This window comes from Tachypleus tridentatus, chromosome 1, assembly GCF_004210375.1.
Source record: "Tachypleus tridentatus isolate NWPU-2018 chromosome 1, ASM421037v1, whole genome shotgun sequence".
In the NCBI taxonomy this organism is placed as follows: Eukaryota; Metazoa; Arthropoda; class Merostomata; order Xiphosura; family Limulidae; genus Tachypleus; species Tachypleus tridentatus.
The window spans coordinates 55,704,432-55,770,344 of NC_134825.1; the positions used below are offsets into that span (position 1 = coordinate 55,704,432).

General features: G+C 34.2%; 1 protein-coding gene across 2 annotated transcripts; it reads right to left on the reverse strand.

Moving 5' to 3' along the window:
• Positions 1-42,979: 42,979 nt before the first annotated feature.
• Positions 42,980-49,113, reverse strand: LOC143249269 (uncharacterized). Of its 2 annotated transcripts, XM_076498815.1 has the most exons (3): positions 48,678-49,113; positions 46,750-46,862; positions 42,980-45,037 (listed from the first exon to the last, which is right to left on the reverse strand). In XM_076498815.1, exon 3 carries the CDS (start codon positions 44,967-44,969, stop codon positions 43,176-43,178), a length of 1,794 nt encoding a protein of 597 aa, XP_076354930.1. In that variant the 5' UTR covers positions 44,970-45,037; positions 46,750-46,862; positions 48,678-49,113; the 3' UTR covers positions 42,980-43,175. The 2 variants fall into 2 exon arrangements, with proteins under 2 accessions (XP_076354930.1, XP_076354922.1); XM_076498807.1 differs by lacking the exon at positions 46,750-46,862 and having other exon boundaries at positions 48,678-49,111.
• Between the last annotated feature and the right edge of the window lie 16,800 nt (positions 49,114-65,913).

The following is a 65,913-nucleotide window of genomic DNA, read 5'->3' on the forward strand; positions in this document are numbered from 1 at the left end:
AAAGTGTGAATCACGAGTTTTTATGTATTGTTTGGCAGTTTCAGCACGTGAACCGTGGAACCCCTGCTTTTCAATCCTTCACAGTAACCTCTGGTCCGAGCTGTGCCGCGCCTAGAAAAATATATTATAATTTGTAACATCGTGGACTTTTGTCAGAACTTGCGACATACATAAAAATGTATGATATGTTTCACTATTTTTATTTGGTTATTTGGAAGTCATTTGCTACCTTAAGTTTTATTGATAACTGAAAACATTAACATTGGTAAAATAACGTATTACCATTATTCCATGCTTATCTCAAGAACGGCCCGGCATGGCCAGGTGGACAAGGCGTTCGACTCGTAATCTGAGGATGGTGAGTTCGAATCCCCGTCGCACCAAACATGCTCGCCCTTTCAGCCGTAGGAGCGTTATAATGTCCCGGTTAATCCCACTATACGTTGGTAAAATAGTAGCCCAAATGTTGGCGGTGGGTGGTGATAACTATCTGCCTTCTCTCTAGTCTTACAATGCTAAATTAGAGACGGCTAGCGCAGAAAGCCCTCGTGTAGCTTTGCGCGAAATTCCAAAACAAACAAACAAGCTCAAAAACATGTAATGCTCAGTATATATGGTTTTCTCAACATATCATCATTACTTCAAAATGGTAAAAACGAGATTGCTTTATCTCTTAACTGAAATATATAGTGTAAAGTAATAGCTAGTATGTACGGTCGTTCTCACTGAAATGCAACACTTCAAAACATTAATTAACACAAGTTTTCCTCATGACAGGTTTCATGCATATTATTTGCATGAATTTAATCTGTGCAACTTACCGTTTGTATGGTTTCACAAAACTTCTGGTATGTATTATTTATTATTCCCTTGTTATTGACATGTACACTTCGGTGTGTATTATTTATTATTCACATGTACACCCTGGTATGTATTATTTATTATTCACATGTGCACTCTGGTATATATTATTTATTATTCACTTGTTATTCACATTTACACTCCTGTGTGTATTATTTATTATTCACATGTGCACTCTGGTATATATTATTTATTATTCACTTGTTATTCACACGTACACTCCGGTGTGTATTATTTATTATTCACATGTACACTCTGGCATGTGTTTGTTTTTATCAGTCTTATTGTTGTTCACGTTAAGAGTTTGACAAGTACTTTCGGAAGATTGTTTATGAATTTGGTAACAATGTACATATACGGTATTCTTGCGTTTGGCCATTCTTGTAGTATTCTGTGTTATACAGAATAAAGTTATGAACATAGTAGTCAATTCGACGTGTAATGATTTGTAGTGAACATAAACCATAACATTATTCCCTTCTAGGAAGGCTACGTCACAATAAGGAAATTGGCTCTTTCTGAGATGGTTACATTATAGGACTTTCCGACTTGAAATTTTGTTATTCCGTGATTATAAAATTATGCATAGCACAAAGATACAGCGTTTTACCAAAAGAGATATATTTAGTGTTGAACTAACGGTATTGATAAACAAAGAGAAAAGGTACTCATTCAAGCAAGTATAACCATCTACTCTACAACTGTCTACCAGTTACTGTGAAAAGGAAGTGGTGAAAGTTAGACAGTTTATCTCCGGAAATAACTCAATAACGCGAGAGCTGCATTCATAAGCTTCTTTGAGAGGACATTACCGAATAAAAAAAAGACTATCAAAATCTGTGTTAAAGTTATCCAACTTGTTATAAAAGGAAGTATATTATCTCGTTGAACAAGACATATGTCTATGTAATTACGGGGGACAAGTTCGTGTACTTGATTTTTGTCCTGGTTGTGAAACAATATATCAAAATTGTACAGAGGATCTAACAAATTGTATTCATAAGATTTGTGATAATTACAGGTTACAAGTACAACAGTAATTTAAATACCCATAGAATCAAGAGTAATGTCAAGGTAAACTTAGCATGTAAGCAGGGTAACGTGTTGACATCATTTAGTGAGATAAAATGGCATCTTTGTAAAGGGTAGATTCCAATAAAGTTCTGTTTGTTTGTTTTGGAATTTCGCACAAAGCTACTCGAGGGCTATCTGTGCTAGCCGTCCCTAATTTAGCAGTGTAAGACTAGAGGGAAGGCAGCTAGTCATCACCACCCACCGCCAACTCTTGGGCTACTTTTTTACCAACGAATAGTGGGATTGATCGTCACATTATAACGTCCCCACGGCTGAAAGGGCGAGCATGTTTGGCGCGAAGGGGATGCAAACCCGCGACCCGCAGATTACGAGTCGCACGCCTTAACACGCTTGGCCATGCCGGGCCTCCAATAAAGTATAATTCCATCGAAATAGAGCATCCAACCACACCTTACTACTTTCTTCGCAATATAAAATCCAAAATATGAATTCATGCTGTTTCTAAGTCATGTCTCTAGTCATGAGATACATATCCTGTATATTTTTTGTTGTTTAGTTTGCTTAAATGGGCATTTGAAAAACCACCATTCTTGTATGATTGGAAGACTCCGAAAAGCATATAAAAAGGAAAGGTACGGTGTATTACATAACCCTACTACAGACGGAATCGTGCAATATTCTATAACCAGAATCATCATATAGGACATAGTCCTTTGTGAAAGAAAATAACGTAAGGCCTAAACTCTCACCCTTGTATTTTTACCATACGTTGTGAACATCCATCTGTGCTATATATTAACCATATTATTGTTCTAACGGAGATTTCTGTGTGCAACTTGTGTCATTATTGTTGTTGATTTCTTAAATTTTTTTTTATATCTAACATTTATAGTTAGTATTGTTCTCACAAACATCCTGGACTGTAGCACTTACCATCCCTTATATTATTCTTGATGTAACTGTAAACAACTAAGATTACAATCTTTTCATAACTAGTTAATGACTTTTCTTATTCAAGATACATTAAGATTAATTTTGCAGAATTTCCACGTGTTTTCTTGTGATTATCCAATGTTCTCATGAATATGGTTTGGTAAACCTTTATTTTCTTTAATCCTGTACCTAGACTAATTACGTACAGCAAATGTTGATCTTTGAGTGTTCTTTTTTATCCAGTTGCCTTTAATCAACTTATTTGTGCATTGATTGAGTCTCAAGTGGTTGTTCTGTACGTAGGGAATATCTACGTAAGAAATGTCTTTTTTTCTTTTAAATAAATATTAAGACTAACCCATGACTAAGTTATTAAATTATCGAAAAAGAGTTTGGTTAGCCAGATTTTAGTTTGTCTTTTGTACAGAGAGTAAAATTTTTCTCTTTTAGCTATTAGCAAGTGTTAAATAGGAGAATCCACATAACTAATTATATTTAAGTTTAAGATACAAACTTTATTTTCTTAGTAGAGATTGTGTTCTTGTTGTTTTGGTAGGAACAATTATATTCAGTATCGTATATTTACTAGTTTGGTTCATTTACCCTTAAAATCCATCCTGTTCATTCCGCCTGTTATTGCGGAACTTTAAACTTACCTGTTAGTCACTTGTTTTACCTAGGAAGAGTACATATTTAAAATGTTTAGCTGTGTCAGTTTCAAGCAAGTAATAATAATCATGACTAGAATACTTTGGCTGTTGTCTTATTTTTTTAAGTTAGTCATAAAAAGTATTTTTCTTGGATGATATTAATAAATTTTATAAACGTACGGGGACTTATCTGTATATGTGAAATGGCAAATGTTCTTCGCCCTATACAATTAAGTAAAATGGATGTGGTGAAGGTGTGACGTATTTTTTAAAAAAGAAACATTTTTGTGCACATTATAGAGGTATTCTGAAGAGGATACTAAAATATAAATAGGTCGAATTTCGATGCTTTAATTTTAAAAACGACAATTTTTACAAATAAAAATCTAAAGTGTCGCATACACTCGGTTTGATTTAAATATCGATAGTCCCCCAATGGCTCAGCTCGTAATACTAAAAACCGTGTTTTGATACCAGTGGTGAACACAGCACTGAGAACCCATTGTGTAGCAAACCTAAATCTTTTTCAGCACTAAAGTTAAATTCCCAATGTGTAAATCGTAAATCAGATACCTCAGGTATTCTTAACCAATGAATTAGTGAGAATATACCGAAACCAGATAGTGTTTACAGGGTAAAAACAAACAAACGTGACCCGCAGATTTATTTATATCCTGGTTTCAGTGGAAATAACTATCAAATTTGATGTTCATAATCGTATTGTTCTTATTTAACTGTAGTTAATTAATACGACACAGTAAGTTCAATTTCTTTAATTAATTATTTTGTCAAGCGATAGAAAGTAAAGTGTACTTAAAAAGTAAATATGAAGAGATGGGGAGGGAAGAAAAATGATAGGGAGGGAGAGAGAGAAGATAGTGTTCTATTTATATACTTGTAGGGCTCTTCATATATGGATAGTACGTGCATTTTCTACATATGAAATTCATAGCTCACATGGACACAGACCACGTGGCCGACAGTAGCTTCCGGCGGCAAGTATCAAGTTACAAGACTACCGGACGCTTGTGACAAGTTCAAAGGTCACATACATAACATCGAGAAGAGTTGCTGCGAAAGGAAATACTTAACGTCACAGTACAACAAGTGGCTTACTTCCGTTCTTTCAGAGGTTAGTTTATCTTGATCCGGGAGTTTACTACGTTTTTGTTAGTGTTATCTTCAAACAAAATATTTTGGTAATGCCAGTTGTATCCGAGGTTGTATTTTTTTTTCCATTTTAGCAAAGTTTAAAATTTAAAGAAACTATCTAAATGTACTATTCTTATGTGATTATTATTGTGTTTTCACTTATTTTTTTCTTAGATTGATATTTTTTATTCCAGTGAGTGCTACTAGATGGTTTTAATTCTAACTCCTGTCTTATTTTATGTTACAACGACTGTAACTAACATTTACAGAAACGAGTCGTGAGGAATCAGATTGTGTGGACACAAAATACTTAAGCTTGAAATGAACGTACATTTATTTTGGATAAGCAACGGGTATTAAAATATTTATTTTGTATTTCAAGATGTTTCACAGTAATAGCTTTCTATTTTAGATTGAATTAGCAGTAACCACAGGAAACATTCATTGTTCTCGTACAGTAGTTTATAAATAGCTTTATTACATGTTTAATACCCTAGGCACCCATATAAATACGGTTGATTCCAGCTGGAACAAATAAAGCATTTGCTGTATGTAAAGTCTACATTTTTCCTCTCAAGAGAACCGTGCCACCTTTTAATCTAAGTATTCATTTGTTACTACTCTATACTTCCTCCTTTTTTGTTCTAACGTAGAACCAAGTCTCAAGTGCAAAGCTCGTGTACCTTGCTAGATCTGGATTGGACAAATAATCTTTAATAAATAAACTATAAGACTTACACATTAAATCTTTACAACTAAAATTTCTATTGAAGATTAGTTCCAAAAGGAATCACAAACGAAGAAAGGTATCAAATAATTTTTGATTAGGTATAATAGTTCTTTTCTTAAATTCCGGAAAGGAACTTAAGACTGTCAGATTAGTACAAAATATGTAATTCAGAACATAAACGAACTATTTTCGTACCAAAGCATGTTAATAGAACAATAGTAAACTGACAGACAAAGTATGATTGGTACTTACTTATAAACAAACACACAAACTATATAACTTAAATACTTAGTACGCAGATTACAAAGCAACACAGTTTATATAGTACTTGAATTGTGTTATTTCCATATTTATTAATTTTACTTGTGTTTTCACGCAAATTACTTCGTATTCGTTGGCATATTCATAAAACTACAAATTAGTATACTCTTCAAAATAAGAAACGCAAAAGGGAAAATTTGAGACATATTGTTAACAAGTTTATTCCGAGTAGTTCTGTATGACATGTGTGAAACTTTGCACATTCACTGCTGAACATCCAAAGTCTGCAAAGGCGAAGTCCACGCTCACGAGTTGAAGTTTAACGTCACTCAACGTCAATAACGAGTATGCCCCCCGTGAGCATCAATAACTGTTTGGCATCTCCTGCCCATGGAAGCGATGAGATGACGAATCACATCCTGTGGAATAACTGTCCACTCAGCCTGCAAAGCTGCTGCAAGCTGAAGTAGAGTTTGCGGTTGAGGTTGTCGCCGTCGCAGACGTCGGTCCAACTCGTCCCAAAGATGTTCGATGGGGTTTAAATCTGGTAATCTGGAGAGCCAGGGAAGAACGTTGATGTTGTGGTGTCTCAAGAAGACAGTGGTGAGTTGGGCTGTGTGAGGACGGGCGTTGTCATGTTGAAAAACGTCGTAGACGTTCACCATGATGATGCCCATGGGCACATGGGGCCTAAGAATCTCGTCGACGGTTGCGTACGGTCTGATCGGAAATCCTACGCAGCCCTGGTATGGTTGAGGCAGTAGACGTCGCAGTGGTGGTCCTATACCGAAGGTGATGTAACCGGATGTACCGATCTTGTGCGGGCGTGGTCACACGAGGTCTGCCAGCTCGTGGACGGTCACAAGTTGATCCATGTTGTTGGTGACGATTCCATAGCTTTGTGATAGTGCTTGGGTGGACATTCACAGCTCTGGCAACAACTGATCGAGATTCGCCTGCTTCCATTCGACCAATGGTGTTGTTGCGTTGTGCTTCTGTCAGTCTTGGCGTAACTGTATTGCGTGTCGGTGGCTTAACACTGAGCTATGGAAACCGAGAACCCGTCACTTTGATAGGGATTTTGCACATGTTGCACTTGCAGAACATGCAAATCTCTCAAACAAATTTATTAGACATGAATGCGTTTTGACGAAAAATCCGATGTTTTCCTCCGTTTTCAAAGTGCACAACTTTTATTGTCATTTTGGTCTGACAATCAGTGCCTTAACACGTGTAACATCACATACTCTGAGCTTGTAACGTTATCACATATATTTCTCTTTAAAATAACAAAAATATCCCTTTTGCGTTTTTTTTTTGAAGAGTATATTTTAGCGAGACCGGAAATTGTTTGTAATCTGTCGACCTCCCGAACTCTAACTCTTTGGCAAAACTAAAAAACCACTATTAAAATGACTAATGAATCTGATGTGATTATGTGACGTTTTTATCTTACAAAACATTTACAACTCTACTGTGTAATTTTGTATTCATAAATATAACCAAAAACGTCAGTATCAAAAACCCGCGATTCTGAAATAACTTCCATTATTAAGGCCTGAACATCCAATATCTGAGTATGTTATAGAATACAAAAACGCACCTAAACATTTTTTATGTAATTCAAACATCACAGAAGAAGATCAACCATGTGGAACCATCTCTTTATTTTGTATAAGGGTAACTTGTATGCCATTCAATAGCGATAAATAAACTTGTAACGCTACAAATGAGGTTTAGATACCGTGATGGGTACACCAGATATATCCTATTGTTTATATTTGTGCTTACAATAAACAAACAAGCTAACCTGTCTGCAACTTCTAAACATAACATCTCCTGTTATTTTGTTCTAGGAAAGTTTAATAAAGTTATGGTGTCTACTTAACTACGCAGTCTTCCAATAAAATAAGTCCACTCACACTCTGTTGTCCACCTTGATCCTGATAGAAAATTCCACATCAAACGTAATAGTACAGTATTTTATACGTCTTCACGTGTTTGTTTGTTTTTGAATTTCGCACAAAGCTACTCGAGGGCTATCTGCGCTAGCCGTCCCTAATTTAGCAGTGTAAGACTAGAGGGAAGGCAGATAGTCATCACCACCCACCGCCAACTCTTGGGCTACGCTTTTACCAACGAATAGTGGGATTGACCGTCATATTATTCAGCCCCCACGGCTGAAAGGGCGAGCATGTTTGGCGCGAGGGGGATGCGAACCCGCGATCCTCAGATTATGAGTTGCACGCCTTAACACGCTTAGCCATGCCGGGCCAATCTTCACCTGTAGTAAGGCCTGTATAATACATAAAATGTTTTATTGTATTGCAAAGTCACAAAATTTTTACATTATATATTAATTTTAATAAATTAAGAGTAAAATAACATATAGTAAAACCAGTTTATGTAATATTTTACCTGTATATTCTAAAGCATTAGAAAATGAGACACTTATAGTGAATTATTTTATATATATGTATATATACACTGTGATGGACTTACTGTTTTATATCTATTTTAATATTGATGTTTGTTTAAGTTAAATTTATATTTAGAAATGTGCTTAACTTATATTGTTCAATTTGTTATACTGCTAAATTCCTACCGATACACTAATGTTTACGAACGCACGTGTTGTTGGTTCTTACACTCGAAAATCTTCTACAGCTTTAGCGAATAGTATAAGTACTAATTTTCGGTGTGAATCCACTGAAGTTAAACGATTAGTAATGTTCAAAATTTATAAGCGCTTCTAGCGAAATATCTGAAGTTTCCGCTTAATAAGCGTCAATCTCAGTTGTAATTTGCGAGGTTTACAGTAAACCAACTACAGCCAACCAATAATATATACTATCACTTGGCGTGTCGGGTTGGTTACACTTATAGGCGTGAAGAGAGTTTCTAGAAAGAAATTTTACCCTGCACAACAATGCTTTTACAAAGACATTATATAACTTCAGCGCTGAAAAATTCAAATAGGATTAGAAAGAAACGCAGAGGTAGCAATCTCCCTGTTAATCAATTCGAAATTAGCTCGCTCATCGTGAACCCTCAATAACACATCGAAGATGTTTCAGACCAGAAAGAAAACTCGATATTGTTTGTAAATTTGTAAAGCTTTTGTACATAGGTAATTATTTGTGATAACCGTTACTGTAAATTGTATTACTGTTTGTATATTAACATATATTTGTATTAAAAAAGAAACTGTGTATGTATCAATCTTGTTGGCAAGTTTCATAAATTGAATACATATTAACACTTATTTAACTTCTAGATCCTGATTAAATAACTATCAAAAACAATTGAAATGTAAATTACTTCTTAACTCAGTTTCAGGTCATTTGAAATTGTAATACGTAATAATACGTATACTAAATTTAGAAGCTAGGTGTTTTAGAAGCTGTTATTTTATAACATTTAAGATCTAAATGTTTTAGAGGCTATTATTTTACAACATTTAAGATTTTGATGTTTTAGTGACTATTATTTTATAATATTTTGAAGCTAGATGCTTTAAAGGCTATTATTTTTTCCTGTTTACTTTTTTTTTTTCAATCTTACAGCCGCGTGTTAACAGCCTAACTGAGTTATATTCCTTCTTCGGCAAGACGGTCATTCCATTACTATTCCTAAAATAACTACTGACGCTAAAGTTTTCATATTTGTAATGTGAAGACGGGAGTCGTCGTCTTGATTTTGTCACTTTTTATTTCGAATTCCTCTTCAGGTTTTTTCCAGATAAAGGCTATTTGCACAAATTACTAGTTTTTAAAAGGCAGATCTTTTGGCTTGAAAACATTGTGATCGTAGTGTTATTGTATGGTTTGTCTCATGAGAATATTTGCTGTTTTATGCATAGTCTTCGTGCAGTTACTTCGTGTAGTGCCATCTAGTGAAGAATTTATAAACTTTGGATATATTGAAACAGTATATTAAAGATGTCTGATTTAATAATGTAAGAATTCATCAACATATAGTGAGTAGACACACTCGCTCTCTCTCGCACACACGCACAGATATATAAGTGAATAGATAAATATAACATATAGAGAGTCATGTGTATCTGAATACGATAATGACTTTGATGTGTATTAACTCATTTAGAGGCATTTGCAATATAATGTCCGGTTTTATATTACAGACCATTTCTAATTTATTTATATACAGATTTACAGCGTATCCCGTATCTACGGATATAGATACACATTGTGGTCTGAGGGAAAATGATGAAAAACACTTCAAAGAAATAATACATCATTCGATTTCCTCATTCTCACAGATGTCGCTGTATACACTGAATAAAAACTAATAGGCATTAAGCTAAGACAAGTTTAGTTACAATATTTATAAAGGTCAAGGTGCAATGGGCATTACATGTTGTGCGTATTTTACTCCTGTTATATAACAAAAAACAAAATTAAATTATCTAATTATCCTTAAATTAATCATTAATATATATTATTAATATACAGTCTTATTTGTATGAAAATTCATAAAACGGAAACTTATAACTGCTCGAGATTAACCATTGAAGTTCACTTCTTACTAGTTTTATTTAGTATTACATGTACTTTATTAGTGAAATATATATATATATATAATTACCAAATTGGTATCTTCATAAAAATTACTCCTTAATTTTGTTTTAATTCTTTTGAACAGGTTTGTCTACATATAGCACAGATTTCAGGTATTTCTGTCACTGTTATTTTTATTCATTAATCTACGTCTATATAGCTTCTTTGCGAAAACAAAAGCTTCGTAAAGTGGCAGCTCTAGCTTATCTTATGATACTCAGGAGACTTCATATTGTTCGAACCTGATGTCATCATGCTAGTATATCTTCGAATGTGTGACATAATGAGAGCTAATAAGTATCATATTTTTCCTTTCTCATATAGCTGTTATAAAGTTGACGTATTACATTACACAGGAAGTACACAGGAAGTACACAGGAAGTAACTTGTATATTGGTTTATTGTTTAATATTATTGTATTACAGTGCATTGTTTGTGCTATTAAATGTAAAGAACATTTTATAATTTTTTTTTCAGATGTTACCCTTTATCAGACGTTTTCTGGCGATATTAAATGTAAACAACAATTTATAATTATTTTTTCAGATATTACCCTCTATCAGACATTTTCTGGCGATATTAAATGTAAACAACATTTTATAATTTTTTTTTCAGATGTTACCCTTTATCAGACGTTTTCTGGCGATATTAAATGTAAACAACAATTTATAATTATTTTTTCAGATATTACCCTCTATCAGACATTTTCTGGCGATATTAAATGCAAACAACATCTTATAATTTTTTTTTCAGATATTACCCTTTATCAGAAATTTTCTGGCGATATTAAAAGTATCTCACGTAAAACGAGGTGGAATATTGAATGTCCTTACTAACAGGGGTGAAATTCTAAACAGAAAAGTAGAGTTACTCAACTGGGTGAAGTGGACCTGATTTTAAAAAAGAAAATCTACGTGTAAACATAAAAATTGACACATCAGCTCAAATAATTCCAGGTACTTTGTTTATACATTAGACTGGAAGTGTACCAAAATAACAAAAGTACATACACATTAAAATACACAAAACTATATTTGGTGTATAAAAAAATACATCATATTTATGTTATCCAGAAAATATTTTTGAATAATTTATACTGAAAAGCAAAAGTTTTTCTTATGACCGGTAAAACTCAGCTTTATAATGATGTTTTTTCCTTGTTCGATAATAGAAGTTGAAACCGTTTTCGCACTTCCCTATACATACTGAAGAAAGGACGTGAATAAGTTGATAATACTAACTTTTATTTCTTTTGTAATGACCTCATCACATGATAGTCCTGTTAAAGATGATAGATTCAATCTCCAGGAAGCGCTCGTGAGTATTCTGTCTGACGTCCTTATAATCTATTTCAGTGAACTCGTAAAGCTTTATTCTTTGAAAAAAGGAAACGTATTTAAAAGTATTCTAGAATACTTAGGTAAAAATGATTTATAGTTCATCAAAACTCTAAAAATTACAGCTACATTTTATCTTTCTCGGCAGATGTCACCATAAAATTTTAACGATCTTAGCTTAGCGATTCTTAAACTAAATAAACAAAATTAATTGTACGCACGTTGTTATAGTCCTTTATGTCCATATGTCTGTTAACAACACCCTAGTTTTAAAATATTATTCACCTACACCTATTTTTTTTCTCTTTTTATAGTCAGAGAAGTGTAATACTTTTATTATGACAAGCTGAAATCTCTCCAGTGAAGCGGAATGTCTGCGGACTTACAACGCTAGAAACAGGGTTTCAATACCCATGATGGGCAGAGCACTGGTGGCCTTTTGTATAGCTTTGTGCTCAGTTACGAACAAACAAACAAGCTGAATCTTAAATAAATCAAGAGACATCTGTATAAATGTGATAAAATGGACCCTTCAAATGAAAAATAAACTAGTTTGTAGAAATAATAAGCAAAGATTCTTTTACGTGGTCATTCAAACTCATATCAGCGAAGGTAAATGAGAATAACTCTTTTCAGAATGAATAGAATGAGAACAGTACAAAGTAATATGTGTGATTTCAGAGAGACTTCTCTTATTGGACGATTTAGAATCGCCCTTTTAATTTCATCTAAAGTACACCATCCAATAAGTAGGAGGACAAATTGTTATCACAACAAGTATTTTTAATTACTGCTGAAAGAAGAACAACGTTATTACAAGGAGTTGGGATGTTTGAAAAAAGAAGAGAATTTTTACGACACGCTGAATTTTCTTTTCAGGACCTCGAGGTCATCGACGTAAAGTTTTGTCTTTATTCGCAAAAAATAAGAAAAATCACGTGAATTTAAAAAATCAGCTCAAACCCGTCACTGGGAGATTCTCTAGTTAGTTCAAATTTATGGGTATGCAAGTTTAGAAGCAACTATTACATTGATCACGGAACGTGTCTCATTTGTTTTGTTTAATGGACTCTTTTATTCAATTTACAGTTAACGACGTTTACTTTGCGTCCACCTTTCAGTAACTTTATAGTTGGCTACATGGGATATGAAGAATGTTTTACTCGAACAAGAAGATTATAACATCATCACTACAGATCTGACGAATGAATCAATACGAGACCAACCAACAACAGCTAACGCTGACCTCGAGAGCCATCTTGCATGAAAAACGTACTGTTTATCAATAACTTTTCGTAGTCGCAGCATAGAAATCATCGTAAGTGCGAGCATTGTATAGAAGCGTATAGTATTTAGTATGAAAGTACGTATTCTATGTGCTAATAGTTCTTCAAGAACAGACAACAGACAAATGAGTTGTGAAACCTGTTATGAGATATAATTCATCAAACTGCGAAACTTTATAATTACCTTGTATCTAGTTATCGCTGCTGCTTTCAAATGAAATCATTTGATCGAAGTTAATGATTGATTTCTTCTCTTATGTATAGCTTATTATTCATATTGTTTATTCTTAAGATATATGTATATATATGTATATATTGTACGCTAGGACTAGACCCTTCTGGATTGTACTTCAATCAAATACTACCAATTGTACGTCTTGATCTGTCAGACGCTCACATTGTTGATGTCATATACACAGACACTGGTAATGTTATAATACCTGGTAATTCTTATTTATTTTCAAATCAATTCGTGCATTCTGTCTTCTGTTCTACACAATATAATTTCACAGTAGATTTCAAACAATGTATCTATTTTACACACTATCAGTCTGATTTGAAACAAGTTTTACAAATGACGGATAATAGAATATATATTTGAAAAGCATATTTAAATTTACCTTTAAGTAATGCATTAGAATTATTACAATATTTAACAATACTATAAATTAGCGTTAAAACTATTTCTATAAGTGTGAACAGATATTCACTTGTCAGTTAATTTTGGTTACTTTGGTGTCGTTTAAACATACATGTCTTGTTTCAATAGTTGCTTCAACCATTACGATTAATATTTTATAGGAAATGGGATAGAACAGTTAGTGGACACTCTTGACTTTAACCCTAAAACGGAGATGCTCAGCCAGGATGCATTCTTCAACCCTTAGACGTTATTCTTCGTCGAAGTTTAATAAAAGATAATATAGAGTTTCCGAACAACCGCTACTGGCTTTTGGACGAACATTGTATATTTTCATACCTGCAGAGTTTACGGGTTTCTTTTAATTACTTTGGTAAAAAATAATAAATTGTAATGTTGATTGCAATGTTCCCTTTATTAGGGTAAATGGGTGAAAGTGTCTGAAACAAGTCCTGATCGAATGATAATTGGTTCTTCCTAATTACAAACTTCAGATATATAAAACTTTACCTACTCTTGAAAAAAATTATTGATATAGTATTGAATGGAAACTAAATATAGAGCAAACGTTTACAAGTGAAAAATATCTATTTATATATAAGTCTGCATTATATTTTATTTTTTCGAAACGAGCAATTACAATATAAAATCAAAGTACTGAATGCCTAGGATTCGGTAGAAATTCGTGAGTTTAGCTAACATAAGAAGCTTGGTTTGTTTAGTGTTACTCATAAAGGTATCCAATGGGCTGGCCTTTCTGTTCTGTAGTCACCAAGGGTATAAAAGCACGGTTTTTATCGTTATAAGCCTTCAGATTTATCGCCGAGTCAGTTGAAGGTCTAAGCAGCCTAAAACTAAAGTGTTAAAATAATTGCGTAATTATCTGTTTAATAATAGTAATACTTTGAAGTGGCCAAGCGTGTTAAGGAGTGCAACTCGTAATCTGAGGGTCGCGGGTTCGCATCCCGGTCGCGCCAAACATGCTCGCCCCTTTAGGTGTGGGGGCGTTATAATGTTACGGTCAATCCCACTATTCGTTGGTAAAAGAGTAGCCCAAGAGTGGGTGGTGATGACTAGCTGCCTTCCCTCTAGTCTTACACTGCTAAATTAGGGACAGCTAGCTCAGATAGCCCTCGAGTAGCTTTGTGCGAAATTCAAAAAATAAATAAACAAACTCTGAAGTAATACTCTAACATTTTTTGTCACCAGTCTTATTTGTCCCAAAACTTAGAACATTTATGTATTTGATCATTTGGAATAAAACATTTCTAACTTATGAAAACATGCATTTTATGTCTACGTTTTGACTGAGTTTCAAACTTATTGGAAATACAAAACAAATGTCATTAATTCTAACAAGTTTGTTACTTTCAACATCGGTCAGGTGGTTAAAACACCACCACCACGGTCAGGTGGTCGATTCGTAATTTGACGGTCGAGGGTTCAAATCCCCATCACACCAAACATGTTCGCCCTTTCAGCCGTGGGGGCGTTATAATGTTACTGTCAATTCAACAGCCCCCCGCTAGTACAGCGGTATGTCTTCGGATTTACAACGCTACAATCAGGGGTTCGATTTCCCTCGGTGGGCTGAGCAGATAGCCCGATGTGGCTTTGCTATAAGAAAAAACACACACACACAGTCAATCCAACTATTCGTTGATAAAAGAATTGGCGACGGGTGGTGATGAATAGATGCCCTCAATCTAGTCTTACGTTGCCAAATTAGGGACGGCTGGCGCAGATAACCCTCGTGTAGCTTCGCGCGAAATTCAAAAAACAAACAAATTGATCACACGCAGCCCATAAATTACTTTTTGGACTCCATCAACGGTAACACGTGCCAGCCAATGGGTGTCATATGCGATAACTGGAGATATTTTATTAACAGAGATTGCGTCTACTATGGAGGGAGGAATTGTGCCTTCATGGGATTCAAATCATATAAACTTCATCCGTGTGAAAGAGAAACCATCAACAAAAATTTCTCTCTGAAAACACGATCAGCCATCCCTTATTGTTCTTAGTATGATATATACACTATTAAAATCAGTAATATAAAAATCCAAGCATCTCACTATGTTGTAATGTTGAAGTATTATTTTTTAATAACTTAAAAAAGTAAATCACCAAACAAAGACAAGGCAAATGTTAAACATGATTTGTTAAAGGTATTTCGGATAAAAGCTTAAAACTTTCAATTGAATGAAATTTGTTGTGTCATGAATTGTTTTAAAAAAAATGGTGTGTATTTCTTATTAATACAATCAACTTTAATGTTACAGAAAACGGTATTGAATAATTCTTATTCAATAAGAATATTCCTCAACCTAATACATAATGGTATACATTTTGATTAAACATTTAACCTTTTAATTGACTTCAGCAAGAAAAAAGTGTGGTAAAACAAATTTATTCAAAAAGAGCCCGGCATGACGAGGTGGTTAAGGCACTCGACTAGTAATCCGAGGGTTGCGGGTTCGAATCCCCGTCACACCAAACATGCTCGCCCTTTCAGCCGTGAAGGCGTTATAAACCTACGGTAAATCCTACTATTCGTTGGTAAAAGAGTAGCCCGAGAGTTGGCAGTGGGTGGTGATGACTAGCTGCCTTACCTCTAGTTTTACACTGCTAAATTGGGGAAGGCTAGCGCAGATAGCCCTCGTGTAGCTTTGCGCGAGATTCAAGACAAACCAAACCAATCATTCAAAAAGAAATTGAGTTTGATATAATTTTATATTTTCGGATCATTTAATGGCTGAATGTATGTCTTATGATCACATGGGATGAAACATATTTTCTGATAACAGTATTACAAATTTTATTAACCAGGTAGTGCAAGAAAATAATCGTTTCGAGGTGATAATAATTACATATTTGATGAACTTTATAATTTTTATGTAAATATTATTCGCAATATTTTTAACGCTTTATTAATTTCAGAAGCACAAGTTTATTATTTTTTCACATTGATTCATTTATATGGATACTTTTGAAATTGATGTTACTTAGATACCTTATGTAAGGTTATTTTTCCTTGTAATTTTCAAAAGTTACCACATTGATATGTTAAGTTCTAATTACCATCTTGGTAAATATTCTTGTAAGATAGTTTTAATGTCCCATTTTTCTCTTTTAAGCATATCACCAATACTTAAGACTTAAGCTGTCTGGTTCTGTTTTTAATGTCTTATAAACACAAAATAATAATATTTCATGTCAAAAAAGAATAATAAAATTTTGTAATTTAGTTTACTACATTATGCCATTATGTCTTCATTGCGATTAAATTAAAATCGTAATAAAGTTTTAATGAAGTAAAATCTTATTGTATTTGAGGTACAAGAACATAAACATTTTGGTACTTTGAACTAATATTTCTATAATAATGTAATTTTAATGTTATTGCATTACTTCTTTTCAGTGCACCACAATCAGGTGAGGGTGGAATTAGCCAATCATCCACATAGTGAGACACAAGTAATTGAACTGTTTATCATCATGGACGAAGAAGAGGATAACCTAGAAAGCTTATTAAGTAAAGGGTGTGTTAACATATATAATACCAGCACTGTTTGGTAATACTAGTGCTTCATTACGTAGTTTCATAAATAGTGTACTTATTTAAACGACAAAACAACATTACATGGCTCGAAAGGAATTAAGTTTTGATTATCAATATATTGTACATTCATTATACTAAGGAATCACATATGATAAAATTTTGCATAAAAACAGTATAAACAATCCAATAACCTGAGCAATTTTGTAGATGAATTGAGTTGAATGCTAGGTGGAAATTCAAAGGTTTATGTTGACAGGAACTGGCACTTAATGTCAAGACACTACTTCTTTGCAGTTTATTGCTTTAGGCAATCAAGATAATAGTTCACTTTGTGGTTTTCAGCTTTATCTTTATGCTGATTGTAGGAAACTTGGATGTTTCATCAGCCTTATGTGGATTTTTTTGTTTTTTGCCTCACGGGGTGATGAATGTCCAATCAGCTATCTGTGGCTATGATGACAGGTGACTGTTTACTAACAAGGTGTTGGTGCTTCGCACTCACTCAGCCTTTACATTTTCTGTCTTGCCTTATTTCCAAATATTGCAGTAGCAACAGATGCTTATTCCATTTTATTCTTAGTAGTGGCTGTATAACACCTGCCCAACCCTGACTGTTTCTCTAGAAGTACTTTAGGTAACCTTCTGTATTTAATTGGTGCTTGCCTGCAGGGCGTTGTGGAATTGGAATGTCCCAGTTCAAAATGCAATGGTTCAATGGGGGATGTTTTCATTTTCATGTTTTTTGCTTGCGAGTGCTATTCGTGCTCTACATAGCTGCCAAGGCTTATGAAAAGACATAGGACTGAAATGCATCCCTTGATTAGCAGGTAGTCCTGCATCTTTATATCATGCTCAGCTTTCATTAGATTAGTACACTTGGTAGCTTTGATTACCATGTTATTTATTTGGCTGGTGGAATTGAGTTCAGTACCAAAGGTTACTACCAAATACTTAAGTGTTTTTTTCCAGAAGGATGGAAATGAATGTGAAGTATGACGATGAATTTTCATCATCATCATGTCTGTTACTGACTGTAGTTTTGTCAGGAATGATAACCATTTCTTTGTCATTTGTTCAATCTGCTGAGAAAGGGTTCATCTTGTTTTCCATTAAGCTTTTCTAGAACCTTTATTGGACACCAGAATATCATCAACAAAGCACACAACAACTGGTTGGAATGCCAAGACAGGCTAGCGGGTTATATTCTTGGTGTAGATGGTGAAAAGGATTGGAGAAATTGGTTATCCTTGAGACAGACAAGTATTGATGATAATATAGTTTCCTTATCAACTTTCATGTTTAATGCTGCATTTTTGGTAATTTGAGCAGGTGTGACCCATTCTACATATTTTACACTGATACCTATTCTAAGAATTTTTTTTAGCAATATGGGCAATCGGATTACATTTAACAGATTTTTCAGATCCAAAGCCACTGCCTAGGAATTGTGGCCAGCTTCTAACTTGTCATATGTGTCTGTTGTGAATTCAGCACCAATAATCCAGCTTTCTCTGACACATTTTACACTGACGTCTATTCTAAGAATTTCTGTAGAACATATGGCCAGTTTAATTCTGTTGATTGCATCCTCCAGATGTAAAACTGTTGCCTAGGTGTTCTCACTATCTTGATTTGTCATATGTATATTCTGTGAACTAAACAACATTAATCCAGATTTATCTTACATAATGATAATCGTCTGATAATGAAGATAGCAGTAGTTTAATATGATAGGCAAGACTTGTAGCTAAAGCCAATAGGATCTTGCCCCGAATATTTTTAAGACGATAATTCAATTACATTTAAAGTAATAGTGAGCTTTTGAGAGCTTGAATAAGGATTTGATAAACGATACATTCCATACCTCAGGGTTGCTACTTGTTTCCCAGTTGCATTGATACTCTAACAATAACACCAACATGTTTGCTTCTGTAAGCTCCATATTTAAATGTGTTCATTATCTGTGTTTTTCTCCTAAACTAAAGATGGGTTCCATATTTACGTGTAATTGTAATTCAGATAGAGACTTCTGTGGCTTGAATTTTAAGGTATTTGCTCATGAAAACCTTATCTTTGTCCTTCCCTGTATAAAATGGAAAATTGTCACCAACATAAATAACTTGCAATGTGATTATTTTATTTGTGTGCCATCTATAGGTTCATAGAAGTGCCATAAATAGATGTGTGTGAGATTGGCCTTGCGTCACAGTTTATTTCATGTCTCTTGCTTTGCAAGCTAGTCATTTGTAACACGGACTCTCTTCCATGCAATTCTTGCCTCTTCTGCCTGTGCTGCTGTGTCATGTCTTATCCACATTAATTCAACTTGGACTTGCTTTTGTGCTTCATCGGTACCACTATTCCACCAATATAAGGCGTTGCTTTTAGAAGTTTGGTCGGTGGTGAATACGTGATTGGGATATTTTGTATGTCAGATAGCTTGGCTTCCTTGTATAAGTCTCTAGATAGTTTAATATCACTGTGTTGTCCAGTCTTGACACATATTTTGCACAAGAGATAACCAAAACTTATATTATCTTCCCTATGGTAGGGAAAGATGACAATTAAGGTGGGATTAGTAAAAGAAAGGACGCTTTTCAATTTGATGAACTGTTAAACGTTCATTTTAATAAACGTTATTCTAATACAGTTTCATGGGTATAATTCAAAAACATGTATATTTCTTTGGAAGGATAATAAGAACGTATTGAAATTAACACTTGAATTCGAAAATATCATATATACTTTTCTTAAACAGTTCTTCATTTTGGTTTCTATAGCACCGAAGGAATTGAAACAGATCAAGATCTACAACCTCTCTCAAATAATTGTTGAAATTCACCACTATACTTCCATTTATGTAAAGCTCATCTTTGCAAAATTTGATGCTTGTGTATTTCTTGGACCAATAGCATATAAACATAATTATATTTTTCAGAGGGCACGTTGTTCCTTTTAACCAGGTACCATTCCCAGTTGAATGCAATTTTTCACAAGATCTTTTTTACGTTTCCGTATAGTTTGGTCAGGCAGAAATTCAATGTTCATTTGGTGTTTATGCGACACATCTTTTTTCCGGGAATAATTTTGAAGGATTGTAAAACATTTACCGGTTATTCTTCGAACTTGCGATTTTCCATAACCGTTGTAAATTACTTTCCATTGTATCGATACAACTTATAAAGATCAATAATAGTTTAATCGTCGTTTCAGTACTTCTTGGGCCCGTATGGCCAGGTGGTTAAAGCATTCGACTTCTAATCTGAGGGTCGCTAGTTCGAATCCCTATCACACCAAACATGTTCGAGTTTTCAGCTGTGGAGGCTTTATAATGTGATGGTCAATCCCACTGTTCGATGGTAAAAGAGTACCCCAAGAGTTGGCGGTGGGTGGTGATGACTAGTTACCTTTCCTCTAATTTTACACTGCTAAATCAGGACGGTTAGCGCAGATAGCTCTCGTGTAGCTTTGCACGAATTTCAAAAACAGCACAAACAATATAACAGTGCGATTGACACAAGCCTATTCAAAATTGCAATAAAATTCTATTTAACAATATATCTGGAAATTTAAGTAAACTCAGAGGAACTTTGAAAAAATAAAACAAAAACAATGTCTGTTATTTCTAAAAACATTAAAAAATAAATGTATGTTAACTTAAGTGTGTGAAACATGAAGGTGTTTCTTTTTGTTTATGTTTAGAACGTTTAACATTACTTGTTGACCAAAATTTGAAAACTTTTCATCCACTTCAACGTGTTGGTGTAGGTGTTGATGTATACAATGCAGGTAAATGCTTTGGACTGTCTTGATCTTAATTTATTTTAGTAACGAATTATCGAAGGTTATTTCTATTTGGAGTTCTATAAGTTATCGTCGAAAGTGTCACGGGAAAATTCCTTCGGACTTTTCTTAACTGGTTATTAAATGGTGCCAGTCTTGTAAATATTTATAATATTTAAATACACTGTTTCTTCTGTTTCTCTTATTGGGAACGATTGGGTGATGTAGAGAACAAAAGCTCTTCCAGGAACTTAACCAGAATGCGTATGTGGCAGTTTATCCTTTCATTCTCGGTCAGACTTTAGTTTGATACATACCTTTGTCACGATTATAGAAAGAAATGTGTGATCTTTCTTCATTATATGTATACAGTTAATCGACGTTGACGTATATGTGTTTTCTCTCTCTCTTTTTTGTGTAATTTTCAAATAATATGTTTTGTTTTATAACTTGTAACTGGCCACGTCAATATTCAGATTAATTCTGCAATATATTTTCTATCAAACGTTTTATTTCAGTGATTATTACTATTCTTATTTTTACTTGTTAGAAATACGTATAAGGTATTATGGTTAAAGCTTTGGTGCCATGATCATGGGATCTGTTTTTTATTTTATTTAAAATTTATTGATTTTGTGCTACTTTGTGTTCTCGTGAAACCAAAGCTTAAATATGGAACATTGGTAAAACTTGAAAATTATAATAACTTAATCTAGGCACTGACCTGGGAATGTTGTATGATGTAAGAGAAGACCTGGATATTTTTTTTTTTTACCATTTATACGCAGTTTCGATCCAATCACTATTACAAGGAAGTAAAACTAGGACTTTCCAAGCTGCTGATCTAGTTTTCGTTACTAAAAAACTGGACCATTAATAGGCATTAAACGGATGACCAGTGGTCACTAAACCTATTTCTCTGTTAACTGACAACAAAAACAACACATTCACGGAAATGTAAATCTCTGGTCACCATCAAAGACCATTTATCTGTATTGTGAATGTCTCTGGCACATATATACCACAGTAAGTATTCATGGTCTTCCTTACAATGCTTACCACAAGTATTACCTGGCTTCTCAATTGTTATGAACTTATACAGTATAAAACTGGAATTACGAGCTCTGTAAATGTAATGTACTTTGTGGTATTCCTTGAGAGCTGCTTCATCACAGCACCCTTTAGTGTTATAGCATTTCACTACTTCAAACTTGTCACTTTTATGTTGGTAGAATGGGTTATACTGCAATCTAAATGCCCAGTTACATCCATGAAAAATATACTAAAAATAAACAAACACAGTGATACCCCTGATGGTAACATGTGACAACTGTGGTATTACATCCGCACGATATCCTTAATGCCCCTATGCGATACACTGTTCCTATGCCATACCGTTTGTGACATATGTTGCTCTAAACAGTAAATCTCTCTTTATAACCACCCTGTGGTTACGTTGTTAGAAGTAATAACTAGAATGTTACAAAAATAGCGTTCTGGTTTGCCAGTTGTTCTAAATTATAGTAAATTTAATTCAAATAAAATAATAATGATAATGTACTATTAGTCCTTACTCTACAAATATGATTTATAAATCGTATGAACCAAATTGATAAATAATTACGAATCACTTACTTAACATATGTTACACCATAAATCCATTGTTCGTGAAAATGGATGATACGAATAGAACCTAGACAACTATTATATGACTGTCGCGTCCCAGTTAATCTAATACACTTTTATAACAGCTGAAAAACCTTATACGCACCGAAAATTTCAGATGTGGTGGTGACACATTATAGTATAACATTCTTTTTTTACTTTCAGTCACAAATTCCCAGAATTAACAGTTGCAGTATTTGTTTTTGTTTTGTTTTTGAATTTCGCGCAAAGCTACTCGAGGGCTATTTGCGCTAGCTGTCCCTAATTTAGCAGTATAAGACTAGATGAGAAGGCAGCTAGTCATCGCCACCCACCGTCAACTTTTGGGCTACTCTTTTACCAACGAACAGTGGGATTGATCGTCACATTATAATGCCCCCATGGCTAAAAAGGCGAGCATGTTTGGCGTGACGGGGATTCGAACCTGCGACTCTCGGAGTACGAGTCGAGTGCCTAACCACCTGGTCATGCCGAGCCCAGTTGAAGTAATTAGGAATTATTGCTAAGGGCTCTAATGCATTTTCCAGCTGAAAGGATTTTATAATTCTTACTGCTTGAACATTCAAGCTGAAACTCATGGTGACCATTAACAGCATGTTTATATGAGAAAGTATCTAAGCATTTGGTATACGCACACCCAAATTTTAAGTACCATTTACACAAAATGACATAAAAAAACTGTACATAACTTCCAGACATAAACAAACCAAGATATTTTAAAATTAACACTACTTTATTACAAATGTTATTTCTAGTTAAAACAAAGATTTGGGCGTAGATTCTTTTTTGCATATTGATAAAATGTACATCTTCTGATTGGGACCCTTTTGCCTATAAGGTTGGATTTTAGAAAATGAAGTGGAATGGCTCTAACTTATAACAACAGCAACTTAAAATACATGCTGTCTTTAAATCATTTAAATGCTCCAGAATGGGGTATAAAAGGTTATTCGTGTGCCGTACGAAATATACCAATAAACTATGACAATGAAGTAAAATAACGTGGATATTAACGTGCAGCAATATATGTACACTGTGGACGATGTATATGACCGAAATATGTGTTACTGGTTGAGGTACGAGAATACCGTTGTAACGGGTGAGGAATCTCACTATAAGTTATTCGTCGCAAAGCAACCACTAACTATAAAACGATTCTGTGAACTTGAACTGTGTTTGTCTATATAATTCCTCATCGTTTGAAACCAACAAAGTGAAATTCCCCGGGATACGTAATCTGAAACAACAAGAACCAAAGTGCTTACCTCAGATCAAAGATCACATACAAAAACTTGAAATCGTGTTTTGATTATTTACAATCGCAACCGTCTATTAGTGTGTTGATGCTGGGGTCACGTGAACAATAGTTATACATATTCGCTCTAGATGGCAGCACGTTAAAATCTGTTGTGTACACAAATTATACAAATAAATGCACGATAGGAATTGGAACGTTTCATTACTGTTTACAATATTTGAAATTCTCGTATACCTAGTTTGTCCGTTAAAAACTAAGAAATATTTTCTAAATAATAACAAAAAATACTTAATGTAACTTTATAGTCCCAAATACCTAGTTACAAAACTTTTTACACATTCGTATAGCTAAAGTTGTCTCAAAAAAAGCAACTTAAATAATTATATAGTTAGCTAGGTAATGAAGTACAGCGAAATTCAAACACTGCTTCATTTTTATATAGATTCAACCACACCAGTGAATGTGCAAGTAAGGTTTTAATACTTATTGTTCTCATACTAAGTTAGTTTTGATACCTAAACTCTTAGATACTATCATTACATCTGTTAAAATACAAATTGACATAACAGCAACCAAAATGCTTTGATATTCGCTTGGCCTGCACATATCTATTATAGACTATGATTATTAAAAAGAAAAACATATTTTGTGAATATGTTATACAGCAATTTACCTTTTTCTTACATTTACTATTACTTTCATACTTTTAAAACTAAATATCTTATATATTTTGAAAACTGAGTTTAGCCTATTAATACTGATATCTCACTGCTGACTCCAAATTCATGCTTACCTATCATGCAGTGATGTCTAAATGAAACAATAATTTCACGTTTTTGTATTTTAAACCTCAAATTACCAACTCTTCACTGCCGGTGGGCTCTACATATTGCACGGTGTTCGGTAACTGTGTGTTTTTGCCTGTTACAACAACCATCTCGGGGTAAATAACTGGCGTTATGGTTATTTATGTTTAATTTTGTACGTGCGTGTGTATTAATCAACAGACGTGGATCCATAAATAATTTTAGGCACAAATAGTTTAGAAAAAATGTGTTTGAAAAGTCGATGTGGTCCATACGGATTCTGAAATTCTCAGGGCAACCTGTCATCTGTTTGTAATAAATTCAAGCTCACTTAGTAATCTTTCACGTCGACCTTATTCAGGCTTAACGATAGTCAATCTCAGGATATTTTATTCAGCTACAGTTACTGTCAGGTTTAGGATAAAAGTATTAATATCAAGTTTTTCTTCAATTACTTATATGCAGGTTTACTTGCAAAGTGAGAAAAAAAATGACTATTAATAGAAAAAGGTTTTAGGGTAATTAATCACTACTTTATTTCTCTGGTTTAGGGGAAATAAAAAAGCTTCTTTTCTGTTCTGTAGCTATTCAAAATCTCCTTTCCGACTTGGGAATAAAACCTCTCTGCTAGTTAACGAAGTTGGAAGTTGCGTGGATCTTTGACTTACCCTTCGTGACCTAAGTGCATGAGGTTTTACTAGAATATCTGTATTTTCAGTTCACTTACATATTATTTCGTAAATCATCTGTTGGTTTCTACTTGTAGTTATGGAAAATATACAAAGGCTTTTTTTCTGTTGTTCCTAATTTCATACTACTGACCAGAGAAAAAGCAGATATTTTATTTGTTGATTTTTTTAGAGCAAAGCCATAACGAGTTATCTGAGAATCGAGCTCTGGAATTTAAGATTGTAAGTCCCTTAACTTACCACAGACCCACCTGGTGAAAAGAAAACATTTGTCAGCACCCTACAACCCACTTCCCACATTAAGGGGTTGACTGCAATTCTTTTAATGCACCCAGTTCTAAAGTGTCTGGGGAATGTGTTGTTGTGTCGCTTGGAATCGAGCCTAGGTCGATAGCTACAGAAAATGATAGAGGTCACGCAGGCAAATAATGCTTTGTTTATTTTTAAAAATGCATAAACTAAAAAGAATGACTGCTAAACGATGTAGATTCAAAGAACACAACATTCTGAAAAAAAATATAATATTCTACATCTAAGCGGAATAAGCTGTAGAACTGGATGTTTAAAGCAGTAAGACTCTCCAAGACTAAACTCAGGCAAACTGGCGTTAATGAGAAAGATGGCTGAAAAAAAAAACCAACTGAAATCACGTAAATCACTTTCGACAGCATATTTGTCAAGATTCGAAATACGGATCTAAAAGACTTTTGTGCTTTTCGTGTTCCTAAATGTAAGTTTGGAAGCCGAAGTTCACGTGGAAAGTTTGACTAGAATTATATAGTCTAAGACTGGCCTTCACAGAACCTTCTTAGAATAAAATTTATGGTGTCAGGCAACAATGCCTAATTATTATCACAAAACTAAACACACATGGATAAAGCTATTTGAAAGGCGAAATGGAACCTGAAATTTTGTTCTTACAAAATGCAACCAACCATCAATAGTTATTTATCGTAATTGATGTATTTTAAATGCAATGGTGCCAAACAACCATTCTAAACATTTGTTTTATTTAATTTAATACGTTGTAATTTTGAGGAACTACTAATGTATTAAACCGACTTGCTTGTTAAAAATACCTTCTTCAATTAACACATGGGTGGAGGTGATTGATATTTTCACGTTTGGCAGCTGAGAAAAGGGTGATTTTATGGTAACATTACAATAAGTAGGACAAAGATGATCTCATCTTGTAGCTGAAGATATGTTTAAATAATTTATATATATTACTTTAGGATCTCAATTAATGAAGAAAGAATGTTTAAGAGAAATATTTATAATTTAAAGATTGGCAAACTTTAACCAGCAATTAGGAACTTGTAAAAATATATCTCATCTTAGAGGATAATAATTCGATTAAAGAACTCCAAAATTGGCATCTATCGATTTATTTAGGCATTCATATAAAAACTTTTATCATAGTTATTGGTGTGTGAAATAAACTTCAATTCCACTCTTACAAATAATAGAATATTTACTTTTCTAGTTATGAAATGTTAAGCCTAAACTACAGCATACTTGAAAGACAAATTTAAACAAAAGTTTAAAGTTTGTGTAACGATTATAATAAAGATAACATAAAACATATAGTCATTTTCTTATTGTGTGTGTGTGTGTTTCTTCTTAAGGCAAAGCCACATCGGGCTATGGGCTGAGTACACCGAGGGGAATCGAACCCCTGATTTTAGCGTTGTACATCCGTACACTTACCCTGTACCAGCGGGAGACAAAATGAGTATGTTGGGTGTGACGGGGATTCGAATTTGTGACCTTTATATTAGGAATCAAGCGCCTTAACCAAGTGGCCATGAAGCAATTTTTTATTAGGGGATTGAAAAATTAAAAACGGAAAGCATTTTTTTATTCAAGCATAAATTGCAATTATGGTTTGCTATTGCTCGGAACTTCATAGATTTCTTTAAAAAATTTGTTTGTATTTAAGCACAGAGCTACAAAATGGACTAACTGTGCTTTGCACCAAGGTTTCTAGCCATATAAGTTCAAGAACTTACCACTGGAACTTCATCATTATCTCAAATCAAATGTATCTAAATATAGAAGTAAAACAACAATAACATTTGAACGCTATGAGTAAGAGTTATTCTTTATTTACTACGTCAGATATCAATAAAAAATAGAACATAAGAATGATCATTCTATCACTCAGCTGTAGGTCTCTAACCTTAACACTAGAAACCGGGTTTCAATAACCGTAATGAGAACAGTACGAGCAGCACATTGTGAAGCTTTGTGTTTAAAAAGAAACAAACAAAATCATTCTACCGTATTTGATAAAATTATGTTCCCCCCTCTCCTAGAAGATTAGTGGTAAATTTACGGATTTACAACAATAAATGTCTGGGCTCAATTCATTTTTATGCTTTTTTTTATTTTGCGCAAAGCTACACGAGGACTATCTGCGCTATCCGTCCCTAATTTTGGGGTATAAGACTAAAGGGAAAGCAGCTAGTCATCACCACTCACAGCCACCTCTTGGGCTACTCTTTACCAACGATTAGTGCGATTGACCATCACTCATAACGCCCCTACAGCTGAAAAGGCAAACATCTTTGGTGTGACGGAGGTTCGAACCCGAGATACTTAGATTACGAGTCGAGCGCCCTAACCACCTGGCCATACTTGGCCTCCTTTTGATGGTCAACGAATAGAAAGCCTAATGTGTATCTTTGAGCCAAAAAGAAAAAAGGAAACAAACCATACAGGTAAGACTATAATACTGCATAAATTGTTTTACTTCACTAAATGCAATTGAACCACGTTTGAGCTCCCACGACTGTCTTGGAAATTGCTAAGACACTTTAGTGTCTTAAAGTCAATAAAATGATTATATTAGATACTGAAATCAAACTAGCTGTATTCATTTTTATTACTTGCCATCAGACCAGGATTGGCTAACACAAATCCCGCTAATTTAACCAAATGCTAAAGGATTCTTCTTTTTAAAAATCAAATTCATATAATAAAAGATTTTTTTTCATTCATGTAAACAATGAAAAGCAAGCAGAAGCTCACGACTTGTAGATTAACACCTTACAAACATATGGTGCGACTAACAGAAGCTCACGACTTGTAGATTAACACCTTACGAACATATGGTGCGACTAACAAGTGTCGAACTCTAGCCACGAAATGAGATCATGAAAGTTTGTAAGAAGTAACTGAAATATTATTGTAAAATATCACATTGATTATGTTACAGTACCTTGTGGTCCATTACTGTGAACTAATACCTTTCAACGACACGCTTGCATACATACATATAATACATAAATAGTTCGCTATCACTACGCGATTTTCACTTACTTAAACTAGCCTCCTCATATGCAGCTTGTTAAAAACAACTGACTGAATCCTTCGTATCAGTTTCAATGAGGTTTACTGTGTTAATTTACACATTTTAGACGGCTAAGGGAATTTCTCAGTAGAAATTAATTTAGGAAAGGTAACATAACGTTCAAGTAATAGAAAAACAATCCAATTAAATATACTTTTAAATGCATACATAATTTTATAAATACCTTTATAAATTGGATTTGCAGCCGAAGATATCATTTATAGCAAGGATACGCAATTGATGAAATGATGAATTTTATTTTGAATTATAAGCAAAGAACGTAATGTGTAATTAACTATACTCATTACTAGGTGAATCTTAGTTGTTACACTCAAGTCGGTTGTTTGATCTCAGTTGAAGTTGATACATAATGGTAAATTTCTTGTATCTTTACAATATGTTATTTTTTGTCTTTTTAGAATATTGTAACAGTTTTATTAAGTTTTAGATCTAATATTAACAAAATATTTATAATTTTAAACCAAACTATTAAAAGTCGCAAGAATCAAAAAGTATATTTTTAATCAACTAATGGGAGCCTGAGTAGCATGGCTTTGAAGTTAGCATGCCCGAAATACAAATGGCTTTGAAGTTAGCATGCCCGAAATACAAATGGCTTTGAAGTTAGCATGTCCGAAATACAAATGGCTTTGAAGTTAGCATGTCCGAAATACAAATGGCTTTGAAGTTAGCATGCCCGAAATACAAATGGCTTTGAAGTTAGCATGTCCGAAATACAAATGGCTTTGAAGTTAGCATGTCCGAAATACAAATGGCTTTGAAGTTAGCATGTCCGAAATACAAATGGCTTTGAAGTTAGTATGCCCGAAATACAAATGGCTTTAAAGTTAGCATGTCCGAAATACAAAACTGGCATTTCAAGGATCGTGTTCCGTTGCTGTAAAATCGCACTTCGCAGTTTGAACGTTGTTAATATAGTTGTCAATTATTTTGTTGTTCTTCGTATTTTGTTTATAATTTGATGTTTCTTTAAACTATAACTTAAGTTTCAAGCATCCGTATTCTTGATTAAAATCTGGTTGTGCATGTTTTTGTGTTCATTCATTGGTGCACAACATTACAATTCGAGCCCTGAGATAAATGAAAGAAATTTACTTTCCTTTTGGGATATTACAATAACATACGGTTCTAATATATTAAAAAAATATATTTTCCTTTGGGTTAATCTTTTTACTAATGTTTATATCCATTTACTATATGTTTGTTTTGAATTTCGTGCAAAGTTACACGAGGGCTATTCGTGCCAGCGGTCCCTAATGGCGTTTGGCCATTCTTGTAGTATTCTGTGTTATACAGAATAAAGTTATGAACATAGTAGTCAATTCTACGTGTAATGATTTGTAGTGAACATAAACCATAACATTATTCCCTTTTAGGAAGGTTACGTCACAATAAGGAAATTGACTCTTTCTGAGATGGTTACATTATAGGACTTTCCGACTTGAAATTTTGTTATTTCGTGATTGTAAAATTATGCATAGCACAAAGATAAAGCGTTTTACAAAAGAGATATATTTAGTGTTGAACTAACGGTATTGATAAACAAAGAGAAGAGGTACTCATTCAAGCAAGTATAACCATATACTCTACAACTGTCTACCAGTTACTGTGAAAAGGAAGTGGTGAAAGTTAGACAGTTTATCTCCGGAAATAACTCAATAACGCGAGAGCTGCATTCATAAGCTTCTTTGAGAGGACATTACCGAATAAAAACAGACTATCAAAATCTGTGTTAAAGTTATCCAACTTTTTATAAAAGGAAGTATATTATCTCGTTGAACAAGACATATGTCTATGTAATTACGGGGGACAAGTTCGTGTACTTGATTTTTGTCCTGGTTGTGAAACAATATATCAAAAATTGTACAGAGGATCTAACAAATTGTATTCATAAGATTTGTGATAATTACAGGTTACAAGTACAACAGTAATTTAAATACCCATAGAATCAAGAGTAATGTCAAGGTAAACTTAGCATGTAAGCAGGGTAACGTGTTGACATCATTTAGTGAGATAAAATGGTATCTTTGTAAAGGGTAGATTCCAATAAAGTTGTGTTTGTTTGTTTTGGAATTTCGCACAAAGCTACTCGAGGGCTATCTGTGCTAGCCGTTCCTAATTTAGCAGTGTAAGGCTAGAGGGAAGGCAGCTAGTCATCACCACCCACCGCCAACTCTTGGGCTACTCTTTTACCAACGATTAGTAAGATTGACTGTCACATTATAATGCCCCCACGGCTGCAATTTACTATAGTATAGTTTTGTTTCTATAAATGTTATTATTTGTCAATTAAAACGTAAGATCTTCTCGAGGTCTCCCCGAGAGATGAAAGAGTGAATTGATGTATCGATTTTGAGCATAAATTAGAATGTGTTTCTGAAGGTTGTTTTTCTAATATTTTCAAAATTAAGAGTAGCTATAGTTTTACAAGTAAAATCTAAACCGAACAATTGATTAGTAGGACACACCTTACAAAAAAAAAAAATATAATTACTATCAAATAGGTACTAGAACATTGTAAACAGGAACTCTGAAAATGCTTTGTTTGACTTGTTTTCAGCTTTACGCAAAGCTACTCGAAGGTTATCGGCGCTAGTTATCCTTAATTTTGAAGTATATCGTTATTTTTGTTATGTTGCTAACTTCCTATCATGTTTCTTTTACTTCGTTTATCCATTCGTTCATTAAAGTGTTCTTATCCTTATCTTCTGTTAATTCTTATCTTCCTGTAACTAAGTTTTTATTTTTCTCAGGAAATTAAATCATGTGAACACTTGCCCTCTCTTGATGAGTTTGAGTACTTAAAACACATAAGTTGTACGGGATTTTTTAATAAATGCGGCCTTTACTGTCCTGGATGTTCCGTTTTACTGCACAGTTGTTTATGCTGATGGATGTATCTCACCAGGGGTCATTTGTCCCTGTCTAGAATGTCAACGCTTTTCGTTTAGTGGACACAACACCCGACACAGTACTAAATTATGTAGAATGACAGACGGCACTGTGCTTCTATAAATCGTCTTCTTAAGGAAAATAAAAGCCTGCCGTGTAGTTTTTGTCACAAGTGGATTCTTTAAGTTGGAATACAAGTAACAATCAGAGCACTTCTATGGTTAAAATGAAATTTTACAAACGGCCAAACATCGTTGCTCTACCTTTATTGACCTTTGGGTGGATCCGAAAGAAAATGCTCGTTCAAAACAGTCTACCCATAAACCTCAAAGAAAACGTGCACCTGTAAGTAAAACCATTGTATACACCTTGAACTATTGCACTCTATTTCTTAAGTCTTTCCTTTGTTCGTCATGGTGTAAAGAAAAGCCCAAATGCTTTTTTTCTACTTACAAAGATGACACAAATCACCATCACATGAAAAGCGACACATTAAACATGTGACTGCTTTGGACTTTTGCTCATAATAACTTCAATGAAAAGTGAATAAACGAGGGTGCAAAACCTCCATGAATGTCTCTTCAAGGGAATAGAAAATTATTTATCTTTCACCTAATACGTTCAGGAGTTTAACGAATAAAGATACATTAGTTATAACAAGCGATCCAAAACATGTGACACGTCTCGAATAACTTTGTTTGGTTTGTTTTGAATTTCGCGCAAAGCTAAACGAGGGCTATCTGCGCTAGCCGTCCCTAATCAGTGTAAGACTAGAAGGAAGGCAGCTAGTCATCACCACCCACCGCCAATTCTTGGGCTACTGTTTTACCAAAGAATAGTGGGATTGACCGTCACACTATAACGCCCCCACGGCTGAAAGGGAGAACATGTTTTGGTGTGACGGGAATTCGAACCTGTGACCCTCGGATTAAGAATCGAATGTCTTAACCACCTGGCCATGCCAGGCCACCTTGATAACTTATACAACATTATGAATATTTTTCAGTGACTATATACAAAATACTTAAATATATATATATGTATAAATTCTATGTAATTTATAAACCCATCATCAAAAGTACAAATGTGTTCGTGTTCATAAAAATGAAAACTGCACCAAACCATTTTTCACATGTAAACTCACATTATTTGGTGACGGTTTTTCTGGTCGACCTAACTGAACGGATGAATTTGATTTAGGATATTGACTCAAAGCTACTCAAGTGACATCTGTTCTAGCTGACCCTAATTTGGAAATGGTATGCTACATTGAAAGCAACTAGTCAACAGCTCTCACTGCCAGTTCTTGGACTGCTCTAATCTAATAGTGGAATTTGATCGTTACTCTTATAATGCAGGCATACACAAAAAGGGAAAAGCGCGATTTCTTTTCTATTTTTTCAGTTAAAGAACAAGAATCCTTGAACATCAGTCTATAGTTTGCTGCCTTAATCTTCAGACACGCCCGCCAAAGGGCTGTAGAAAAAAATATTACTGAAACTGTAGTTCTCAGCTGATTAGGTAAGGGTTTTACTTCCAAATCGGGCTGATATATTTTAATTTAATCAAAAGCTTAAGGCTGAGTAAAATCTCAAATGAAGCTCTTCGAGCTTCAGTAATTGTTTATCATTCTGATAAACTGTGTTCCCTGATGGGACAGCGGTAAATTTACAAATTTACAGCTCTGAGGTCCAAGTTCCAATTACCTGCTGTGGACACAGTAGATAGTCCACGATGTATTTGATCTATAAAAACAAATTTAAAAACTTAATTAGAACGCGCTTTCAGGTATACATAATTATTTTGCATAAGCCCATGAAATTCCTTTCACCTTTTCGTTAAAGCTGCCCTATTTATTGTGATTGAAATATCAAAAGATGTTTTGTACCGACTCATAGAGAAGAGCTAAAACAATAAAACTTCTGAGTGTGGTCTTCAATATATAGTTGATGTTGTACAACACGGAAATCTCTATTGCAAAAAAAATTAACGACGTTTTTGTGTTACGTCCATATATTGTTCTTTGTTTTTTTTGCAATAAATAAAAATTAAAACAATTATTTACGTTCTAAATATTTGTTTCGTTTGAATTTAGCACAAAACTACGCGATATCTATGACCACTAAGCTGTCCTTAATTTAGCAGTGAAAGACTAGAAGGAAGACAGGTAGTCATCACCCCACACCCCTGGGCTGTTCTTTTAACGCATAGTGGGATTGATCATCACATTATAACGCTCCGATAGCTGAAAGGACGAGCATGTTTGGTGGGAATGGAATTCAAACCTACGATCTTCAGATTGCGAGTCAAGCCTCCTGACCACCTGTCCATGCCGGGCCTCTAAATATGAACATGAAATAACTATATATTTATTGCTGAGTAAATACGGGTTTAACAGAGTTTAGTGCACAGATGTAGGTATAATATCAAGTTTAGTTTTCAAACTTGTTTAAAGCACCGAGACTTTCACTTCGAATGAGTTAATTGTAAAACGCGCTTTTTTCTTTAAAAATGCCTTGGAAAAACCCCATGCATCTTCCAAGAGAAAAGTGACGGATTGGCGCAAGAGGTCAGTTTAGGGTCACTCAAAATAGCCTCTCGTATACATAGTAGTCTCATTACTGACCAATTACAAGTATTTTCAATAACATAAAACATTCAATTTAACTAATATTGTCGATATACTCTGAAGAATATGATGTATTTGACTGCATTTACTCAATAGGTTGAAAAAAGTCAAGGCTGCATCAAGGTGTTGGTTGCTGATTCAAAATATATTTTCTTAGAATTGTCTTTCCAAAATTAGGATACGTCTTCCATAATGTAGCGTATTACAAGGCGTAAAATACAGTACCTTGTTTATTCGTTCAGTAGTAATAATAAATTGGTATTAGACTAAACATATTGTTACAAGAAACCCAAAGAGATTTGTTTTGTAACGTTCACTTTTGTACAATCTTAATGAACTTTACAAAAAGTCTTCATATAAAACGCAAGAATGTTTCCTTTATTTTATGAATCGAAAAGACACTAAAAAGGACATATTCTGTTTGCTCTATCTTGCTGTTACATTTTTTAGTTGTACATAATTATTTACTGGGCTTGATCTACCTACCAAAATTGTTAAATTTTGAAAAATATTTGAAACTTCGTTTCCACGATGGCATAAGTAAAAAGTATATTAGAAGCACTGTCATCAGATTTGCGGTAATTTAATATTAATGAATTGGAATACTATTATTCACAATCGAAATTGGTCATTGGATATGCATCACAAACGGCCACATCTTTTTTTCACACCTAAGGTGTTTATTCTTAGATGTCATAACATTTTGTCAATACACACCAATCACAACAAGCAAGAAAGTAACCCACATTAGTTTTAGGATTGTAGCCCTATTAATCGTAATAGACATATATTTTATAGAGCCAATAATATCATTTAGAGTATATGGTGGTGGCTTTCTTCTCTAAAACAGTGTTGATAACATTCTTCATTATAACAGTTTCTTGTCATCACCCCCATGTAATCGGTACAGCGGTATTAAACATCATTATCTGTGATAATTGCTTAAGCTAATATCACGTGACGCTAAACGCTCTTTAATGTCATGAAATTTAGTAAATTTGTGCAGAAATATTGGTAATAAATAACACAACGTAACAAAATTTTTACTTTTTCTTGTTCCTGGACAGAAAATGTTATTCCCCAATTGCTTGTGCCTAAAGTAAATGGAAAAGACCTATTTTTCTCTTCAAACTTTGCTTTTGTGATTGGTGTAATGAAATGTTTAAATTTATCCATTTTTCAGAACCTTCCAGGCAGATTCAGTGCTGAGTAGCTGACAGAGAATTTTCAAGAACTTTCTAGAATATTGTAGAACTTACGAGAATTTTCAAGAACCTTTCAGAATTTTCTAGAACTTTCCATAGCAATATATAAACAGAGGCTTACCACTCACCACTTTAGTTCAGTTCTAGCTGCCTATTTGATTTTATCAGAGATGGCATCAAGAAGCTGCAAACATTCTCCAGGAGCATTCTGCTATGCATGTGGCCAATACATCAAGACAAGAGCGAAAAAGTACACTGTGACAGTATCTGCTAAAATGTGTGAAGCCTACAAGGCATATTTCGGCATGCCTGTCGGGGATCAAAACAAACCCTGGGCGCTTCATTTTATCCGCGAGCACTGCGAAAAAACTCTAGAAGGTAAGACGGACAATTGTTGTTTGCTTGAGTAGTAAGATTTTATATTAAACAAATTTTAGACCTTTTAAAATTTAAATATCATTCGGTGCATCTCAAAGAGGAATACAACAGCGTCAAGACCTCGCTAGAAGCTTTGAAGTATGATGAGTATGGCTGGAAGGTTATCGGACACTTCAAAATGGTGGCATTTCTGATGGGTCTCCAAGCAGACTTTACCAAGTTTCCCTGTTATCTTTCCCTTTGAAACAGCAGGGACACCGCAGCGCACTACAACAGGAAGCACTGGCCACAACGGACGGAGTTCTCTGTGGGGAGGCACAGTGTCAAGTGTGAGCCACTAGTGGACCTCCAGAAGGTGTTGTTTCCACCATTGCACATAAAATTGGGTCTTATGAAACAATTTGTCACAGCTCTTAATAAGACTTCTTTCCTATGCTGTCCGAGGCAAAGTCAAAGCTATTGTCTTCGTTGGACCACAAATAAAGAAGACCCTGAAGTGCACAGAATTCCCCAAGAAGCTCAGTAGAAAGAGAAAAAAAGCTCGGGGCAGCTTTGACGCAGTAGTTCGGGGCTTCTTGGGGAATCACAAGGCCGAAAATTATGTGGATCTGGTTGAGGATCTGGTGAAGAACTACGGCAAAATGGGCTGCTGGATGTCCCTGAAAGTCCATATCCTTGATGCTCATTTTGATAAATACAAGGAGAGCATGGGAGCATACTCAGAAGAGCAAGGCTTACACCAAGATATACCGGACTTTGAACGCCGCTATCAATGAGCGTGTAACGAAAACATGATGGGAGACTATATTTGGGGGCTGATACGTGAGAGTGATTTACATTGCAGTCGCAAATCTCGAGAAATTACTCACTTCTAAAGACTTGTGTGCAACTTTAGTAAATCTTGATTCATATGTTATTTTATTCAGACCTTATGTAAATGAACATGTACAAATCTGCCCGTTTTTACATAGAAAATAGGTCAATCTCTAAATTTCATTATCCAGGTTACAAAAACAATGTTTGAAGGGAATAATGACCATTTTCTGTACTTTTACAATATAAGCAATTAAGAAATAACACATATTATCTAGAAACAAAATTTGTGTTGCATAGTGTAACCAATAACAACCGTCCTCCCGTATTATTCTTTTTAAAACTTGAACTAGAAACTGATAATCTAGCTTACTTGGCCTAACCAATATATGTGTATCTTCATGTTCTTTCACTTTATAGTTTTCCTGTTCTAAATAAGACGTCTTTCATTAGAATGACAAAAACTAAAATCAGTCTAGTTTTATTCTTAAGTGAAGCTGTAGTAAAAATATTAGATTGATAATTTACGTTACTTTTACGTAGGTGTGTGCAAAATGTTTTGTTATAGTAGAGCTATTTTTGTTGAATAACTTTACCTCTGTGGATTACATTTACACCAAATTTACTCCTAATTGTAGGTTAAAAGAATCTATCAGTGTTCAAATTTGAAAAAAACACATAAAAATTAACTTTATTTTTTATCAAATAAAGTTTCCATACTTTTATTACGGAAAAACGAAATGAAATGTTATAACTCAGGTATTTCTCAAAGGATTGCCTTGAAAATTGGTGTGTGAAGCAAGCATCCAGTAGAGCACATTTAGTGAAAATATGCGATGGTTCTACTTACCAGAGTCCAAGATACAGAAGGTGGAAATTGATAAATTATCACTCCTGTTAATAACACATGATGTGTTCAACAGAGGGTTGTTTCGGGTGCCCCCCACATTACCGTGTATCTTGATAGTTACATTATTAATGTACATAGCTGTACATTTCACTTAGAAAATCGATACAATATTAGCTCAGCGTCAATATTCGTTCTGTTACTCCCAACTGCAGAAACATGTTATAAACACAGTGGACTAAAGACAAAAATGTAGGAATTTCAAAGTGTTTGTGGTTTCTTATAGCAAAGCCACATCGGGTTATCTGCTAAACTCACCGAGGGTAATCGAACTCCAGATTTTAGCGTTGTAAAATCCGCAGACATACCGCTAGACTAGCGGAGTGCATTTCAGAGTGTGAAAAAAACAATTAAAAATATTAAAATAGGTAAAATATTGCTAGAAACAAATAAATAAACACATAGAGAGCTGAGACATAAGCAAATGATGACATAGAACTACCTCACTATGACAAAGTTTTAAAACTATAATGCTAAAACTGGTTTTTCGATACCAATGACTGGCAGCCAATTGTGTTACTTTGCACTTAACTACAAATAAACAAAGATACAGATCTGAAGAAAAAACAGTTAAAAAACTTAAGACATATAGAAATGGCATAAAATTTATAGATGAATGAATAGTAACATATATAGATATATATGATACCGAAATGCATGTCTGTCACGCACTGTATCTCTTGAGCGGTTTATCGTAGAGGTGAAATATACATACATATATTTTTTCAAAGATACATTACGGGAAAATTATTTAATTTTTGGGATTCTTAAAATTTCACATTAATATCGATCTGCTAGTTTTAGCATGTGGTGAACAGTCAATCTTGCAAAAATAGCTTATTATAAATAAAAATGCTTCCTTATGTCAACTGATTAAAAGAATTATTTGTTTGTTTTTTAATTTTGCGCAAAGCTACTCAAGGGCTATCTTCGCTAGCCGTCCCTAATTTAGCAGTGTAAGACTAGAGGGAAGGCAGCTAGTCATTACCACTCACCGCCAACTCTTGGACTACTTTTTTACCAACAAATAGTGGGATTGACCGTCACATTATAACGCCCCCCACGGTTGAAAGGGCGAGCATGTTTGGTGTGATTACAAGTCGAACGCCTTAACACATTTGGCCATGCCGGGCCCGATTTAAAGAAATATGACCAAAATAGGAGCATAAATAACAAAAAAAAACTTAAGAGAGGAACATGTTTGCGTATAAACTGGTGATTGTTTGATTAATTATTATTTTGTTATGTCAATTACATATACATGCCTCATTTTATTGTACCATGTCGAGTAAATTGATTAAAATTGATCTGAATATCTCGCTTTTGATATATCTTGTAGAAATAATTCAAAACGCACTCTCTTCGATAGTTGTTGTTGTTTTTGGAATTTAGCACAAAGCTACTCGAGGGCTATTTGCGCTAGCCGTCCCTAATTTAGCAGTGTAAGACTAGAGGGAAGGCAGCTAGTCATCACCACCCACCGCCAACTCTTGGGCTACTCTTTTACCAGCGAATAGTGGGATTGACCGTCACATTATAACGCCCCCACGGCTGGGAGGGCGAGCATGTTTGGCGTGACTCGGGCGCGAACCCGCGACCCTCAGATTACGAAGCGCACGCCTTAACGTGCTAGGCCATGCCGGGCCCCACTTCGATAGTGGTCTCACACTCAGCAAAACGACAAGGAACGGCGCATCCATCGAAAACATCCACACATCTACTTAGCAAGTCTGAACACTCTATTGTGTTACATGCATCCATTGCATGAAATCCAAACAACTTTGTCAACAATGCACTGCAATTAGTCTCCTTTGCTTAAAAACAAAAGCAGTGTAGCTTCTTTAATGAAATAATACATGAACTGACAAAATACGCGTGTAAACGGCCTACTAGACAATTATATTACACATTCTTTGATCAAAGGACGTGGGTTTACGAAAATTAGGGTTAAAATATTTCAACTTAAAAACAGCAATAAAAAATAAAAGCCATATAAAACATTTAATGGAAGTTATAAACGAATGATTAATAATGCGAACTTCAAAAAATAGTAGAATTATTATACGAATTTTAGAAATGTGGCTCAGATTTGCTAAAGTAATATTTATGCAAAAATGTAGAAAATAAAGAAGCACCTGAATCATGGTGCGATCATTAGAAATGCATAAACAATTAAATATGTAACTTCAACCTGAATTTAATCGTTTGTGACACATGAAGAGTTCCTTATGGTTTAGACCTTAATTTTAAACTGTTATCCAGATGAAGGAGGAGGGGGCGTGCCAGTCGATGGTACTCGCTGCCTTAAAATTTGTTTGGTCCTTTGAACCGACTAACGTAATTGGCTGTCACTTTTATAAAACATCCAGAGTTGGAAGTACAGGAAGTGTTTAGCAAAATCACGGCTCGAATCATGGACCCTGTGACTCACAGTCCAAACTACAAAGATTATGCACACACAATCATTTAACAATGGTGCAAAAAATACAGTAATGTGAATATTATACCAAATATAGAGATAAATATACTACAATACATAACAGAAAAACAATGATACAATATATAAAAATAATTAAATGAAAGCACAATAACTAAAAATAAATGAACAGTTATATGGATCTTACAAATTAGTAAACAAAGACACGTAAATTACAAATTTAATTCAAAGAGTAATTGTTACCGTATGGTTGATTTTCAGTTAGAAAAGGCTAGATTATTGCTAAGTACCCATACTTTTCCATTTAAAAAATATATATCGAAAAAGCTGAAAAATCTGTAAATAAAAATGAAAAATAACAGTTTGTTTACTTGGTGGAGTTTTTGTCTATATAACCAACTGCATGTGTGTTATTGAATCTGTATTATAAGTTAACGTACTTAAAACATCAAAGCCTGCGGTACAGTTCTCCGTGATGGATACAAAGATAGTCTATTGTGTAGCTGTGGGTAAAAATTTATACAGAACGTGCAAAACGAAATGGCAACTGAGGGAGAGGAGTGTGTTTATACTCCACACAAGCCTTATTTTTTTTGTGAGAAATGTAAAACATTTGGTTCTAGTTATGGTTACGAGTACTAATATTACGATGGACCAAATACGAAGTCAAAATTACATTATCAACAGTTTATGTGTTTTATAAAAAAAATAGGGTCCAACCTTAACCTCCATCAAAGATTTTGTTGAAATGGCACCACTAATGGAACTCTATTTTTTTGTGTTTTTCTTACAGCAAAGCCTAGCTATCTGCTGAGTTCAGCGAAGGGAATCGAACCTCTGATTTTAGGGTTGTAAATCCGAAGATTTACTGCTGTCCCAGTGAGGGACCTTCATTCTTTCTCATCAACATTATTAAACTGACGAGATTCGCAAAGAGAGTTAGTTGTATGATAAATAAACTCTGAGCATCGAACATAATATTAGGTGTTTTACCAAAACTATTTTTAATAGGGCGTTAGGTTAAACTTTGAAAGTAATATTATGTTTGGTTATGAAAACAAACGGAATAAACTATCATGAAAATATTTTGATATTAAAATTTGTGGCATTTCGCCAAATTGTAAATGCTCTGTGAGAAAACAATGATATTTTCTTAATTATTAGTAATTAATAAAACTAATAAAGAAATGCACATAATTAAGCGCGAAGATCAGTTAAAGTCAATAAGGTAAGGTAGAGGATGTATAATTGTAGAATTATTTGTATAACGTGTTTTACCAAATACTTTGAACTCCATGAACTAATAATATAATAGCTTCGTACATGCTATTATTATGCTTACTGTAAACGAATGGAAAATCTGACGAATCATATTCTCAGGCTTTCAGCAGTTTCATGCAACTTAGGTTGCAATGGTAAACCTTTTGACCTGAGTACATCTTTGCAGGCTTTAACAAGCAGCCTTAAGTAGGAGGGATGAAGGGGTAGAGAGAGCAACAATAAGCCCGAACGAGGCATAGTAACATAAAAACGCCTATTGCACGTGTGCAACTAACAATATAATGCCTAATGTGCATTCGTGTAACGTATACTCACTTTTTGCCTGAAAATATTTTTATCCGATAATAGTTTTCCTTGTAAGATAGGTAAACTGAATTAAAAATACTAAGCCTTAATTAGCCACCCTCATATTTAGAGTGAAGTATCACAAAACATGTGGTTAGGTAGCAGTTAAGAAAGCAGGAATAGTTAAAGCAAAAAGTGCTGCTTGATTGAATTTACCTCAGGTTGAAACAAGCAATTATTAAAGCCCTAAGCTGATAAACCGTATTTTATCCACCAGATGTTGGCTTTCCTCTGTGAATACACCCTCTAATTCACGCCAGATAATTCCTCTCCTCCTCGTCCTTTACTGCTCCACCTCCTCCCCCCTTAAAACACTATAATTGAACGGTCCGCCGTCCAGTAATCTGGGCAAGGCCCACAGTGTAATGAATAATAAAATTTACACGGGATTATATTAACAAGAGTAACGGGGAAGTGTTCAAGGAAACTTGTAGTCTGTTTATAAAAAGTCGGCTACAAAAAAGGGGGTGTCCGTTAGAAAACTCTCATTAAAACATTGGTCTCAAAACATCCACCCTGCTAGGTGTTGTGAGGTCAAATACAGTTTCATTTATTTTTTTACAATCAATAGGAAAACAATATAAGAGTATCAATAAGTGAACCTACTGCAATACTTTAATACTAATTAATTATTTTTTGAAACAGCTCAGAATTTCAGTTTACATATTATGGAAACAAAATTTTAGAATACAAATGGCTTACAGAAGTGAAATACACTTGTACTTCTCACACATATGTTTGTATTAATTTTCCATTCTACTTCTGAGCTTTCCTGTACGCAAATATAATGGTGCGAACATAGCTCCGTACAATTTATGATGAATTAATGTAATTTGGTAGGAAAGACCTAATTAAATACGAAATGGTAGGCCCGGCATGGTCGAGCGTGTTAAGACGTGCGACTCGTAATCTGAGGGTCGCGGGTTCGCATCACCGTCGCGTCAAACATGCTCGCCCTTTCAGCCGTGGGGGCGTTATAATGTTACGATCAATCCCACTATTCGTTGGTAAAAGAGTAGCACAAGAGTTGGCGGTGGGTGGTGATGACTAGCTGCCTTCCCTCTAGTCTTACACTGCTAAATTAGGGACGGCTAGCGCAGATAGCCTTTGTGCGAAATTCAAAAAAATACAAATACGAAATGGTAACTAATATCTTGATACCTTCTTATTAAGTTTCATACATGTAGTTTTCCTGAAGTAAAATACTTATAATGTTATAATATATACTTGAATTAACATTAGCATGTACTGTGTTCCATGTGAAGCAGCGGTTCCAAAACGAAGAAAGGAAAGTTTGAAGGACAAAAACATATGTAGGAAACAAGGCTGAATAGGTGACTGAAATCTTTTCGAACAGTTGGAATGGCGCATATTCGAAATCTCTAAAATAGGGTCGGCACTAAAAGACATTTTAGAACCGCTGGTGTGAAGAATCGTGGGTAATATACAAATTTAATACGTGCGAAAAATCGCTAGTCAAATATAGTTATGAATCACAAGTCATTTATTTTGGTGTTTTTTTCACAGAAACATCGCTCTGCTTAATCGACTCGTCATTACATATTAAGTATACAAATACGTTAAAGATGTTTTATAAATCTTATTCGAAAGAAATACACTTTAACTGTTCAGTAATGTTTACAGGAACAGGGAATGCAGTTATAGAAATAGAGGTGGAATACTAGAATTTTACCCACCTAACCACAAAGTACAGACGTTGACTTTTCTCATACCCACACAATTCTGTTATAACAAACCCACTTTTCTCATATTGTTGAGAAAGTTTCTCAACTTCTGACTGTATTAATTGAGTATTTAATATCCATTTACGTGGTTTCTTGGTAGTGAATGTGATATACACTTCGGAATCAATCATGTTGCAGAAAATATGTTTCAAGTATAACCCTCTTTTTATGTGAAGTTTGATTTGCGGCTCCAACATGATTCGCTTTACACTGATATTATTAATAGATTTAGGCTTATAATCGTTCCATTTTAGTGTTTTATATTTCGGTAGTGCCTCAGTATTTAATAATTCTAATGAATTTCGAGGATTTACATTATGGTCATAAGAGAATGGCAAACTATTAAAATGGTTTTTAGCTTTAGCAACTGATGACTTGTGTTTCATATTGCTAGTTAAGATAAACGAGAAATAGTGTCGCCCAGAAAAGATATACTCGTTAACATGAAATACTGTGAGATTGGAGAAATTCAGAGCTCTCTTATACGTCTCTTTAAACATGCGTGGAACAGAAAATTTTACTACTCTCTTAACATTTTTGTGATTGTCCAAAAATGTAATATCTAAAAGATCGGGGAATACTGATTTCTCGAGTGAATCCACTTTTTTCACCCACAATTTATCCAATGTTTTCTTCAGTCGATTTCCTTTTCTAGCCGACAGTAAGAACAACCAGCAGGTGTTCTTAAAATTCTGGCTTTTATCTGAAGTAAGATGGTCTTGCTTTTCTCCGAGAGTTTTTTTGCAGCCAATAACAAAATCGTCATTGCTAAACCTATCCGATTCGATCCAGATAACGCCCTTGTTATCAGTACGAATTCCCATAATATCCCACCTACTGCTACGTTGAGGAAGGGATTTGGCTACTTGTTTAAAAATGAATTTTAAAGAACTAAGCGATGAAATTTTATATGTATAATCAATATAATAATAAGAAAACAGACGCAGAATATCGTATGCAGAATATATCCAATCTGCGAAAAAAGTAAATATATAATTTTCGGCGTCTACTTGTGTCGAATTAAACAACGTTGTTGGTTCGATTTCGGAACACGCTTCACTATAAGCTAACGTTTGTGATGGCCACATATTCCTTTCAAAGCAATTTTCATTCAGATATGTTTGCCACATCCCTAATGGTAACAGAATATTATTATTAATGAAGTCTTTACATTTCTGACCAATGACTGATTCGATAACAAAGCATAAAATGACAAAACCTTCATCGCCCGAACACTGTTTTACCCCAGGTGGATGGTACAGCGGCTTTGAAAGAAGAAATGATAGAACATTAACAAACCTTCTCATTTTCAAACTTCCATTTACTCCTTTGTTGTTAACATGTTTTTGCTGCTCATTGAAGTGTTCAAAGTGGAATGAGACACCGTTTTTGATTTGACATTCTAAACCCGAAGTTTGCATTAACAAATGCTCAATAGTTATTTCATATACCTGATGATCTTCCACAATGTTTGATAACTGTTCCCATGGAAAGATTTTATGGAGTATTCCAGAAAATCCAAATACGTGGTCGTATAGAGTCATCTTTTGTTCTTCAGCAAGTTTTAACACAGCAAGAGCAACAAGATGATGGGAAATGCGACGAGACCTGATAGATGGGATCAACTTTCTGTTTTCTTCACTGGAGAATATCTGTCGATACCGAAAGTGATTGTTAACGGTAACACCAATAAAACTGTAGGTTCTGTTTTGGTCTATCATGAGTCGCATAACAGAAGACTCAATGTCTGAAAACTTGGGATTTTCAGGAAACAGTGCAGAGAGGTTTCCGTCGTAGCCTGAAAAGACAGAGAATCAAATTGTTCAATAGAGTTGTAACATAATTTTGTTTTTTAAGTATTCGAAGATGAAAATACTAAAACCATACGTGGAACAGGAAAATCATTGTGTTTCAATTTCTTTCTTTGAAACATATTTAAGAATGCAACAAGACTTATAAGAATCAATTTGTTGAACGATTCCAATCTGGAACCTAAGCAATATAGGTTTAACATTTTAGTTCGTGATTTTTATTAAACCCAAAAATCAGACACTATACTTCGCCTTGTTGGGTGAGAAAACGTCTTACGTTTGTTTGTTTTAGGTTAAGTTATATTCAGCGATATGCTGTAACCACTGCGAAGAATCAAACCCCGAATTTTAGTGTTGTAGGTTCGTAAACTTACCACTGTTTCGGCGACGGACAACGTCTTAAGAGAACAAAAATCAAATATGAAGAAACTGATGAGGTATTTTAGAAAGAACTAATTGTTCATTAAAATTATTTACACCCTAATTTAGCTTTATGAAAAAAAAATAAAAATGGATAACAAAGGAGCAAGACAAGTACACAGAAATTTTGATTTCTATCATTCATAGCTTCACGTGTGTGATAAAGAAACTGATGAGGTATTTTACAAAGAACTAATTGTTCATTAAAACCATTTATATCCTAATTTAGTTTTATGAAAAAAAATAAAAATAGATAACAACGGAGCAAGACAAGTACATGGAAATTTTGATTTCTATCATTCATAGCTTCACGTTTGTGATAAAGAAACAGATGAGGTATTGAGATATTAAAAACAAAACTGTTCGTTCATGAAAACCAGTTACACCATGATTTAATTTTATGAAAAAAAAATTTAAAAAATTGATAACAATGGAGCAAGCTTCACGTATGTAATAAAGAATTACGTACAGGAGTAGACATTCGTGAACAAAAACATAACAATAATTATATAAATATTTTTTCTTTGTAAAGCACAATACTAAACAATACGTTTCGAACCCAAAACGCTTAGCGTTGTATGCTCCCCTCTGTTTCGCTGAGCCACTTGTGAGAATATAAATAAAACACTATTAATACAGTATTTAGTTTAACGACAGAAGTAAGTAAACTTGTGGGTAGCTATTTAAAGTTTAAAACAACAACATTGATATCTGTCTATATATTATTATTTTAACAATTTTACCACAATACAGGATGTTTACCATGAACTAATTGTGAAGTGAAATATATCATTTCATTCTAAAAATTTTACTCTTCAAAATACTAGTTCAGGCAAACTCAACAGTAAATGTTATTTATAAACAAAGGTTAACTACAGACGAAACTAAGAATGAGATAAACATCTTTAATGTGTGTCTCCCGCTAATACAGTGGGAATTCTACAAATTTTACAACGCTAAAATCAGCGGTTCGATTTTCCTCGGTGGGCTTCACAGGTAGCCCGATGTAGCTTTACTATATGAAAACACACATACACATTAATGTATGAACTTTGTTTCGTTTCAATCCGTATTTGTAACGTTTTCATGCAAATGTTACATATTAATTATTAAATAATTCTCAGCTTTAAACTCAACTACATTTTATATGATCGTACAGAGGATTACAGAGATAGGTATTTTGGTATGATATTACATCACAATAAAACTATTAATAACTTTAATCTCCTTTTCTTTTATTAACAGTCTTATTATGATGTAATCCCACATCAGGTCATACTTTATCAGATTAGCTGTCGCGCTTAGACCTTTCTTGAACACGACTGAGACATAAATAAGGTTTCAACCAAGTCTGTGTGTTGTAACCCAGTCAATCCGATTAGTCCTGGTACTCTAAGAGAGAGAAAAAAATGAAAGTTCACATCTGAAGCGACGTACAACATACAGTTAAAATGCTATTATACATTCTATACACTAGAGACCAATATCAAACCAGTAAAGAAGGATTTAAAAAATTACCAGGCTTTCTGAGATGTAATGTCACACTAAGTATCGAGTTTCATATCATGGTTTGTAAACTTTAGGATCACAGTTGTCGATCAGTTTACTGAATATTACTCTTTTGTTTTCCTTTTTTGTTTGTAAGTGTGCTGGGCATATAATGTCTTACTATGACAAATATAATCCTTTAATTCAATGATAAAAGCGTCGTGTATATAAACAAAATTAAATGTATAAATAGTAATAAAAACTACAATATTGGCCTGCACTGAACTTTTGTTTCATGATGAAAAGTTAATTGTGTTTGGTATTATTATAATTATGTTTATTGTCACATGTGTTTTACATTCTGTTTGTTTTGCTTAGAATATAACACTTCGATTCATCTCCAGTAATGCTTAACATACGTTTATAAATAACAGTGTATAAGATAAAAGGATGTTGGTTGTACTTGAACAGCGACAGCAGAAGAAAGTTGTGCACAGCCTGTTTTTGCCAGAGTTCAGATTGAATCCGGAAACTTAATACCCGGATCAAAGTATTAAGTATCCTACTGCACCTTGCAGCGTAACTTATGGGCTTGATGTCAGTTTGAGAATCTATTTCACCATCTGAGAACTTTGATGAAATTAATTTATTTTTTTCTCTACTTATTTATTTAAGCTTCAAAGATCTAAGAAATAATAATGATATAGAGGGAACAGTTTGAAATATATTTTGTCCAAAGTCATTTTTTTAATATTAATATACTCAATTTTTCTGTTTTAAACAAAAATATCCCAATATCTTACCTTTAGCTATTACATTTCAAAGACGACAGGATTTTGCTGATGTATGTACGGCTATATTTCTTGCAAAGTTTTAATAGGAAACTAACGAACTTTTAACAACTTAAAGTGATTCTGTGTTTATTAAGAATTTTCCCCATTTTATGATGAAATAACACTATAACAAGTTCAACCTTATAAACAAAGCTACCTATACTTTGCTGTGTTTTACGCTGGCAAATTAATTCTTGAATGACAGATAAGTTTATTTATCTGTTCCAGAATCTTCGTGAAAATTTTAAATTATTTACGTACCGCGGCCCAAATTTTGAGCTCGTAGAGTAGAGGGAAGGCAGATAATCAACCACACCCGCCGTCAACTCTTGGGCTATTTTTTATCTGACCGAATAGTGAGATTTTTGAGACAACGAGCTACTAATCATGAACCTTCGGACTTACAAACGAAATACTATAACTACTAAGCCCTATCAAAAAACGAACTCTAACCAACCAATAGAGATGATAGATTAAAGTGAAAAGCATATTTAAATTACAGTGTCTAAATCTGAAAGTTACGTTACACATATTTCTTAATATTAGAACATCTGAGATAAAAGAAACGGGATTTAAATTACATAATATTTCTTAATATTAGAACACCTGAAACAAAAATGTATCTCAGGACGGCTAATATGGGTATTAACACTTTTACTAATAAAGCAGAGAACAATGTTTCGCCCTTCTTAGGTCATCTTCAGGTAACCTAAAAAGGTCGAAACGCTGTTCTTTGCTTTATTAGTAAAAGTGTTAATACCCATACCAGCCGTCCTGAGATACATTTTTACTTCAAGTGGGTTTCTCGTCATCACGAACCTGGAACAAAAGAAACGGATTTCTGTGTTTTGACTGAATCATAATTTTAAGTAATAAATATATTTACCTTTCACAGATGTTAACCATATTAATAAACACCCTACAGCTGCTACTGCCCATATTTTCTTAAACATGTTTCCACTGGAACAAGTTATTTTCTCTACCCCATACACAGTACGGTCACAACAGGTTGCACTATCACCTTTGCTTTATGCACCACACTGCTAATACCTGACGGTCTAATGGACATAAGTGAAGGGCATTGATGCTTTTAGGTCGACAAAATAGCGGGCGACCAGATCCTCTGTCTTTCCAAACAATAACCACCTCTCACATTCGTCGGCTTCTTGTCACTAGTTTCGCGTTCGTGCTTCAAGCGCCCTTTAGTTGCCAGCCTTTCGCCACACCTCCGACAACTACCTATAATCTTGTTTCAGCGCTAGGGTTAGTTGACTCAGTATATTGTGTCCTAGGTAAAACAACAATACACCTCAGTTTTCAAAAGATGGTAAGAGGTCAGTATGTGAAACTTCCATTTCATCTGATTCCCAAAATACTGTGGGAATACAAAAAAAAAGCTACTTTTATTTTAGGTTAATATTGTAGATTTACCAAAATCTGCAGAAACGTATTTATATATCTGCAGAAATATTTATATATTTATTATTTTTTATATATATTTACCTTAATTGATATTTTATTGAAAAGAGCACCCATCTGTGAAGCTCGTAAATTAACGAGTCACCAGCAAATGTATTTTACATTGTTTGTTGTTTAATTTTGCGCAAAGTATACGTAACTCAGCAATTATGAATTTTGTAAAAAATAAGAAAATTCGTATTTTGTTAGCTTCAGTAATAATAAGATCAAAGTTTTATTAATAATAGTCAATAACTATAAAGTAAAGTAAAAACAAACAAAAGATTCTGAGAACGTATAAAAAGTAATACTATTGTAAAGGTAAGAAACATTGGCAGACAAAAGAAGAAACAGTATTAATAAGTAAACGTGTATTCATAGACCCTGAAGTAAAGGATTGTTAAATATTTCAGTTCAGTAGTATCAGTAAAAAAGATTTAGTGACAGAAGAAAAAAATGTTGCCTCGGGTTCTGTTGGAGTGTCACTGGATGTTTAGAAGTTCCACTTGTTTTGGCAGAGAAGAAATTTGATACGAAAAAAGAAAACAATACATAGTTCAAAGTTACGCCTGAGAGAAAAATCTGTAAAAGTAAATCTTCCAAAAGATAATGGTTTTTGAAAGAGAAGATATGGTATTCAGGGTGAGGCTATCCTAATGGTTTTGAAAGAGAAGATATGGTATTCAGGGTGAGGCTATCCTAATGGTTTTTGAAAGAGAAGACACTGTATTCAGGGTGAGGCTATCCTAATGGTTTTTGAAAGAGAAGATATGGTATTCAGGGTGAGGCTATCCTAATGGTTTTTGAAAGAGAAGATATGGTATTCAGGGTGAGGCTATCCTAATGGTTTTTGAAAGAGAAGATATGGTATTCAGGGTGAGGCTATCCTAATGGTTTTAGAAAGAGAAGACACTGTATTCAGGGTGAGGCTATCCTAATGGTTTTTGAAAGAGAAGATATGGTATTCAGGGTGAGGCTATCCTAATGGTTTTTGAAAGAGAAGATATGGTATTCAGGGTGAGGCTATCCTAATGGTTTTTGAAAGAGAAGATATGGTATTCAGGGTGAGGCTATCCTAATGGTTTTTGAAAGAGAAGATATGGTATTCAGGGTGAGGCTATCCTAATGGTTTTCGAAGAAGAAGACACTGTATTCAGGGTGAGGCTATCCTAATGGTTTTCGAAGAAGAAGACACTGTATTCAGGGTGAGGCTATCCTAATGGTTTTCGAAGAAGAAGACACTGTATTCAGGGTGAAGCTATCCTAATGGTTTTCGAAGAAGAAGACACTGTATTCAGGGTGAGGCTATCCTAATGGTTTTCGAAGAAGAAGACACTGTATTCAGGGTGAGGCTATCCTAATGGTTTTCGAAGAAGAAGACACTGTATTCAGGGTGAGACTATCCTAATGGTTTTCGAAGAAGAAGACACTGTATTCAGGGTGAGGCTATCCTAATGGTTTTCGAAGAAGAAGACACTGTATTCAGGGTGAGGCTATCCTAATGGTTTTCGAAGAAGAAGACACTGTATTCAGGGTGAAGCTATCCTAATGGTTTTCGAAGAAGAAGACACTGTATTCAGGGTGAGGCTATCCTAATGGTTTTCGAAGAAGAAGACACTGTATTCAGGGTGAAGCTATCCTAATGGTTTTCGAAGAAGAAGACACTGTATTCAGGGTGAAGCTATCCTAATGGTTTTCGAAGAAGAAGACACTGTATTCAGGGTGAAGCTATCCTAATGGTTTTCGAAGAAGAAGACACTGTATTCAGGGTGAGGCTATCCTAATGGTTTTCGAAGAAGAAGACACTGTATTCAGGGTGAGGCTATCCTAATGGTTTTCGAAGAAGAAGACACTGTATTCAGGGTGAGACTATCCTAATGGTTTTCGAAGAAGAAGACACTGTATTCAGGGTGAGGCTATCCTAATGGTTTTCGAAGAAGAAGACACTGTATTCAGGGTGAGGCTATCCTAATGGTTTTCGAAGAAGAAGACACTGTATTCAGGGTGAAGCTATCCTAATGGTTTTCGAAGAAGAAGACACTGTATTCAGGGTGAGGCTATCCTAATGGTTTTCGAAGAAGAAGACACTGTATTCAGGGTGAGGCTATCCTAATGGTTTTCGAAGAAGAAGACACTGTATTCAGGGTGAGGCTATCCTAATGGTTTTCGAAGAAGAAGACACTGTATTCAGGGTGAGGCTATCCTAATGGTTTTCGAAGAAGAAGACACTGTATTCAGGGTGAGGCTATCCTAATGGTTTTCGAAGAAGAAGACACTGTATTCAGGGTGAGGCTATCCTAATGGTTTTCGAAGAAGAAGACACTGTATTCAGGGTGAGGCTATCCTAATGGTTTTCGAAGAAGAAGACACTGTATTCAGGGTGAGGCTATCCTAATGGTTTTAGAAAGAGAAGACAATGTATTAAGGGTGATGCGATCCTGGAAGATGGAAAAAAAAAAAAAAGGAACACTCCAAGTAGTGTTCAGTACAATCAAGCTGAGAGGATGGTCATAGATTTGATTGGTCAGTACAAGATGAAGTACCACTGCAAACGAAGGTGACAACTGTTGTACTGGCTGATGGGTTAACGCAAATTAAACTCTACAAGTTATATCTAAGATGAGTAACTCAGTTTTATAACCATTACTGCGATAGTTTATTGAATATTGAATCGAAACGAGGTCCACATACAAACTTTATTGTATGTGTTTGTTAGTAAAAATAGTATTCGTAATAATTATAGGTCTCACCTACACTGGATATTACATACATATATATAAATATATGCATACATACACACACAATATGTAACCAAATCACTAATACACCCTTGTGCAAATTAATTGACAAATGGCTATTTTACAATATTTTCAGCAAGGCGGTCGGTGTAGGCTCGCTGGACCCGCTGATTTCTTTTAATTAATAGTCTATTTTTTTCACACAGACGGCGTCATTAGCTGTGTTTTGCAGTACGGTCGATCTATTTTTGAATATATGTTGAAATTTTGAGGAATATTACGTCATTCAAAATTGCGTTAGAATGGCAAGGAGACCAGTCAAAAAACAACTTCTTACCAACTCAATGAAGAAAAAACGGTATCAATGGGGTCTGAAATACAAGAACTGGACGCAAGAACAATGAAGGAAGGTGTTATTTAGTGACGAGACTCATTTCTTCGTACAGAGTCTAAGAAGTCTGCATGTTTGCAGATATTCAGGTGAGAAACTTCGAGAATCTCACATCAATCAGTTCGTAAAACACCCCTTGAGGAAGATGTTTTGAGGGCTTTTTTAGCTACTATGGCGTCGGAGGCTTACATATCGTAGAAGGTATGATGCGAGGACCACAGTACATCGAAGTTTTACAGAGAAGAGTCGTTCCAGAATTGAAGAAGAGATTTCCAGATGGATCTGGCATTTTTCAGCAAGATCTGGCTCCGTGCCACACATCGAAACTTGTGAAGAATTTTATGATTAAAATGCGAATAAAGGTGCTGGACTGGCCTGGAAACTCTCCGGACTTAAATCCTATTGAAAATCTTTGGGCGATTTGTCAAGAAAGACTTCGGGGAAAAGACTGTACTACAAAAGATAAGCTAATTAAGGCCATAATTGAGGTGTGGTACAGCGATCCAAAAATTAGTAAAGATTGCAATCAACTCGCGGACTTGATGCCAAAGCGGATTAATGATCTTCTGAAAAATAAAGGCGGTCATATCATGTATTAATTTGTGAGTACTTTTTGAATTCTCAGAAATAAAATCGTAATTTTCCGTCTTGTTTCAGTTAATTCGCACAAGGGTGTAAGTTCACTTGTGGATACAAATAACAAAACAACAGAATATCAGACTATCCTATTTTTCTCTCTTTATTAATTTCTTCAATCAGTTTCGTGAATTCAAAGGTCACTTTTCAGGATATAATTTTACTGAGAATTTATAACAAAGGTATTCAAATATCCAATGTAACATCTAATATCTAAATATCTAATGTGTAAAAGGGGCAATTGCCTAGGGCACAAAGTACGTTGCAAGTATAATAATAAATAATAAAATATAAAGTGTACAATAAAATAGTAACTAGATGTACTTCCACAGAGTACTAAAAAATGTTCTGTTTCAATTGTAAATAAAACTAAAATTAATAGTAACAAATATTTTTATTTCTTGTTTTTGAAGTGTTGTGACTTACAAAGTTCATAATTCTTCTTTATTCATAGCATACGTACCTTTTACTCACGACGTAGCAGTACAAATTTCAATATCAAGCATCTCTCTCATGACGTTATTTTATTGCCTGTTGATTGGTCGACAGACCACACACTACTCTATACTGGTGTGAGTGGTTAAAACAAATTACCTCTTCGGCCCTCTTTCGGAGAAATAATAAAATAGTTTTTCAAATAAATATATATTTTTTATTATTGTTTACCTTTTTATAATTAATAAATTGAGTTTGTCAAAGTGTGTGATATTTTCTTAAAAACAAAAATAATCAAGGGATCCGCTAGCTTGCAGCTCGCCTAGGGCATACCAGTGCCGTAAAGCGACAGTCCAAGAACCATTTTCCAATTGACGCGAACTATCTAAAAATTAAAACATATATTTTATAAATGTACAAACATATAATACAAATTAAGTATATCAAAAATTTTCAAAACTAAATAAAATTAGTTAAAGTTTATGAAATATACTCTCCTTTTAATATTAGAATATTATTCTAATTATGTTTTCTCTTATTATTGCATAATTACTTTGTCTTTTTTGTAAATCTTTGTAACAGCTTTCATGATTTCACAATTCCTACTGTGTAGCCCTCTAGTGACACACCGATATATCTGTGGACTAACAAGGACAGAAACCGGGTTTCTATAGCCGTGATGGGTAAGGCACAGATAGCCCATTGTGTTGTTTGCCCTTAACTTCAAAGAAACAAACAAACAACCCTTCTATATAATAAACAGACATAAATAGCGTTACAAACCGACAGAACTAAGAGCAAAAATATATAATAATACACCGTCTACACAAATTATACGATTGTGTTTGTCTGTCTAGAACTTTTTATGCAGATTTCTCTATCAAACACTAAGTATCTCATATCACTAGAAAGGCCTTTATCCGTGGTATCCGGATTGCATATTGTATTCAGAATCACTGTACCTGCTTCAAACTTTTCAATGCAACAAGTATGTTACAGGACGGCAAAAGGTCATTGTCATCACGTAACGATTGGAATCAGTTTCAACTTTAGTTGTTTTTTATTTACAAATTATTTCACAAAAACAATAATTAACTCTCGTGTAATTTCTTAAAAAAGAAGTGAAAAATTACACTAAATACAATTTCTAAGGGTTTTCTCTTCTTATTTGGGTCGAAAATACGCATGCGTACTTCAATCAAAATCATATACTTATTACTTTGTGAACACCCGTTCAGAAGTTTCTGAACAATCAGCTAAGTTTATCTGCATTACTACTTTACATTTACTTTAATTTACAATAAAGTAGCCTCGGTTCGTTTCATAGATTGCTATAAACACCTTTTTAACTACTTGTTTCTTTACTGCATGTTTTATTTTCATTTTTGTGAATTTATTGTTTCAACTTGTAAAACTGTCATACACTGAACGCTAATAACTTTGTCATATTTTGTACAATATTATAAATAACATTACGTTACTCTGTTGTTTACTTTATGCATAGTTTTATCAACTAAATGTTCCCCAATGAGGCAGCGACATGTCTGCTGACTTACTATTCCGCAAACCAGGTTTCGATACCCGTGGTGTTTAACTTCAAATAATTAATGTACCCCGCTGGTATAGCGGTAAGTCTAGGAATTTATAACGTTAAAATCAGGAGTTCGATTCTCCTCGGTGGACTCAGTATATAGCTCAATGTGGCTTTGCAACAAAAAAACACAATTATTTAAAGTTACATACAAGTAATTTTATTACATTATATCTACATGAGTTTGTTTATTTAACTGCATAATATTTTTTTTTTCCAAATAGGCCAAGATTCATTGATCTAACAAGTAATGCTTGCAAGAAAGTGTAGTTTAAATGCTGTGTATGAAAATCATAGAATGAGAACAATTGATTCGAAGAGAGTGAAACTACCACAAATGTTTTGCATGTCCAGGCTTGTGGTCATTAATACTATTTTATTTTTTTGTCATTCAGTAACATTTGGATAAAGATTTGAAGTCACTGACAGCTGTTCTTCAGCTGGATACAGAGTAAGGTTATTGCATAATCGGAATAAACTGTTGCACACAATTAATTCTAATAAATCAATAGCTTGTTAATTTGAAGCCAGAATGCTTACAAATACATTATCAATGATTTCAGTAAATAAAACAAAAGCAAAAATATTGTATTAAATCTATTCGAGCTAAAAATGTTGAAAACAAAATCTTTAATGTATATTCATATTACGTTGTTCAGTTATTTAAGAACATTTACATAGCAGTGAAGATATAATATCATAAAATGTATTAGGTATTAAGTTCCATAGAATAATAACCTGAGTTAAGTACAACGTTTCATAAGTATCTCGGTGTTTATATTTTATATTTATTAAATTATAATAATGTATACTTTTAATATATATATATATTTAGATTTGGTTTGAATTTCGCTCCAAGCTACTCGAGAGCTATCTGCGCTAGTCGTCCCTAATTTAGCAGTGTAGGAAAAATTAGAGGGAAGGCAGTTAGTAATCGCCACCTCCAGCTCCTGGGCTATTCTTTTATCAACGTATAGTGGGATTAACCGTCACCTTATAACGCTCCCACGACTCAAAAGACCAGCACGTTTGGTGTGACGGGGATTCGAACCCCCGACCCATAGATAACGAATCGAGTACCTTAACCACTTGGCGATGCCGAGCCATATATTTAGATGTTCCAAGTAAACTGAGGTTTACATTATATGTCTGTAAATTAACGTATGATTAAAAAAATTTAAAATAATGGATTTTAACATATATTCATTTTTTAGAAGAGATTTTAAAAGGTACTCAAGAATTGATCTTAACTTCATAAAGATCTGAGCTGGTTAAAACATTATCACATGTGTTTTGATTTTGAATAAAGGTTCATACACATATCAACCGTCTCTGTTATAGTTTACATCACCGGTGGGTTACTCGACATCAAAAATAAGTAATTTTCTTTGTTTAAAATATTCACGTTTTTCGCTAAGCTGTCATATCCAGAAAAGTTATAAATTTGACCCTTCCATGACTAGTGTATAATATACCTGTATTTGTGTATACTCACGTTCTTTTGTATAGTTTACCATGTAGTTTCTGCATGTACTTAATCACGTTCGTGTTGATTGTGTATCTCAAGGCCGTAAACGCGCTATTCATTTAATACGGGCAAAAGTTATATAGCCTTTTTTTCTTAAGCTTCAAGGTAGCGCGTATTCTGCACAAAATCATAAGTACATTTCTTAACAGTAAATAACGAACAACGGCTGCATCAAAATATCCCATTAATCTTTCACTTTCTTTGGTTGGTAAGCAGAACATAGTAATATATAATTAACCCAATCAAATCATTTAACCCCCAGGAATAATCAAATTAGAGAGTCCAAAAATAAATAATTGATCTAATCAAACCATTTAGCCGCCAGGTCCAGAGTAGCATATAACAAATCTAATGAAATCAGTTGGCTCTAAGGACTGGAAATAACATATGACTAACCAAGTCAAATCCCTTTAACATGAGGTTTGAAAATAATATATAACTAAACTAATTATATCAATTTATCCCCAGGTTCAACTGAGACGTATTGTTTCCAATGCGGAACATATTTTATTTTAAAGATAAGAAACCGTAACCTTTGCATTCGTAGTTGGTTTATTCTTATACGTGTGACAATTGCTATGCTATCTTTATCTGCAAAAGAATATTCCATTAAAAATATGAATTCATGAAACGAAGAATTACTCATTCAAAATCGATTAAAAAAAACTAATCCCTGTGCCTCTCTTATACGGTCATATTCTGAGAACACTAATCAACCTTCCTTAGAGACAAATTTCAATACTATGACCTCTGGTTAGTTCAACCTTGAACTGCTTATAAAAGAAACTTTCCTTATTTAACAATGTCTTGTTTAATTCGACCTTTATCCTTAAGGTGATAAATCTAGATATCTTACTTGTACCCAGTCCCTCAGATGTATTATTTTATATATTTCGTAACTTTCCGCTTGCAATCTCTTTCTTTAATATTAAATATATTAATATGTAACTTTGTTATTTATGTACAATTGCATTTTATTCTTGTCTTTTTTTAATTTTTAGCTAAAGACAAAATATGGTGATACCGAAACGTCCTGTACAAATTAATTAGTGATTGAAGATAATCGTCACATCTCTGACCTTATATTTCATTTGAAATAAAGTATTTCCAAAGTTCTCTATCTCTCGTTATGTCAAGTTTTCCTCTTGATTTTGACTCTCTTGTTGGGGACTCGTTTCTCTCTCCCTCTCTTCCCGCAGCCATTCATGCAGAATTGGTAATGTTACAAATACTTGTGTAAATAAAGTGTGCGGGTGTTTGTTCACTTGTATTTATTTACTTTCAGTTTGCTGTCGGTGTTCAGCGTATTCTTTGTTTAACAGTTTTGAACCTGTATTTTTCAAGAAACACTGGTTTTTCTGTCGGACATCAGTAAACCTTAATACTAAAAATATTCATAAGAGATAATACTGTAATCCTGATTCTCCACATAACCATCCCTAACTTTCAGTTGATAGACTAAACACAAGACAGGTTTATTAGCAGTACCTACTACCAAGTCTTGGACTCCTACCGCCTGATAGTTAATCCTATAGAGCACCAAAGGGAAGAAAGAGTATGTTTGTTTACAAAAATGGGAAGCGACCATTAACCCTCGTAGTCCAGACATTCTAGTTACAAGACTACACCCGTCCCAATTAGGAAAGGGCACAAAATGATTTTGGAAAGAAAAACTCACTTTCTTTAAAACTTTCAGCAGTAAGAAATAGGGGCATGTCTTTCTTTTTTAAATTTCATTAAACAGTTCTTATTTAATGTAATGGTTGAACGCATAATATAATGGGCTTTAGAATTTACTTTATTCATTGGCGCATACACATTTTCCTCAAGTTAAAGTATTTGTTGTTGTTTTTTATTTCGCACAAAGCTACAAAAGGGCTATCTTCGTCCCTAACTTAGCACTGTAAGACTAGAGGGAAGGCAGCTAGTCATCATCACCCACCGCTAACTCTTGGGCTACTCTTTTACCAACGAATAGTGGGATTGACCATAACATAATAACGCCCCCATGGCTGAAAGGGCGAGCATGTTTGGTGTAAGTGGGGTTCGAACCCGCGGCCCTCGGATTACGAGTCGAATGGCTTAACCACATGGCCACGCCAGGCCCACATTAAAGTGAAAAATCTCTGGAGTTTAACCTTGACTGTGACACAGTAAATATTGATATAAATATATGTGTATGTGTACGTGTACGTGTGAGGGATCGGTCGGATGGTGTATGTATAAGTGGCCAGGATTCTGAATTTCAAATCCAACAATACGCGTATTTTACGTTACTAAAGAATTTAATGATATATATAAATCACCTAAATAAAACTGAGAAACTGCGTATATTTGAAAAGTGAAATAACGAAAGAGTAACACAGCAAGAAAAAACGGATATTGAATATTGTGCAAATCTTTTCCAATATATTTATTACTGATTATAGCTCATAAAATGTAGTATCAGTCTGATAGATTAACATGCACCTTCAAATTATGTAATGCACAGTTTAGAACTGAAAAATGTTCACGGTCTTTCTGAAGCCGTGAACGAAAATCTTTATAAAACATTATACAGCAGATTTTTCACAACTAATCACAAGCACGCAAAAAAAATTTATTAGGAGCAAAACATCACACAAACATGTTAGCATAGCCTAGATTTAGCGTATACAAGTTTTCCGTCTGTTTATGTTTCAAAATCATAATTGATCAACTGCGAAAATCCCAAGTATGGGTTCTAAACGTCCGCGTGAAATACGTAGAACTGATATTTTACATTTATTGTATTTTATCAGATAACTGATGAAATTAAACTGTATTATAATCATGTTATTTATTCGAAGCTTTTATAAAACACTTTTCTGTTAATTACATTATTTAAGCTATGCATAAAAACTGGTAACGTTGGAAAGGGTTGCCTCTTTTTTACACTAGAGGGTAAGAGATTATGACAATAAAAAACTGCGTGTTTGAACAACGGTTTTTAGATTATATATGATTACTGTTAATGGCAGTGAAAAAGGGAGTTAGCTTGTCACACTGATGGTGATAATTACGAGTTTCTTTACACCATTCAAGTCGTTAAAAACCGGTGTAACCCATGAAGGTTATCCACAGTTAAAAAAACATTCAAGACCTTGGAAACAGCTTCGTTTCACTACTACGGAAAAAAGCGGCACCTATAGAATTCGAAATAATGACAATTCAAATATAAAATTATACTCTTGATTGAAGATCATGGTAAAAAGGAATATATTTAGGCTCCATTGTTGTTAATAGATCAAGTTACTTTTTTTTTGAGGACATTCTGTTAAAGGTTACGGCTGAGTGTAATTACTGTTCCTGTGATACTTATGAAATATCTTAAATAATATTTAGTTTAACACTAGTAAAAGTTAACCAGTTCTCTCATTAAATAATGTATTTGATCATTACTTACTATAATTGTTACTAAATCTTATTGACAACCACTTTTAACATAAAATTTAAAGGTGTTTGTTGTTGTTTTTGGAGCAAATTCAAATTGGGTTAGCTGTTGTGGCCACTAGGTGGAATCAAACACAGGATTTTAGCGTGATAAGTCCGTAAACGTACCGCTGTCCTACCGGGAAACGTTTAAAAATGAATATTTCTAACGTGTTATTCATTCTCTCTTCCATATGCTAGTTCGATAGTCGTTCTAAATGTTAGTAAAGTAAATTAAAAAGAAACTATTTAGTTTTTAAAATAAATAAATTATGTTGCGTTATTAATCCATATCCTAATTCTAAGTTGTAAATGATTTGAATAAAACTGATAATATCCATAATTCACTTACTTAATCTATTGTCATGTAACGAGCATTGCAACTGTTGTTAGGTTTATTGTTTGCTACTGGTCTTTATGAGTCTTAGAGTTAACGAGAGGCCTTGTCGGTACTGTGTTTTACATGTTCTTCTTTGCTTTCATTTGTAGGTTCTTAAAATTCAATATTGGACAAGTTTTAAATATCGCGAAATGGTTTGTTTGGTTTGTTTTGAATTTCGAGCAAAGCTACACGTGGGCTACCTACGCTAGCCGTTCCTAATATAGCAGTAAGACCAGAGTGAAGGCAGCTAGTCATCGCCACCCACCGCCAACTCTTGGGCTACTCTTTTACCAACATATAGTGGGATTGACAGTTACATTATAACGCTCCTACGGCTGAAAGGGCGAGTGTGTTTGGTGTGACGGGAATTCGAACCCGCGACCCTCGGATTACGAGTGGAGTGCCTTAACCACCTGGCCATGCCGGGCCGTGGCGAAATGGTCTTGAAAGCAATTGCTTTTCACAGGTCTTCATAACAATTTTTTTTTATGTTAACAATACTCTTTGAAGTGTATTAATGTATCTTTTACACCAAAAGACTAAATATAATTTTGAATGCATTTTTGCCATATAGTTGATTAAATAAACGGTTTATGTGCAAACCTGAAGTGTATGTTTGTTATTCCTTAAAAGTGTTTTGTAAATTCATTCACTTAGTAAGCCCCTCCAGTAGCACAGAGGTATGTCTTACGGACTCTTACTACAAGAAATTGGGTTCCTTTACCTGTGATAGACAGAACACAGATAATCACTTGCATTTTTGTTTTTGAATTTTGCGCAAAGCTACTCGAGAGTTATCTGTGCTAGCCGTCCCTAATTTAGCAGTGTAAGACTAGAGGAAAGGCAGCTAGTCATCATTACTCACCGCCAACTCTTGGGCTATTCTTTTACCAACGAATAGTGAGATTGACCGCCACATTATAACACCCCCACGGCTAAAAAGGCGAGGATGTTTGGCGCGACGGGAATGCGAACACACGATCCTCAAATTACGCGTCGCACGCCTTAACCCACCTGGCCATGCCGGGCTTAATCCCTTGTGTGGCTTCGTGCTAAATTAAAAAAAATAAAATCAGTTATTAAAGCTTAAATTTAGAACAACTTCAGTTATTACATTTATTCATTTATAAAAAAGTAATAATTGAATTTGTTTTTGTAAACTAAATAAATTATTTTAGAATAGATTTTAAAATGCATCAACTATTACTGTCCTTTTTTTCCAGGAAATAGGAAAGTTTACAATACCAACCAAACTATAAAAAGTGTATGTTTTTTACTATTTATTTAATTGTAAATCCATGTAAATGGTTTTGTCCGTATATATGAGGAGATTTACCGATTATCTACTTTAACATTGTTTTTTTAACAATTTAGATCCGAAACGTGAAGAAAATGCAGTGTGTGTTCTGTGCAGTTGGGTTTCGGTAGCTTGCGATAAAACGAAAATATATTTCCCTCAAATATGAAATAGTTTCTTAGCTACACGCAGGCACAGCATACTGTACATTACTAATGATTTGAAATAAACACTGAAAATTTTATTTTTTATTGGTTTGGTTGTTGTTAATGGAAAAGTTACTCAATAGGATAACTGTGCTATCTCCATCAACAGCATTGAAACCCTTATTTGTCGCAAAGTAACTGGGAGATATCTCTTATTTTCCTAAGATAATAAATACTACATTTATCTATTATTCAATCTAAAGTTCATTTCTTTTTCTTTTCATTTTTGCTGTTTTAAAATTTTAAAAAAAATCCCCGTATCATGACATCTGAGTATCTAAATTCCACAGGTCTTGCAACAAAAAACAAACTGAATCACTCGAGGCATTTTTTTCCTTCTGATTCATACGTGACTCACCTTCAGTGTCTTGTCTTCACGTGCCTTAAGCAGCTCTTAACCGAATTATAGACCGGATGTATGGCTCTGCATGTATGTGATGAAAGTTTTTACTCTTAGGGTAGACGCCAGGTTTTTCTTGCTTGCTTAACTTGGCAACCCTTCCCTATAATTTCGCTTAAAACACGAGGTTCGCGAATATGAGTCAAGCGCAAAAATGTTGTTAGAATAAACGATTTGTAAAATCACTGCCAGTTGATTTGTTTTCGTTACAAACGAAGAAATAATTTGGAAAATTTCTCTGTAACTTTAATGAATGACCGCTAAATCCTGTTGGATAAATACTGTTTAAAAGCATGTAAAGTAATACGTTTATATTCCATGCGTCTTTCATATGCCTCTGAAAGTCAAGCCATGTTTAGTTACAACACGTGTATTTCATATGTTCTCCACATGCTCCTCAAACCGTGTTTTACTGTAACACATACATTTTGTGCTTCCTCCACATGCTCCTGACACTGTGTTTTACTACAACATACATTTCATATGCCTTCCACATGCTCCTGACACCGTGTTTTACTACAACATATATATTTCGTATGTCCTACACATGCTTCTGACACCGTGGTTTACTACAACATATACATTTCGTATGCCTTCCACATGCTCCTGACACCGTGGTTTACTACAACATATACATTTCGTATGCCTTCCACATGCTCCTGACACCGTGTTTTACTACAACGTATACATTTCGTATGCCCTCCACATGTTTCTAAAAGTGTTTACAATTATTTTAATGACCTCCACATGCTTCTAAAACTGTGCTTAATTAGTTTGACTTTTATTTTGTCAGTAACCTTATTTGTTTTTTATATTGGGGCCTTAACGTTTCTGTGACACGATGTTATTAGAACTAATGACACTTGCTGGATTTACCGTTGAAGATTTTTCTTCTGCTCTTGATGTATGCTACTAATATAAGAAAAATCTCAATGATAAACCTGTTTATTTATTATTATTTTTTTTACATTTTGCTTTATGGAATCGTAACTCACCATTAATTCCAACCTTAGGTTGTTGTTGTTGTTTTTTTTTAATTTCGCGCAAAGCTACTCGCGGGCTATCTGCGCTAGCCGTCCCTATTTTAACAAACTAGAGGGAAGGTAGTTAGTCGTCACCACCCACTGCCAACACTTGGGTTACTCTTTTACCAACCACTCTTTGACCGTCACATTATAACGCCCCCATAGCTGGGAGGGCGACCACGTTTGGTGCGACTGGGAGTCGAACCCACGACCCTGGGATTACGAATCGAACATCTTAACACGCTTGGCCATGCCGGGCCCGTCAACCTTGCGAAAAATGTCACTCGTATCGACATGGAACGTTATGACGCAGACATTAATGTTATATTTAAAATTTGTTAAATACTTTTGTACTTGTCCTTAGAGCGATCCAACACTTAGACAAACAGCATTGTCAGACAAAAGCAGTATTAAAACAGTTGGTAAACCAACTGGTGTCTGTTCTACGAAACCTTCAATATTTTTTTTTTTTAAATAAACGAAACAATACCTATCAATCATTTATAAACTATTGTAGTTGCGTCTATACGTGTATCAGAACGTTCTGCATATCATTCTAAATCTTATCTTGTACATATAGGTGGAGTGATACACGTTTTGTTTGTGTAGCATTTTGTCAAGTTTGTGTTATGTAAATATGTTGACGTGTTAAATATCCAGGATAATTGGAAGGGCTTAAAAGAACCTAATATTAATATTAATGCTCTGTCGGCTGTAATGATATATTGTTGTTTTTATTCTATTTTGACTGTAAATCTGAATAAGTCTCCTCTGCTTGGTCTTTCTAGTTTCACAGTTACAATTATTTATTAACCTTACCCGTTTTGTGATCAAAGCCATGAACCTCTTGTAATTAAAATGTTTGACCACACGTTTAGACATTAATGGACCGATGTGTAACACAAATTGATGCTTCTTACTACTTCCAGTTCTCTTTTGTATTTGTTTATAAAACCAGTTTTATGTTACGTTTTAACAGCTGATAAAGAATTAACACAATGATCAAAAGCATCCTGTAACATTCGTTTAAAACTAACGAAAGTAATAACTGTCAAAAACAAATTATAAACGTATTGCCGTTACGTAAGAATATCGTGATATTCGACGCGTATTAAACTTAACAATTAAGTCGTTTATACCGTGGAACCGTAAAGAACATATTTTATGAGTTATTTGTCTTAACTTATTTTCGTACTCATTTAATACAATGACAATAAATGTATTTATGTAAATACAAGTACTCAATCCATTATAAACTTCAATTTTATGATGAACTGGATTAAATATTTAATATTTATAATCAATTTTCATTTAGAATCTTCTTTTTAAATCATTTTAGTTCTCAACTTAATTTCTCGCTTATTTTTGATCAGAAGATCATAATTATGTATACGTGTGTTTGTTTAAGATATTTTCTTAAGATTTTTAAAGTGTTATGACGCTTATGCCTTGAATTTCTGTAAATGGTTACAATATATTTCAGGTATCATTCCTTAAAAACTTAGCTTGAGGATGTATAATAATTTCGATGAATTTGCTCGCATATGAATGCTGTAAAGAAAAGTATGACGCTCATAATTATTTCTACTAAAACTACAGACTTCACTGATAAAATATTTCAACCAGTAACATTCTTTTCTCATTCTTCTACGGTATCTGGTTTGGGTAAGTCGTGATAGCTGTGTTAATCCAATGGAATCTTTATCTGCCCTTTTATCAAAAACCATTGAAGTACGGCAATGCAATCTGTCAGCCTGATTAACTTTATCAATTTCATCAGTTATTGGCAAGCCAGAGAAATGACAGATGCACTCAGATTTTGCTTACAAAATCCAGAAGAACAAAAACCGCAAATCAAGTTCACTAGAAATTCACTAAAAATAAAGATTTAATTTACACCAAACATAAGTTGTAGCTATTTATGTATTTACTCATTTTACTTTTCTATCTTCATTCAAAGCATTTGAAATAAAACACTTTATTCAACTGCATCATAAATACTGTTGCTTAAAGCTACTTGTGGTGTGTAGATTATATATAGTAATTACATTGTAAGGTTTTGTGCTTAACACATAATTGAAAACTTTTTTAAAACATGTTCGCCAGTTTGGGGTATATAACTCTCGCGTTAATTAACTCAAAAATTTCGAATAATCTCCTGATTTTGAAATTCCATATTTTGTTAAAAGTAGTCCAGCAAGAAGTTTAATCTATATGTCACCGTATACACAATTTTATTTTTAATTTCGAACAAAGCTACACGAAGGCTATCTGCACTAACCTTCCCTAATTTAGCAGTGTAAGACAAGAGGGAAGGCAGCTAGTTATCACCAACCCTTGGGCTACTCTTTTACCAACGAATAGTGAGATTGATCGTCACCTTATAACGCCCCCACGGTGAAAGGGCGAGCATGTTTGGTGTGACCTGAGTTTGAACCCACGACCCTCAGATTATGAGCCGAGTGCCTTAACCACCTGGCCATGCCGGGCTTATAAACAATTTAAATTTTAAGATGGAAACAACGGAATTTTTGTATCATGAGGTTTTGTTTTTTCACGACAAAGGTAAAGTAGGTGAATCATTC

What these genes read in the sequence shown, in the direction of transcription:
- LOC143249269 (XM_076498807.1), bottom strand. Translation starts at nt 48,744, where the DNA reads ATGTTTAAGAAAATATGGGCAGTAGCAGCTGTAGGGTGTTTATTAATA. An exon ending in ATGGTTAACATCTGTGAAAG is followed by an intron (nt 45,038 to 48,677) that starts GTAAATATATTT and finishes CTGTCTTTTCAG; the next exon opens with GCTACGACGGAAACCTCTCT.